Source organism: Rhinolophus ferrumequinum, chromosome 23, assembly GCF_004115265.2.
Source record: "Rhinolophus ferrumequinum isolate MPI-CBG mRhiFer1 chromosome 23, mRhiFer1_v1.p, whole genome shotgun sequence".
Lineage (NCBI taxonomy): Eukaryota > Metazoa > Chordata > Mammalia > Chiroptera > Rhinolophidae > Rhinolophus > Rhinolophus ferrumequinum.
Genome location: NC_046306.1, coordinates 23,075,156 through 23,147,244, shown reverse-complemented (window position 1 = coordinate 23,147,244; position 72,089 = coordinate 23,075,156). Strand labels below are relative to the sequence as shown.

The following is a 72,089-nucleotide window of genomic DNA, read 5'->3' as shown; positions in this document are numbered from 1 at the left end:
GCCAGTTACATGTGGTTGACTGATAGATCATTTTTACTGTCCCAGAATATGCTGTTGGCCAATGCTGGTCCCTAGAGCACATGTCAGCAGACTATAGACCACAGGCCAAATTCAATCCAGTGCCTGTTTTTGTATAGCCTGCTAGTTAAAAATGCTTTTTAAGTGGTTGAAAAAAATCAAAAGAAGACTATTTCATGATGTGAAAATTATATAAAATTAATGTAGTATCCACAGGTAAAGTTTTCTTGGAACTCAAAAAAACAAAACAAAACATGGGCAGCTGGTTGGCAGTTGGTTAGAGAGCAGTGCTCATAACACCAAGGTCGCTGGTTCGATTCCCACATTGGCCAGTGAGCTGCACGCTCCACAACAAGATTGAGAACAACGACTTGACTTAGAGCTGAGCTGCGCCCTTCACAACTAGATTGAAAACGACTTGACTTGGAGAAGATGGGTCCTGGCAAAACACACTGTTTCCCAATTTAAAAAAAAGCAAATAGACAAATTCATGTTCATAGTTAGAAATTTCACCATTCACTGTAGGTTACTGATAGAATAACTAGACAAAAAAATTCAGTAAGAACTTAATAAATCTGAATAATACTATCAACCATCTCAATGTAATGAACATTTGTAGAACACTACATCCAACAACTACAGAATGCACATTCTTTTCACATGCATATGAAATATTCACAGAGACAGACAAATGCTGACCCTAAATAGAAGGGTGGTTGGTTTTTTTTTTTTTTTTTGGCCTTTTATTAAAAGTAAATTTATTGGGGTGACAATGGTTAGTAAAATTACATAGGTTTGAAGTGTACAATTGTAAAGTACATCATCTATATATCATACTGTGTGCTCACCACCCAGAGATAGTTCTCCTTCCATAACCATGTGTTTGATGCCCTTTACTTTCTCTACCATCACCTCTTACCCTCTGGTAACCACTGAATGTTGTCTGTGTCTATGAGTTTTTGTTTCTTTATTTGTTTGTCTTATTCCTTTGTTGCTTTCAGTTTTATATCCCACATATGAGTGAAATCATATGGTTCTCACTTTTTCTGTCTAACTTATTTTGCTTAGAATAACAATCTCAAGGTCCATCCACGTTTCCAAAAATGGCACTATTTCATAGTTTCTTTTGGCAGAGTATTCATTGTGTGTGTGTGTATGTATATATATATATATATATATATATATATATATATATATATCACATCTTTATCCAATCATCTATCAAAGACACTTTGGTTGTTTCCATGTCTTGGCCACTGTAAATATGCTGCAGTGAACATTGGAGTACATATATCTTTATGGATAAAAGTTTTCAGATATTTGTGATATATACCCAGGAAAGGGATTGCTGGGTCACATGGTAATTCTATTCTTAATTTTTTGAAGAACCTCCACACTGCCTTCCATAGCGGCTGCACCAATCTACATTCCCACCAACAGTGTATGAGGGTTCCTTTTTCTCCACAGCCTCTCCAACACTTGTTATTATTTGTCTTGTTGATGACAGGCATTTTAACATGTGTGAGGTGATGGTTTTGATTTGCATTTCCCTAATAGCTAGTGAAGTTCAGCACGTCTTTGTATATCTGTTGGCCGTTTGTATGTCTTCTTGAGTGGTTTCTTTTCATGTCCTCTGCCCATTTTTAAATTGGATTGTTTGTCTTTTTGTTGTTGAGTTGATTGAGTTCCTTATATATTTTGGATATTAGTCCCTTATCAGAGGTGTTGTTTGCAAATATTTTCTCCCATTCAGTTGGTTGCCTCTTAGTTTTGTTGATGGTTTCTTTTGCTGTGCAGAAGCTTTTAAGTTTGATATAGTCCCATTCATGTATTTTAGCTTTTACTTCTCTTGCCTTTGAGGTCAAATTCATAAAATCCTCTTTGAACCCAAGGTCCATAAGCTTAGTATCTATGCTTTCTTCTATGCCATTTATTGTTTCAGGTCTTATGTTTTTTACATTTATGAAAAGGAAGTTTTTATAAATGTTAAAATATTGCAATGTATTACATTAGAAATAAATTTAAATGATATCTAGAAAAATATCAGAATCGAGTTGGAAATCAACAAACACATGATGCTAAGAAATATACAAAATATTTTTAAATTAAATAACATATTTCTAAGTAAGCCATGTGTTAAAAGTAAAATCCTAAGGATAATTAATATATATTTTGAACTAAAAGATAGTGAAATATTAAACATATAAACAACATGTTAAAATACATGGAATATGGCTATTACCATGTTTAGAGGGAAATTTGTAGCTGTAGATGCATATATCATCAAAGAAGAGCTTTAAAATAAGGATGTAATTTTTCCATCTAAAGAATGAAGAAAGAGGCAAGTAAATTACATCCAAGGTATGCTGAATGAAAGGAAATAATAAACATATGACTAAGTGTCAGTGAAATAGAAAACAAGAATAATAAAGAAAATTAACAGAAGAAGAATTTGGTATTTTCAGCAAATTAATAGGATTAACATTACCCTAACAAGACTTATCAAGAAAAAGTTTATAGTTTCAGGAATTAAAGAAGGCTTATTATTACAGATCTTACAAACATTAAAAAGGATACAGAGAGCATTATTAATCACTTTATATCAATTATTTTTTCTCATTTCTTCAGGTGAGAGATCAGATTAACTATTAGACACTTTTTTCTAATATAAGCACTTAGTGTTCTAAATTACATCCTCAGCACTAATTTAGCACAAATTTTGAGCAAGTTGAATTTTCATTTTCATTCAATGTAGTGTGTATTTTATTTCCCTTCAGATTTTCTCTTTAACCTACAAGTGTGTTGTATAGTTTCCAAGTGATTGGAGATTTTTCTGTTTTAGTTTTGTTAATGATGTCTAGTCTGAGTCTGTTGTGGTCAGTCACACAGAGAACAAACTCAGTATGATTTCCAATTCTTTTAAATTAGCCAAGGCTTGTTTTATGGCTTAGGATATATTCTATCTTGGCATATGGCCCATGGGAGCTTGAAAGAAATATTTACTCTGCTGTAGTTGTGTGGAGTGCCCTATAAATGCCACTTGCGTCCTGTGGTTGACGGTGTTGTTAAAATTCCTCTATTGATGTTGATGATTTTCTTGCTTATTCTGTCAATTGCTGAGAATTGTGGTGATGTCCCCAAATATAATTGTGTGTATGTCTATTTTACCTTTTCAACTCTTGTAATTATTTTTTCACATATTTTGTAGCTTTGTTGTTGGGAGCATACACTTTAAGATTGTGCTGTCTTCTTGGTTTATTTGCCCTTTTATCATTATTTAATAACTTCTATAATCCTGATAATGTTCTTTGCTCTGAAGTCTAGTTTATCCAATATTAATATAGTATTTATATCTTTTGACTTCCAGGATTATTTATATCTTTTGATTAATGTTTGCATGGTATATCTTTTCCCATTCTGTTATTTACCACCTACATTTATCATTGTATTTGATGTGAGTTTCTTATAGATAGTGTATATTTGGGTGATTGTTTAATACACTCTGACAATCTCCATGTTTTTATTTGTGTATTTAGATCATATAAATTTAAATGTAGCTATTTAAATGTAATTAGTGATATGATAAGGTTTAAATATTTTATATTATTTTTGTTCCCTTTGTTTTTTGTTTCTCTTTGTTCGTTTTTCTGTCATTTTGAGAGTTACTTGGACATTATTTAGAATTCCATTTTGATTCATCACAAGGGAAATAAAAGCAAAAATAAATTAATGGGACTATTAATTTATTAAACTAAAAATCTTCTGCACAACAAAAAAAAACTATCAACAAAATAAAAAGGCAATCGACCAAATGGGGGATGATATTTGCAAACAATGCCTCTGATAAGGGGCTAATATTAAAAATATATAAAGAACTCATATAATTCTATAGTATTTTTGATTATATCTCTTAGGTAGCTTTTGTAGTGGTTGCTTTCAGTATTACATTTATATCCATAACTAATCAGTCTACTGATGCATAATTTTACCCATTCAGGTGAGGTTTAGAAATCTTATTATCCCATGTCTCTTTGACCTTCCCTATTTAAAATATAATTGACTAAAGTATTTTCTCTACTTATGTTGAGAACTACAATAGAATGTTATAATTTTTGCCTCAACTGTCAAACATAATTTAGAAAACTGAAAAGTAGAAAGTCTATTGTACAGGTAACCTCCATATAACACGGTTGTTAGGTTCCTAAAAAATGCCATGTTCTGTAGCAATTTTCTTAAATAAAAATAAGTTGTGCTAAGAGCTTACAAACAGTCCTAAAGGGTCAATGGAGACAGCACTCACCTTCAGCCAGGATGATGGCTACAGAAGACTTCAGGAAGGGGCAAAATTTGAACTAGTCAGGCGAGGATGGATAGAAAAAATTTTTTAAATAATTATAACTACTCTTTTATTATTATAAAAGTAACATGTGGTCATTGTACAAAAAAAGTATGGATAAATAAAAATAAGAAAATAAAAATCACCTATAATCCTACTACCCAGAAAACAACCACCAACAGTTGAGCATGTTATTTTCCTTTTTTCAAAAATATACATGTAATATGATTTTTAAATTAAATCATCCTATGCAGAAAAAAAACCCCATGTTATGTAAATCCATGTTATACGAAACAAAGAACTAGTACAAAAACGGGGGTTAGGTTCCAAAAATTAAAAAAAACATACCATTATATTTTTATAATTAAGAGAAATGTCTTTATTAAAGCAATTTTCACCAAAAGTATAGCATACTAATGTGTATTAAATAATGTTTTCTTCGTCATCACTACTAAGCTTTTATTACGTTCCGTGTTGTTCAGGGATTTTCCTAATTTCGAATGAGATATTTTTTGCTCTTAAAAGCTTTTATTACGTTCTGCATTGTTCGGGAATTTCTCTAATTCTCAAATCATGTTAGAGTGAAACCGTGTTCTAGGATGCCGTATTGTACAAGGATTTTCCCCAATTCTCGAACTGTGTTAGAGCGAAATCATGTTATAGAAGTGCCATGTTATATGGGGTTACCTGTATTTACCTATATTTTTGTTCTTTCTGTTGTTCTGTTTTCCTTACTAATATTCCAAGATTCTTTTTTTCACTTCCTTTCTGTATGGAGAACTTCCTTTAGCCAATCTTTTAGGAAGATCTACTTGTGGCCATTTTTTTTCTGTTTTCAGACTTCAACTGAAAATGTGTTTATTTGTTCTTCATTCTCGAAAGATATTTTCTTGGATATAGATATCTGGATTGAGACTTTATGTTCTTTCAGCCCTTTAAACATGTTGGGCTACTTCCCCCTTGCCTTGTCTCCATAGTTTCTTATGAAAAATCTGTTGTCCTTTGTGTTGTTTTTCTTATATAAGTGTGTTCTCCCTCTCGGTTTTAGAGATTTCCTTCTTTGTATTTAGTTTCAAAAAGTGAATTTGATTTGTATGGGGTGCATATTTTGGGGAGGGGTTTATTCCTACTTAAGTCATTTTCTTGAATCTGTTGATTTGTCTTTTTTCAAACCAAGAGACTTTTAACCATTTTTAACTTGAGTCCTTTTACAGTCACACAGTTTTTTCATTTTTTGTTTCCCCCTGGGAGTCCAGTGACATAAATGTTATATTTTTGGTTATAATCTAACAAGTTACTGAAGCTTGGTTCATTGTTTTCAGTCGATTTTTTTCTATATTGTTCAGGCTGAGCAATTTCTTCTGCTACATCTTCAAATTTGCTGATTCTTTCCTCTGTCTCCTCCATTCTTTTGTTGAACCTATCTATTGAGTTATTTATTTTGGCTATTTAATTTTTATTTCTAAAATTTCCATTTGATTCTTTATATCTCTTATTTCTTCGCTGAGCCTCCATTTATTTGCGTTTTTTTTCTTTTCAAAATTGTTCAAGTGTGTTAATTATTGTTTGTTGAATTATTTCTATAATGGCTACTTTAAAAACTTTGACACATAATTCAAACATCTGTATTGTCTCTGTGTTGATATTCATTGATTCTCTTTTCTCATTCAATTTGAGATCTTCCTGTTTATTAGTGTTATGAGTGATTTTTTTTAGATAGAAACCTAGGTATTTTTGGTATTATATCATGAGATCCTGGATCTTCATTAATTTTTTTTTTAAATCAGGTCATTGACACAACCTTATTTCTATTTGGTAGGCTTGGAAGTCCAGATTCTCCACTTGGTCTCTGTGGGCGTGGGTGATGGGAGGAGCTCCCATTACTATTGGGTAGGGGTGGGATTTCAGGCTTCCCATGAAGTTCCTACTGATATAGCTTTGGCTGGAAGGGACAATACACCTCATTACTGCTCCAAACATGGCCTTAAGTGACTTTGGCAGCATGCGTGTTTGTGTGTATGTGTGTGTCTGTTTGTACCTGTTGGCCTATACCTCCATGTCAAATAGCACACTGAGTTCTCCAAGAAAGGTGGCATGCCTACAGGGCCAAACTAATGATCTTTTTCTCGGAACATCAAGATCTAATTGTCCTGGCATCCTGCAGGCATATCCTGAACATTGTAAAACATGTCAGGGTCAGGTGAGGGACTGCATGTTCATACCACCACCCGTGAAAGGAGAAGGCTAAAGATGTAGAACATATGCGAGCTTTATTGACAGGTGACCAGTGCCACTACTGACAATTTGAGTCAGCTGAGGAATTTTGACCAGTAATATAAACCTGCTTGCCCTGGAACACACAGGGGCTCCTCAAAGAGCCTACCATCCTAGAATACAGTATATGGCCGTGGCACACTGTCAGTGTTGGTGAGAAAGTATTCAGAGTTAAAATATTTTTCATATAAGCTACCTGTCTCCTGGTTCATACCTCTGGTCGCTATCCCACCCAGGCTTTTTGTTGTTGTTACTATTTTGTTTTGTTCTAGCAAATAATTGGCAAAGACAATGTGAATCCCTTTTAAAGTTTGTATATGAAAGTAATTTAGCTTATTTTCCATGGCAGGATACTGTAAGATAAATACAAGAAATACATATAATTAACAGAAGATAGCCAAATATATGGCCCAGAAAAAAAATGCCACCAAACAAAATAAAATATTGAATGGTTACTATTATTTAATAGTATGATGCTATATTTATCCATTTAGCTGACTCTATTGGTCGACTTTTGACCTCATCTATTATGTTACAGATATGTTAGATGAAGATAATCTTAACTATACTTTTCTCTAAAACCTTCATTCTTTCTTCTAAACTGTGAACTGGTTGTTGCTATATAAGCTACAGTGCTATCATCTATACTTTTGCTTTACTAATCTCCTGAGTTGGCACAAATAATCCTGAAAGTCATATTTTCATTTTTTTAATTACTCCCTCTTTTTGCTCATGACTTATTTTGAAGAGAGAATGTCAGAAGCAAACTTTAGTACCATGTATTGCAGCATATATATTTTTTCTGTCTTCATAGTTCAAACATTGTAAATCAAAATCTAACCAAGGTCAAGCTTGCACACTTAAAAATGGTTTAAAATTAGCCTTATTGTGTATATTAATTATGAATTAGAAATTTAGGATGAGCAGCTACTTGAGAAAAATCTGCAATATGACTGAAAGTAAATGAAAAAACATCATATCAGAACTATTATTTGGGAATAAGTCAATAAATAGTGACAAATAAATAAATTATAATTCATAGTTTAAATAGATTCAAGAGTATATTCTGTCCATAAAAAAAATATGATGCTATGTAAAAGGAACAGGAGAAAGAACAAACTTCTAGAAATTAGAAATATGATTTTTAAAATAACATGCATGTTTAAAGATATTGTGAGGTGATATTTCAAATGTAAATCCAAATGGAAAGTATGAGCAAAATATATGAGACATAGAGTGTCAATCAAGGAAAGCCAATATCTGATATTCAGACATCTGATTAATATCTGGTTTTCAATGGGAATACAGAGAAAATTGAGGAAAGGAATTATAAAAAAGTTATATGAATTTGTAAAGATAATAGATTTTCTACTTTTCCACAAATGTTCTAAATAACACTACTGCATATACTAAATAAGAATAGTGATCTCCTAGATAAAATCCAAAGAAAGAGAAAAACTGAAAACAGCCAGAGGGAAAAACAAGATGCTTACCTTTGACAGACTATGTGTTACACTGACAGGTGATTTTTTTTCACCAAGAACAACAGAAACCATAACCCAGTGAAATGACTTCTTAAATATATTTTAAAGAGTAAATGCAATCTGAAAATCCATACCTATCAAAATATATATTAAGAATAAAACATAAATACAGCTTTTTCAGATATTTTTCAATAAGAAAAATTCTGAGATATAGACATCAACAGATCTCATGAAAAGACGAAAGGAAATTCTAAAGGGCATACTTTAGTTGAAAAAAATGCCCACATTTTTCCGTGGTGAAAAAGCAATAAAGAATGTGATAAAATTGGATAAATCAAATTAAGAACTATCAGGATTAAATAGAAATGTTTTTGTGATTTTTAAAAACACACTTAGAGCATACTCAAAATTCTGAAAACAGGAAATAGATTATGAGGGTTGAGTAGAATTGAGGAATTCTATGTTCCATGTATTATTCAGAAATAAGGAAAACTCATGGATTAACTTTATAGTTAATAGTCAGGCTGGATGAAAATTTAGATGATGTTTACAACAGATATATGTAAAGATAAAATATAGAGAAAGATCAAAAGTGAAAAGATGGTAAAAGATATAACATGTCAATACCAACTAAAGGAAACTGATCTACTTCTAACATTAAACAACATAGCACTTAAGGCAAAAATTATTACTAGAGAAATATGGGTCATATTATAAAGCCAACTGGTCAGAGAACTAAAGAATAATATTACTAATACAATGTGGGAAGAAGAATAGGGGATGTGGGGATATAGTAAGAAAGTTAAAACCTAACAAGTGAAATCAAGGGGTTCTAGATAAAATTTCCACTTCATAAATAAAGAAATGGGGTTACTATTTGGATATGAAGAGAACTATTGAAATAGCAAACTTCAGAAAATTTTTCCTTTGGGGGATATTTCAACAGAGTTTTACTTCTTGTTTTATTTCATTCCGTGATATTTGAAAATGTTTCATCACATACATTTATGGCTTAGAATTAATAACTCCTTATGAAGTAGTTACATCATAAAATGTAATGGGATAGAGCATTTGGCCAGGAACAGTTAATAACAGATTGGATTTTGTGTACTTTTGATTGCAGATCTGTTTTTCTTTGGTGACATTGTAGCAAGACAGAGTGACCTAAGGAATATCATACAACTTATAGGTTAGTCTAATAAAGACCATATATTCATGTAGTTTTGTATATTTGTCCTGCATGTCTATTGGCCATTCTGAATTAACTTCTTTGTGCATTGTTTTGTGTTTTATGGATTTCTTTTCTTCTTTACTATTTATCTTATTTGCGGTATTTGAACTGTTTCAATATGAATCTCTAATAATTTATTTTCAATTTATCTCCTTTTTAAATGTATAGATTGAATGGCATAAATTTCCCATTGAGAACCGTATGATTGCACTGATGTGTGGTGTATAAAATTGAAAACAACAAAAGAACAAGACAAACAAATGAAGGAACAAAAACTCATAGACATAGAAAATAGCGTAGGGGTCACCAGAGGGGGAGAGAGGAGGGGCCCTCTAGAAGAGGGTAAACGGGGTCTAATATATGATGATGGAAAGAGAACTGACTCTGGGTGGTGAACACACAGTGTGAAATATAGGTAATGTATTACAGAATTGTACACCTGAAATCTATGTAACTTTACTAACAATTGTCACCCCAATAAACTGATTAAAAAAGAAAAGAAAAAAAAAAAGAAAAATTACATGAAAGGTAAAATTAATTTCCAAAAAATAAAAAACAAACAAACAAAAAACAACAAAGAAAAGAGCTGTTCAGTTGATATGTTATATCTCTGATATAATTTAGTTCAGAATATTTTATTTTTTCACTTTTATTGAGGTATGATTGATAAATAAACATCGCATATATTTAAGGTATACAACATGATGTTTTGATATATGTATACATTGTGAAATGATTACCAAAATCAATCTAATCAACATACCCATCTCTTCACACAGTTACAATTTTATGTGTGTGGTGACATCACTCAAGATCTACTTTACTAAGAAATTTCAAGTATAAAATATATTATTAATTATAGCCGCTATGCTGTTCATTAGGTCTCCAGTTATTATATTACTCTTACAACTGAATGTTTGTACCCTTTGATCAGTATCTTCTGTTTTCCTCCACTTTCACCTTCTGGTAACCACCATTCTAATCTCTGTGACTGTGATTTCAACTTTTTTTTTTTTTTTTTTAGGATTCCACATATAAGTGAGATCATGTGATACTTCCTTTTCTGTGTCTGCTTAGTTAACTTAGCATAGTGTCCTCCAGATTCATCTATATTGTTGCAAATGACAGGATTTCCTTCTTTCTTAAGGCTGAATAATTATTGATAAGTAAGGACTTATCATTTCCTTTTTGTTAATTGCTTTCTGGGTATTTTGCAGATCCTTGATTTTTTTCTTCCTCTCTTGCTGTCTTCTTTTGAGATTTGATGGTTTCTGTAGTGGTATGCTTTGATTTCTTACTCTTTATATTTTGTATATTTTTGTACTGTAGATTTTTAACTTTATGGTTACCACAAGGTTTGGAATCAAACTTTTGAGTATCATATTAGAGTCAAATACCAACGAGCACTGAAATTATATTCTCATTTAATTTAAAGTAAAGATTTATTTCAAGACATTGGAGCCTGACTGCACACAGATGAATGTGCATAGAGAACTCATTCTTGAGGTCTGTATGACTATGCAAGAGGAAAACTTAAGAACTTAAAAGTCAGCTTTGAAGATGTCTTCAAGATTAGCATGAAATGGGTTAGTGACATCTGGCCTTGGGAGCTGACAAAATTGCCTGTTGTCTGTTCTTGTTCAAGATTCTTCTCCCTCTACCCATTAAATTCAGACTTTTCATATTTTAAATGGTAATAACCTATACCTCATATACCTTTTTAAAGCCCACATTCTTAGAGTTTCATAGGTGTCAGAGACTGTGCTCAGTGTTTGACGTGCCTTATTTTAATTTTGAATATTATTCTAGGAGGTAGGTGTGTGGTTATACTTGTCTTACCAATGAAGCACTTTTGGTAGAAACCACATGTTAAGTAAAGGAAGTAAAGGAAGAACCTAGATGTGCTTTGCTCCAGTTTCCTTGGCTTTCACCATGTTATCATATGCTTTTGTTTAATGAGATAGTGCATCAAATGTGTTTGCCCCATTGTGGCTTTCTCATACACTCAAGGTCACTTTTCTCCCCCAAACAGGGAAAGGTTATTTGCCACCTCAGTTCAAGAATGGGATGAAGGAGACAAGAAGACAGGAGGGTAAAGTTTCAGGCTGCAGCACTAAGATTATATTCCTTATTTGTAATTACAGTGCTCATAGCCCTGAGATGTTTTCAAGGTAGTGATCAAGGTGATTAGTGAGAAGAAAGCACAGTGAGTTCTACCAGGAGCCTGTATAACTCCATCTGGCTGTTCAAAGAGATCCTATAACTCTAACCTCTGTCACACTCTTCTTTGCATAATAATGAGGTTCCCTCAAGTGAAACATGGGTTATAATCACCATTACCCTTGTAGAGCAGCCATGGTCCAGTGGGCAGGGCCCTCAGAAGATGTGTCTTTCTGCTCTTCATCCAGGAATCAGCAACCTGCTAGCTAATTCCCTACGATATGAGTAAATTTGAACATACTACTCTAGCAACCTTCAAAGTAGCCTGAGGGGCAGTAAATATTTTCTCTATTCTTCCAGTTTAGAAACTTAGGTTCAAAGATGGAAAATCAATTTTTCACAGTCCGAGACTGAATAATACATGGTGGGGCCTCATATATGTTTGACTCTAGAGCTCATGATTTTTTTCTACTATCGTCGTCTGCTGAAGTGACCCACCTCTGTCCTTCCACCTTCCTGTGAGAGTTCACCAGTTATACCTACAGTGATAGCCATGAGTATAAAAGTCAATAAAGTCCTATTCTTCTGGTCTACCCACTCCTCAAATCTCTTCTGCTAGATAATGACATAGATCATAGATGTGTTTCTTCAAGGAGATAGAGGCCTGTGTCCTGGAGAAGATCTAGAATATAAGAAAGAGAGAATTCAGCAACATCCAGAAATCTTTGAGGCCCTCAACAACCCCTTTGATTTATTCACAAGTATTAATATAGAATCTAGTTAGGGGATGATAGGAGAAGGAGAATTAGAAAAAGGTTTTTTCCTTGAATAAAATTTCCACGTTCAGTAGAGAAGTCATATAAGTAGACACAGAATATGATGTGACAAGATGACAAATTCTGGATATGCCACCATAATAGAAAATAAGAGGTGGCGGTAGTCCTGTTTTGGGTGAAACAGTGTGGTTATCAATGTCCTCTGGAAGACAACAAAGTATTTTCCGGGCAGGGGTAAGTTGAGAGAGAAAGGTATGTATCGAATCTCAAATCCCAAAGGCATCCAGTGAGTTCAAATCAATCACAGAAAAGTGTATGAGGCAGAAGTGTAGGATGTCTTGTGGGAGAGTGATAGGAGACAAAAGTACAAATATAATCTGAACATGAACAACAAAGGCTGAACTGAAATGTTGGCTAGGATGATGTGGCAATGAAACCAGAAAGGAGTGTAAGTATTAGATTTGTGTCAGTAAAATTCCTCTGGCTATCAATGTAGAGGATGAATGAGTATGTGTGTGAAAGGAATGCCGAGCGATCACTGGGAAGGCTACTGCAATAACCCCAGGGCAAGTCTTGAGGGCTGAATCTTTACACTAGCAATGGAAACAGAAGTCAGGCCACATATTAGAGTTGGTAGATGTACATAGACCTATTGTACATAGACCTATAGTAGCTCGATGTGGGATCAAGAGAAGAAGGAAAAGGATTCTGTGATGGCATTCATGGACTTGTGTTTTATAGCAGAGACAAACCTTCCACCAATGTTTCCTCCCACTGGTAGGTCTCTACACTAAATCTTTGGCCTCTAATGAGGTCAAAGGTGAAGTTGACCCCACAAGGCATAAGCTAAGCTCACAGTTTTAGAATAAGAAGGATATCAGCATGACAAGGTTGAGGAGGTAGACATTCAATCCAAACCTATCATTTCATAAGTGGGCAAACGGAGATAAAGACAAACACGGCCACTATTGGTGTCCAGAAAGTGAAAGCAACCATATTTCCTAATCTCCCCAATCTTCCAAGTACCAAGGAAGTGGGCCTGAGGCATAGGCGGATGACTGTAATGCACCATATTCTCCTCCTGGAAGGGCTCCTCAGGGGAATATCTTACAACTTAAGGTGAGTGTCTATCTCAGTCTTCAGGTCACACACTATAGAGATAGTGATCTCTCATCCTATCTATGTTGTAATCTGTGATGGAGGATTTCCAGGGAGAGGAGAAAATTGGACATCAAGGTGTAGTGACAGAATGCTCGCAGTAGTCAGTGAAATTTGTTCCAGTTCTAATGCTTACCCAGGAAGCTTCTTCTCTGAAGTGAGGTCATAATGCCTACATTCTGAGGTTGTTACAGGAAATCTAATAAGAAAAATGACTCTCTAAACACTTTGTCAGAATGCTTTTGTATCACTAACCACTTAAAAATACATAGGGAATGCCTGCAATCTGCAGAAGCAGGCCTTCAGTCTTTCGTATGATAGGCTAGTGGTTCTCAAAGTGTGTTCCCTGGACAAGATACATCAGCATCAGCTGGTACTTGTGAGCAATGCAAATTCTCAGGCTCTCCCACAGAATCAGAAACTGGAGATGAGGCCCGGAAATCTGTTTTAGCAGTCCCTCCAGGGGTCTCTCATGCACTGTCAATTTTGATAATGACTGCCCAGGCAGACTGTGGACCTGTGGTCTGGAAAATGTCTTCAAGGATGACACCACTTCTGTCCAGTTGTCCTTAATGGGTGTTTTGGACTACCCCTCACCTGTGCCTGGCTATCTTATTTGCATCCCTATCCTGGAACCGCAGGTGCTATGGAGATATGGTGCCCTTCCAAACACTGTTGAGAGGAGAGAGAGTGGGAAGGAGTGAGAAGACCGACACTAAAATAAGGCCCTTTGCTTTAATGAACCTGGGATCTTATGTCAGGAGACAGAGGCTGGAATGCTCAAGAGCTAATCATAGTAGCAATACTGAACACCACGCATTTCCTTGTCAGCTGGTCGTCCCCGCCTTGCTCGCCATAGTTCCTGCTGCAGATGTTGTCTTTAAGTCGTCAGCACAGAGAAGAGGGTGAAGCTCTCTTCCGGACAGAATACAGCACTGTTTTTCCTGGTTGCACATGGAACTAGCAGCCTGTAACTGCACCTCTCCAGTTCTGCACTTGCTCCTGCATTTTCCACTTCTGTTTGCACATTTTTTCACATACAAACCACCTGTATAAAGGAAATATGTACGTCATTTAGACCAGAGATATGTCACGAAAGATAAAAATAACAATAGGTTTTGGAACACAGATTGTTCAAGTCCCTTACGAGTTGCTTTCTTATACTTTTTCTAATCATGAAGACTTGCTCTAAGGATTAAATGAGATTTTATAAACATATACACACAGAATTTTTTATATATGTATGAGGGTTTCTGAAACCAAAATTCTGCATATAAACACATGCCAGGTGTCTATTTCCCATTATTTTACATGGGAAAATATATAACACATTATTACTTATGAGTGTGAAACTCCCAACCAAGTTCAGAAAACGTAATTGAAACACACATTAACACCTAAATTGAAGTAAAAAAGGTATCGTTTTAAAATTTGAAATGCTCAAATTATCTCACTATTACCTAAACACACATGGCTTTTGTTGAAGCTTGGTGAGATTTTCAAAGTATCTTTGCATGTTTCTGAGGTCCTACAAATTGTATTTAAAATGTAATTCTAGATTTGTCTTATATTTTGTCTTGTTACATATAAATATATTTTTTACATTTTTATCTGTATGTAGATATACGTATATAGGTATGACTATATTATATTGAGCTATGAATACATTCTACAAAATTTGGGAAATAAAAACCAAAAGCCTTGGTGAATAATGAGTAATCCTGCGTGGGTTAAACTTGGATAATTCTAGGAATATATTCATTAGGGAAACATTCTGCAGGATGTGGCTGTGTATGTTTATGTATTATATAAACATATTTAAAAAATGCTCTTGTCACATGGTGTAACACATAGAAGGCCCTAAAGAGATGTTGGAACTCTTTCTTACCTTGTTCTACATTGCTTAACTCATCCCTCTATTCAACCAACAAATATATGAGTGCCTACTACGTCAAGAACTCTGCAAGAAGATGGGCATAGACAGTGAACAGAAAGACAAGGTTTGAAAATCTTATACTGGGGAGGGGAGAAAGAAAATAAACAAGTAAATGCATAAACAAAATAACTACAGATTGTGATAAGTGCAACAAATTAAAAGAATAATGTGATGTAGAAGAGAGAAAGTGAATAGAGCAATGAATCATTTTTGAGTTCTGTTACCACTCCTATTATCTGTTATCAGCTATTTAATCCTCCTCTGAGGATGAAATGAAATTTTGCATACATAATATTTATGTACATATAGGCCTCTCACTCCTAAACTCAGAATTCTGCATGGGCTCGATAAAATTTTTTAGAAGTAACCAATAAGTTAGAAAATATTTGCAAGAAATATGAAATAGAAAGTTTAAAAATAGTAACACACTAACATTTGGCATTATATGCTAGTTTTCTTTACCACCTTTGACCATGCATTGGAACTTCTAAAATTTACCTATAGAAACAGAGAATATTACAATGACATATTAACAAGATTGTACAATATTATTCATAATATTGATACAGTGCAAAAATAATTCAAATGACACATAATAAGGGACTCTACAGTTAATATCGATACAAAAATAAGGCACAATAATAAGCACCTACTGCAAATTATATTTTCAAGGAGTATTTAGAGACCTTGAACAATTTCATGATACAATCTTAAGTTAAAAATGGGTAGATTATAAACTTGTACATCAGTTGGTCACAATTTAAAAAATGTAAGCAGTGATGAAATGGTGGCCACTTTCTTTATTTCTAAAATACTTTCAGTGTTCCTGTTTTAAATTTGTAAAATAAACTAAAGAATTAATTAAAAAGAAGGAATGCTTACACAGATCGAGCTAAAATCTGACATAGGACTTCTAACAGTCTTGAATCTTTTCTCCCCATTCACTCAGAATATTTTTCTTCCCTTTTCCACCTTACAGTTCTATAGATATTTAGAAATAGCCTTTCCTGTTTGGTTCACCACATCCAAGGAAAAAACAGTGTGTGTGTAGGGGGATCCCTTGTCTGTAAGACCAAGAAATTGGGAGAAGTAGTAGTATAGAATTGCTGCTTCAGTAGGTAATACCTGGTGCCATACAAAGTGAAATGAGGCAGGGCTGGACTGAACTGGCCCCAAGTGACAGGACAGAGGGAAGTTTGGGATGTCAGGATCATCTCTGTCCTTGGTTTCTCATTATCCTCCCTCATCTCTTATAGACACTGCTCTACTGTGAGAGCCTTGAGGTCTCTAAGAACAGAGGTGTTTTGAAGAAGTAAGGCAAACCTCGGCCCCTTCCCAGTGAGAGCCCTGCCCCCACTCCCATGGCCAGTCTGATAATAGGGACTCCATGTGCAGGACCCTGTTCTAGGTCGGTGTTTCTTCTTCCCCAAGATTCTATTTACCTGAGACCAACTGGGCCAGGAGCAAAAAAATTGCAAGAGTGAGTAATAGGGACTTCATGGCTCTTGAAATACAGCAGACTGGCAGTGGGTTCTATGGAGTCCAGAACTCTCTATTCAGCTTGACTCTGAACTCAGGTCCTTGTTGTCCTCTCTGGGTGGGGTTGGGCTCAGCCAGTGGACCAGAAGGATATAGGATATTGTGCCAAACGTAACTTCTGTCCATTGGCCAGCAGCTCTAAAGGCATCACTACTCAACAGCCCTGTTCTAGGCATGCCTTAGGGGAAAGAGCAAGACTTTGAAGAGGTGCAAGCCCTGCTGTAGTGTATGATAATTTTGGAGAGAAAGATACAAGAAGAATTTAGCTGATTTCTCAAAGACTGGGGTTGTGCTATCTGTTTCTCACAATCTCTTGTGTTGGTTCTAAAAGTATTTATCTTACGGCCTGTAACAGTCTGTTTGCCTGTATGTCTCTCCCCCTAAAATACAATGTATTTTTGAGCACTGACTGCATATTATTCTTTTTTTTGTATATTAATTCTGGATATAGAGGAGTACCTAAGTGATTGTTTGTTAAATGAAAAAGTTAATATTTTGTTGATAATGTGGCACGTTAGAAAGTATTGTAGAAGTAATTCAGAGGTATAAAGATGTCTTTAAGTCCCTACTTGAGTCCAGCAATAAAGCATCATAAAGAAGAGTACCTCCATATGATTCAATGTTGTGCATTTGTTAAAAAGAGTGCAAAAGCAGCGTTGTAGTGCAACATCTTTAGTAATGATTCTAATTTATGGGAGGAAGTCATATGTCTTGTATGTAAGTAAATGCATTAACTAAAAGAGTGCAAGGCAGATGTCATGCTAATAGTAGCTGTTTTCTGAGTGAGTTTGAGGCAGGCATTCAAAGAGATTTTGTGTTGTTAAAGTATCTTTTTGAGTGGCCCAGTGGATTGTGACTGGAAGCCATAAGGGCCTAGAGATTTTATTCTTTGTGAGGAGTTTTCATTTTCCTTTTTTAAAATTAGTGAGACAATTGATGTACATGAAAATCCATTAGAGTGGATGAGTTTGGATGAGTTTGACAAATTATGTGCTTGTGAAACCTTCATTAGAATCAAAATAATGCATATATCCTTCACCCTCAAAAAGTTCATCGTGCCCCTTTGGTAGCCACTCCTTTCTCTCTCCTCACCTTCGTGATACCCTGGCAACCTGATCGACTGTGTCCCTAGAGCTTTGCTTGCATCTTCTTGAATGTTCTAGAAATGAAGTCATATAGTATGCATCCTTTTCTGCCTGGCTTTTTTCATTCAGGGTAATTATTTTGAGATTCATCCATGTTGTGGTGTGTATTTATTCCTTTTATTGCGACTGTTCTTTTTTCATAGATATAATAACAGTCCATTTATTCAAACACCTCTTAATGAACATTTTGATTGCTTCCAGATACTAGCTGTTACAAATAATGCTGCCATTGATCATTTGTGTGTAAGTCTTTGAGTGGACAAATGCTTTCATTACTCTTTGGTAAACACCTAGGTGTGGAATGACTGAGTCACAGGGGTGGTATATATTTTACTTATTAATAAACTACCAATTGTTTTCCAAATAGCTGTACCATTTTTCATTCCCACCAGCAATATATGAGAGTTCATTTTTCTCCATACAATCACCAACACTTTGCATGTACAGTTTTTAAGTTATTATTATAATAATAATAATAATAATTATTATTATTATTATTTTAGCCTTGGCCATTTTGGTGAGTGTGTAGGGGTATTTCATTGTGATTTTAATATACATTATTTCTGGTGATGAAATATATCGATCCTCTTTTCAAGTAATATTTGCCACCCATATATCATCCCTGGTGAGGCGCCTCTTTAAATATATTCTATTCCCCATATTTTGATTAAGTTTTCATTCTCCTTATTGAATTCTCAGTTGCTTTTATATAGTCTAAATACAAGAATTTTGTTGGGTATATGACTTGCAAATATTTTTTCTCAGTCTGTGAGTTGTCTTTTTATTTCCATAACAGTATATTTTAATGATTATTTTTTTATTTTGCTGAAATCCAATTTATTGATTTGTAAATTTTATAGTTTGAGCCTTTTTGTGTTATAGTTAAGAAACTGTTGTTAAACCCAAAGTCACATACATTTATGTTTTTCAGAAGAAAACTTGTAGAGAGAAGTTTTATCTCTTTAACTTAAATCTATGTTTAGATTTTTAAGTTAATTTTTAAGTGGTGCGAGGTAAGAGTCAAGTAATGTTTTTCACTTAGGTCTATGCATTTGTCCCATCACCATTGCTGATAATATTATCTTTTTCCTATTGAATATGTGGGTTTATTTCTGTACTCTCTATTCCGATGTATATGTGTAGCCTAAACAAACATCATAATTTCCTTATTTATGTAGCTATACATAGTATAGTACATAGCTCTATATAGTATAATTTTTGGATGTATCTCTTCTATAAATTTATTTTTCACATTTCAATGTTTAATCTAATTGGATTAATTTGTGTATATGATGTGAGATATGGATCAGACTTCATTGATTTACCATTAAGTGGTCAGTTTGCCAAACAATCTATTCTTTCCTCACCGATTAAAAATGCCACCTTAATCGTTATTAATTTGTATGTTCCCTAGGGATTGTTTCTGGAGTCTCATCTATTTTCATAGTTCTACTTTTCTATTCCTACTCCAATATCAGACTATTTTACAATTTATGATTTTTTGACATGTAGAATTTTTTAATACTTTAAGTGGAACTTTTACTATTTGATTTCTTTCATTTAAATATTTAACTCCATTGACTCTATTCCCTATGCTGTAGTCCACATCCTGTGACTATACAGCTATATACGATGTCAGTGGGGTAGATCGGGGGAGGGGTGTGATCACTTTGTGAAGGGTGTAAATGTCTAGCTGTTACATTGTTTTGTACACCTGAAACTACTAAAAAGCAAAAAATATCAATAAACATTTAACTCCGCTTTCTTCTTATAAAAGTATTCTATTGTGGTAAAATGACTTAACATGAGATCTACTCTCTTAAGAAATGTTTAAGTGTACCATACAATATTGTTGTGTTGTTACAAAAGTACACAATATAACATTATGTAGGTGTGATGTTGTACAGCAGGTCTCTACAACTTATTCCTCTTGCTTAACCGAAACTTTATGCCTGTTGATTAATACCTCTCCATTTCCCCGTTGCTCAGCTCTTGGTAGCCACCATTCCACTCTTTGATTCTATGATGTTTACTCTTTTAGATTCCTCATATAAGTGGAAACATGCAGTTTTGCCTTTTTGTGATTCGCTTATTTCACTTAGCTTAATATTCTCAGGGTTCACCTGAGAATTGTTGTTGCATATGGTAGAATTTCCTTCTTTTTAAGTCTGAATAGGGTTCCATTATATGTGTGTATCACATTTTCTTTAATCCATTGATCTGTTGATGGGCATTGGTCCTGGCAATGTTTCTATATCTTAGCTATTGTGAATACTGCTGTAATGAACAAGGGAACATTATTATCTCTTTGATATCTTGATTTCAGTTCTTTTGGACAAATACACAGAAGTGAGATTGCTGGATCATATACTTGCTCTATTTCTTTTTTTTTTGAGGAATATTCATACTGTTTTCCATAGTGGCTGAACCATTTTGCAAGCCATTAACAGTGTGCAAGTGTTCTAATTTCTTATCCTCACCTATGTACTGTCGGATTTATTTGATAGTATTTTGTTGAGAATTTTTATGTCTATATTCATCAGGGATGTTTGCCTGTAGTTTTTTGGTTTGTTTTGTATTTTTTGTTTGGCTTTCTTTTCTGATGCCTTTGTCTGGCTTTTGTGATAGACATCAGACAATGCTGGCTACATACAATGAAGAATCGCCTCTTTAATTTTTGGGAAGGATTTGAGAAGGATTGACATTAATTCTTCTTTAAATGTTTGGTTGAAATCACCAGTAAAACCATCTGTTCCTGGGTTTTTCTCTATTGGGAGGGTTTTGATTACTGATTCAATATCATTAGACATTATTGATTGTTTGGGTTTTCTATTTCTTCATGATTTGGTCTTGATGGTTGTATGTTTTTTTGTTTTGTTTGTTTGTTTTTTAATTGGGAATATTGTGGAACAGAGTGTTTCTCCAGGGCCTATCAGCTCCAATTCGTTGTCCTCCAGTCTAGTTGTGGAGGGTGCAGCTCAGCTCCAAGTCCAGTCACCGTTTTCCATCTTAGTTGCAGGCAGCGCAGCCCACCATCCCATGAGGGAATTGAACGGGCAACCTTGTTGTTAAGAGCTTGCGCTCTAACCAACTGAGCCATCTGACTGTCCCTGTTTTTTGTTTTGTTTTGTTTTTTGATTTATCTATTTGTCGATGTTATCCAATTTGTTGGCATGTGATTATTCACAGTAGTTTCTTCAGATCCTTTGCATTTCTGTGGTATCAGTTGTAATGTCTTTTCTTTCATTTTTAATTTTGTGTGTTTGAATTCTCACTCTTGTTTTTTCGGTTAGTTTATTTGCTTTAAATATTTAGTTGCTCCTATTGGGTGTATATATATTAACAATTGTTATATCCTCTTGATTAGTTGATCCTTTTTTCACTATGTAGTAATCTTTTTGTCTCTTATGACTGATTTTGAGTCATTGCCATTTGCATGGAATCTTATCCCATCCATTCATTTCCAGCCTATGTGTGTTCCTAAAGCTAAAATGAGTCCAGTTAGCCACTGTGTCTTATACTTGGGGAATTTCATCTATTTATATTAAGTAATTATTGATAGATAAAGATTTACTATTCCCATTTTGTTAATTGTTTTCTGAGAGTTTATTGGTCCTTAGTTCCTTTCTTATTCTCTTTCTGTCTAACTTTGTGATTTCCTTTTTTGTGGTGGGTATTCTTTAGTTCCTTTATCTTTTGTGTATCTACCATAGATTTTTTTCTTTGTGGTTAACATGAGGCTTACTTGATTTCTCTTATAGATGTAACAGTCTATTTTAATTAATAGTATCTTACTTTTAATCATATGCAAAAACTACACTTTCACTTCTTTTTCCCCTGCATTATGCTATTGATGTCATACTTTACATCTTTTTATGTTGCTCAAACATGGACAAATTATTGTAGCTATAGTGATTTTTAGTATTTTTAAAACTTTGATACTAAGTAAAAAGTGATTTACATATTACCATTACAGTATTATTCTGAATTTGACTATGTATTTACCTTTACCAGTGAGTTTTATACTTTAATTTTTTCATGTTGTTACTTTGCATCCTTTCATTTCAACTTGAAGAACTCCCTCTGGCATTTCTTTTTATTTTAATTTTTACTAAATTTATTGGGGTGGCGTTGATTAGGAAAATTATATAGATTTCAAGTGTATAGTTCTAGAATATATCATTGATATATTACATTGTGTCTGGTGGTTTTGAACTCCCTCAGCTTTTTTTTGTCTGAGAATGTCTTTATCTCTCCTTCATTTCTGAAGGACAGTTTTGCTAGTTATAATATTCTTTCCTAGCAGTTTTTTTCCCCCATCACTTTGAATATATCATCTCATTTTCTCCTGGCCTTCTCAGTTACTACAGAGAAATCCACTGATAGTTTTTTGGGTATTCCCTTAGTTGCGATTAATAATTTTTCTTATACTGCCTTGAAAAGTCTCTTTTTGTCTTTGACTTTTAGCAGTTTGATATAAAGTGTCTTGCAGTAATCTTCTTTGGTCTGATGTTGTTTGGGTTCCTTTGAGTTTCCTGTACCTAAACATCAATCTCTCTCCCCAGATTTTGGAAGTTTTCAGCTATTATTTCTTTAAATAAAATTTCCACCTCTTTCTGGAACTCCCATGATGTGAATATTTGTTCAGTTGACGGTGTCCTATAATTCATGTAGGGTTGGTTCACTCTTTTAATTTTTTTCTCTTTGTTCCTCAAAATGGCTAATTTCAAATGTTCTGTCTTTGAGTTTGCTGACTCTTTTTTCTGCATTATCAAGTCTCTTATTGAGGCTTTCTATTGAATTTTCAGTTCTGTCATTGTATTCTTCTATTCTAGGATTTCTGGGGTTTTTTATGGTTTCAATTTCTTTATTAAACTTTTCATTTTGTTCATGCATTGTTTTCCTGATATTGTTCAGTTATCTGTGTTCTTGTGCATTTCATTGAATTTCTTTAAAATAATTATTTTGAACTCTTTGTCAGGCAAATCATAGATCCCCATTTCTTTGAGGTCAGTTACTGGAACTTTATTAGTTTCCTTTTGTGTCGTCATGTTTGCCTGATTCTTCATGATCCATGTAACGTTATAATGGTGTCTGTGCATTTGAAGGAACAAACACCTCTTTTAGTCTTTATAGACTGGTTTCAGCAGGTAAAAACCTATTCTCGGTTCCCCGGCTGATGGGATTACCTCTGAATTGCAGTTGTGCTGAGTTGGAGTCGATTTTGAGCCTGTCACTGGCTCTGCAGTGGGACAGGCCCACAGTTAGCATGCTTCTTACCAGAGGCTCAGGCAGGCATGGCTCCTATCGCAGGCATGGCTCCTATCTTGGTCTTGGGTAGATGGGACTTCCTCCAGTACCTTGTTCTGTATGGTGGCACTGGACAAATATCCACTTCAGTGACCACAGTTGAATCCTCAGTGGGGCTGTTATTAGGTACCCTGATGAATGTGGCTCCTGCCAGATCCCTGGGAAGGCCCTGCTTGGTCCCCAAATGTTTCTCTATTTAAACAGTATTAACTCTGGACTGTGGTAAGAGGGGCTGGAACTGAGTCTCAGGGTTATTTCAAGTTCCACAGACAATACTGAAGTCTGCAGACCTGGCTCTAGAGACGTGGATGAGCATTGTTTCCACCACATCCTGGTGGGCTGGACTGCTCCCTGACCATTGCTGGAATGGCTGAAGCCAAATATAGAGCCCTTTCTGGATCTCCTAAGGCATATCTCCTTCTGGTCTCTGCCAGCAGGACTTTAATTGGACTGTAAGTGAGAGGGTTTGGAACTAAGTATGGGGTTTTTCAAGATCTCTGGGGATGCAAATAGGAGTGTTTCCCATTGGGACTCTGGACCCTCAGACTGTGGATGTGAGCTGGAGAACTAGAAACAAGTATTAAGCCCTTTCAGGATTTCCAGGGAGCACAGACAGGAGTGTCTCCTGATTGGTCTCTGTGTCAGCAGGACTGTCATGGATCATGTCATGGACATCGAGAATAGGCTGGAACCCAGGAACAGGGATTTTTCAGAGTCTACTGTCTGATTGAGTGTAGCAGGCTTCATCCTGGGGTTCCTAGACTGTGGCAATAGAGGCAGGTGCTGATTCTCAAGCCACTTCTGAGTCCACAGCCAGAACTGAGTGCTGTATGCCTATTACCCTTTGCACAGTGGGTATGAATTCTCCTGGCTCCTTGGTATATGGCACTGGTGATAGGACCAAACCATATGGGGCTATAGTTGAGTCGCTGGGAGTACACGGCTTTTTCTTGGCTTGTAGTTGGGACCACAGTCATTGAGCCAACCGCCTGAGTATGGGCCTGCATACTCAAAGCAGCTGTCCTCAGTCTTGCATTGTACCATAGTTTCACAATGTCTTACCTGGATTCTAAGCCCCCACAACAGCACTTTTGTCCATGCATAGATGCCAAATTACTGTTGTTTAAAAGGGATATGAGAGGGGGGCATCTTAATTGGCTATCTGGCTGATGTCACTCCTCTGTTTTCTTATTGTTGAGTTTTAAGAGTTTTTTTTTATATATATATTGGATACAAGTCTTTTTATCAGATATATGTTTTGCAAGTATATTCTTTTAGTCTATAGCTTATTTTTTTTTCATTCTCTTCACAGTGTTTTTCACAGAGCAGCAGTTTTAATTTTACTGAAGGCCAACTTATCAAGTTTTTCTTTCATTGGTCATGTTTGGTGTTATAGCTAAAAAGATATCACCAAACCTAAGGTCACCTAGATTTTGTCTTACATTATTTTCTAGGATTTTTGTACCTTTGCATTTTGCTTGTAGGTATATCATCTGTTTTGAGTTAATTTTTGTGAAAGGTATCAGATCTGTGTCTAGGTTCATTTTTTTGCATGTGGATGTCCAGTTGCTCTAGCACCATTTTTTGAAAAGACTATCATTTCTCCATTGTATTGCTTTGCTCCTTTGTCTAAGATCAGTTACATGTATTTTTGTTGGTCTATGGGCCCTTATTCTGTTCCTCTGATCTATTGGTCTATTCTTTCACCAATAGTACACTTTTTGATTACTGTAGTTTGATAGTAAGTCTTGAAGTTGGGTAGTTTAAGTTCTCCAAATTTGCCCTTCAGTGTCGTGTTGGCTATTTTGAGTCTTTTTCCTTTCCACGTAAAGTTTAAAATCAGTCTGTAAATACTCATAAAATAACTTGCTGGGATTTGGATTGCACTGAATCTATAGATTGATTTGAGAAAAACTGACATATAAACTCTGTTTCTGCATCTCATGGAAACCTCTAGGCTTTTCTGGCCTTTGTCTTTCTGTACTGCATGTTGGAAAATCATTTCAGGCAGTTAGCTGGGGTAACTGTAGGCTTCACCTTGTTAGTTTTCCTTTCCTCAGAAGTCACTGTATTGAAGTTCCTATTTCTCAATGATTTAAAATTGTTGTGTCATATATTTTGTCCAATTTTTTTAGTTGTTTGAGGCGAGAGGGTAAACCTAGTCTTTGGTTTCATCTTAAGCACAAGCAAAAATCCTAATATTTTACTAAAAATAAATTTTGATAGGATTCCGTTTTCATATTATTAGTGGGCTAGGTTACTCAGTCCTATTCTTTTTTTATATTATAGAATTATACACTTGAAACCTATATAACTTTACTAACCAATGTTACCCCAATAAATAGTAAAAATTAAAAAAAATTAACCTCTAAAATTTACAATAATATATGTGGGGAAAAACAACTCAAAATTGTGGAAATACTTTTTACATTTTCTAGAAAACATTATAGAACTGAGAAGAGAGTAAAGAAGTTTCTGGTTAAAAGTGAAGGGAAATTAATACAGAGAGTAAGTTGGGCGTACAACTTACTTTTGATCTGATATCCTGCTAATTGTGGTTAATTAAAAAAATTGTATGAAAATCAAAGCTCAACACATACACAAGCGTTTTCTAATAGGAAACATTTTTTTTCCACAGTAATTGATACCATAGGAAATGCAAGTAATATGCAAATAAAACATTAAATTTAATAAATGAAGTTATAAAATACAAAAAATCAATTGTATTTTTTACATATTGGGAAATACAAGTAGAATCAGAAATTTTTAAAAAATATTAGTGTTTTAAACCTCAATACTTAGGTACAAATCTAAAGAAAATTAAGGGAAATTAAAGAAGGAACATACCATGCTACAGGATTGTTAGATTTAGTATTCCAATGTTGTCAAACTACAAATTCTATAGATTAAATAAATCTATAAATTCAATCCCAAGTTGTTTAAATTACATTAAGTTTGTTCCCTTTGACATTTTGATCATAAAAATGATAAAAATTCCAAGAGTAAATAATAGCTAAGGTAATCTTGAAGGAGAAGTACAAATTTGGAGACTGTATATCCAATAACAAGATATAAGTTTGTAGTAAGAAAAGATATAGTTACACCAGTAACAGAATTATGTATATTTTTATGCCATCATCTAATTATTGCAAAGGTGACACTGCAGTGCACTGAATAAAGAATGTCTTGTTCAATAAATGGTGCTTGGTGATTTGGATATTCATATAACAGAAAATTAACCTTGACTCTTCTTTCACAACCTATAAATAAATCAGTACCAGATGGTTGCAGATATAAATATGAAAAGTAAAAGAACATAGAAAAGAGCAGAGGAGAAAGTCTTCAATATCTTAAGTATGCTCTGGAAAGCAAAAATCAAAAAAGAGAAATATAACTTGAAATTTATTAAAATCTAGAATTTAAATTTACAACAGTAAAAGAGTGAAAAGACATAGAATGGGAGAAATATTCAGGATACATGTATCTGATGAAGGACTAATATATGATATATTTAAAAAATGTTTCCAAATCTATAAGAAAAAGATCAGCTTAATAAAAACGTGACCAAAGGCTTGAACAGACACTTAACAAAAGAGGATGTGTTAATGGCCAATAAGTATATAAAAGGTGCTCAACTTCATTAGTTGTCAGAGAAGCACATATTGAAACTGCTGTGATATTCTATTATGCATCCAAGAGAATCATTCAAAAGGGAAATACAGTGAATAGTAAGTTTTGATAAGGCTGTTCAGCAATTTTAAATCATATATATTGCTTGTGCAGAGTAAGTAGGTACAATTATATTGGGAAACTGGTAGTTTCATCAAAAGTTGAGCATCCAAAACTCCACCCTGCAGAAATGTATGCATATATATATCAAAAGACCTATATAAAAATAGTCAATGCTAAACTATTTTGAATAGCAATAACAGCTTCAATATGAAAACTACGCAAACCCCCTTCAATAGTATAAGGGGCAACTATTAATATATTGTGGTGTGTTTTATTTAAAATATACAATATTATAGAGCAATTGAAAGGAAAAATCTGCAGCCAATAGTAACAATTTTTCAAAGAAAAATGTTCTTAAGAGTATTTTTAAAAATATAATTTTGAGCAAAAGAAGCAGAAACTGTTGAGTCCACTTATGTAAAGTACAAAAATGGGTAAACCGAGCTATGTTGTTAGGTATCAGGATATCGATTCTCTTTGAGGAGTTAGTGATGAGAGGGCAGCCAGCAAGACCTGTGAGGTGCCAGTAGGGTTTTGTTTCTTGATCTGGGCTCTGGTTACATGGGTACATTTAATTTATTGAAATTTAGTGAAATATCAAGTAATGGGTATTGCACATCTCTGTACATGTATTATTCTTCAATAAGAATTAAAAATGAATGCGAATTCATGCACTTTATGTTAACAAATAGTGAGAATATTCATCACCTATGAGCCTACATATTCAAGGGAGTTCTTCAGGTAGAAGGAAATGGAGAGCAAAGAGATACAGAAATGCAGGAAGGAATTGAGCATACTGTTTTAATGAATATAGAATGTACAAAAATACTAGTAATGTGGGATTTAAGTATTTTTTATTACATTTATTAGGGTGAATTTGGTTAGTAAAATTATATAGGTTTCAAGTATACAATTCTATAATTCATCATCTATATACTGCATTGTGCGTTTGCTACCCAAAGTCATTTCTTCTTCCATCACCATTTATTTGACCACCTTTACCCTCTTAGGTATATTTAAACTTACAATGTAAGTCATGGGGATGTAATGTACAACGTAGAGAATATAGTCAATAATATTGTGGTAGCATTGTACGGTGTCAGATGGTTACTGGACTGATCATAGTGATCACTTCTTTCAGTATATAAGCATTGAATAACTATGGTGTACACCAGAAACTAATATAATATTGTATATTAGTTATATTTTAATAAAAATCTTAAAAGAAAACTCCATACTTAAGTCTACTTAAGAGACATATCTTAAAGAAAAGTTTAAATATAAATAAAAACAAAAAGTACTCTGGTGTATCTATGCTAACATCATAATAAAGTATAATTTAAGGCACAAAATATCTGTAATGAAAAGGGGAAAGAACATTAGTATAAAGGGGTAAATACACTAGAATATATCATAATTTTAACTCTATCTGTACCCAACAATATGGCTGTAAAATATTTATAGAAAACCCAAAGAACCAAAAGGAGAAGCAGACAAATCCAAATTATTATTAATTTTTAACAGATCTCTCCACAGCTAATAGAATAATTGGTTAGAAAAATACAGTAGCTTTGAGCAATGTGATTAAGAAACTTTATCTAATTTGCATATAAAACACAGAGCAATGATATAATTGACCTTTTATTGAAGTACACATATTGGACATTACCAAAAGTGACCACATGTTGGACCATACATCAAGCTGATCTCAACAATTTACAGTGATTAAATCAAATCAAAATTCAAGTGATTTATTATTTATTATTATTTTTTAAAGATTTTTAAAATTAAAATACAGCTAACATACAATATTATATTTGTTTCAGGTGTGCATCATAGTTATTCAACAGTACCCACCTAGCCCTATAAAGTGTTATTACCACATTATTTATTTTATTCCCTATGCTAAAGAAGTGATCACCATGATAAGTCCAGCAACCATGAGACACTGTACCATATCACAATATTATTTATCTTTCCCCCTTTAAAATTTTTTCAATTAGAGTTGACATTCAATATTTTTTTTTATTAGTTTCAGGTGTACAACATAGTGCTTAGACATTTATATAATTTAGGAAGTGATCCCCCTGACTGGTACCCACCAGGCACTATACATAGTTTTTACCATATTATTGATTATATTGCCTATACTTTACATCCCCATGACTACCAATTTGTATTTTTTTAATACCTTCACCTTTTTCACACTGCCCCCACCCCATTCCCGTGTATCTCCCTAATGGATCTAATACCTAGCTGGCACCATACATAGTTATTATAATATTATTGATTATATTGCTTATGCTAACTCTGCATTCCCATGACTACTGTGTAAAAACCAATTTGTACTTCTTAATCGCTTTCCATTTTCACCATCTCTAACCCCTATCCCATCTAAAGAAGTCCCTCTAAGATTCCTTGTGATACCTGTTTGGTGGCGATGAACTCCTTTAGCTTTTTCTTGTCTGGGAAGCTCTTTAGCTGTACTTCAATTCTAAATGATAGCTTTGCTGGGTAGAATAATCTTGGCTGTAGGTCCTTGCTTTTCATCACTTTGAATATTTCCTGCCACTCCCTTCTTGCCTGCAAATTTTCTGTTGAAAAATCAGCTGACAGTCTTATGGGGCTTCCTTGTAGGTAACTAACTACTTTTCTCTTGCTGCTTTTAACATTCTCTCTTTGTCTTTAACTTTGGCATTTTAATTATGATGTGTTTTGGCGTTGGCCTCTTTGAGTTCTTATTTGGACAGAACTAAATTGAAAATAAACAGCTCAGAGAGTAGTTTGTTTAGGAATGGGTTTTACATTTCAATTAATTAAAGTTAAATAGAATTAAAAATTCAATTCCTCTGGACACATTTCAACTCACACTGCACACATTTCAAGTACTCACTGGTCACATGTGGCTGATTTACAGAACATTTTCACTATCCCAGAAAATGCTGTTGGACAATGCTTGTTGCTAGAGCAGGTATCAGCAGACCACAACCAAATTCAACCTAGTATCTGTTTTTGTATAGCCTGCTAGCTATAAATGGCCTATACATTTTTAAGTGATTGAAAAATTGAAAGGAGAATGATATTTCATGATGTAAAAATTATATAAAATTAAAATTATAGTTTCCAAAATAAAGTTTTCTTGGAACTCAAAAAAGAGAAAAAAAAAGAAAGAAAATAGACAATTCATGATCATAGTTAGAAATTTTACCATTCACTGTCAATTATTGCTAGACTAATTAGACAAAAAAATTCAGTAAGAATTTAATAAATGTGAATAATACTGTCAACCAGCTCAACATAACAAACACTTATAGAACAGTATATCCAACAACTGCAGAATACACATTCTTTTCACATGCATATGGAATGTTCAATGAAACAGACAAATGCTGACCCTTAAAAGACATTTTTATAAATGTGAAAATATTGCAATGTATTACATTAGGAATAAATTAAAATGATACCTGGAAAATATTAGATTGAGTTGGAAATCAATAAATTATGATGTTAAGAAATATACAAAATATTTTGAAATTAAATAACATATTTCTAAGTAAGCCATGTGTTAAAAATAAATCCTAAGGATAATTAATATGTATTTTGAACTAAAAGATAATAAAATATTAAACATATAAACAACATATTAAAGTACATGGAATACAACTGTTACTGTGTTTAGAGGGAAATTTATAGCTGTAGATGCATATATTATCATAGAAGAGTTTTCAAATAAGGATATAATTTTTACATATAAAGAATGAAGAAAAAGACAAGTAAATTGCATCTAAGGTAAGTTGAATGAAAGGAACTGATAACAAATGACCATAAGTCAACGAAATAGAGAACAGAAAAATAATAAAATTAACAAAGAGAAATTTATTTTTTCCAGCAAATTAATAAAATTAACATTGCCGTAGCAAAATTGATCAAGAAAAATTTATAATTTCAGGAATTAAAGAAGGCTTATTATTACAGATCTTACAAACATTAACAGGATACTGAGAGTATTATTAATCACTTTATATCAATTATTTTTTTCTAATTTCTTCAGGTGAGATCAGATTAATTATTTGACACTTTACATCCTTTCTAATATAAGCATTTAGTTTTCCAAATTCCTCCCTCAGCACTAATTTAGCACAAATTTTGAACACGTTGAATTTTCATTTTCATTCAATTTAGTGTGTATTTTATTTCCCTTCATATTTTCTCTTTAACCTACAAGTGTGTTGTATAGTTTCCAAGTGTTTGGAGATTTTTCTCTTTTATTTTTGTTTGTGATTTCTAGTCAGAGTCCATTGTGGTCAATCATACAGAGAACAAACTCAGTATGATTTCCAATTCTTTTAAATTAGCCAAGGCTTGTTTTATGGCCTCAGATATATTCTATCTTGGTATATGGCCCATGGGAGCTTGAAAGAAATATTTGTTCTGCTGTAGTTGTGTGGAGTGCCCTATAAATGCCACTTAGGTCCTGTGGTTGACGGTGTTATTAAAATTCCTCTATTGATGTTGATGATTTTCTTGCTTATTCTGTCAATTGCTGAGAAGTGTGGTGATGTCCCCAAATATAATTGTATATGTCTAGTTTTTCTTTTCAACTCTTGCAATTATTTCTTCACATATTTTGCAGCTTTAGTGTTTGGAGCATGCACATTAAGATTGTGCAGTCTTCTTGGTTTATTTGCCCTTTTATCATTAAGTAATAACTTCTATAATCCTGATAATGTTCTTTGCTCTGAAGTCTACTTTATCCAATATTAATATAGTCCTCTTTATATCTTTTGATTAATGGTTGTATGGTATATCTTTTCCCATTCACCTACTTATATCATTACCACCTACTTACAATCATTATATTTGGTGTGAGTTTCTTGTAGAGAGCATATATTAGGGTGATTGTTTAATACACTCTGACAATCTCCATGTTTTAATTTGTGTATTTAGATTATATAACTTTTTTAAAATTAAAACTTTATTGGGTTGACAATGGTTAGTAAAGTTACATAGGTTTCAAGCATGCAATTCTCTAATACATCATCTATATATCACATTGTGTGGTCACCACCCAGAGTCAGTTCTCCTTCCATCAACATATATTTAAATGTAATAATTGAAATGTAATTCATGATATGATAAGGCTTAAATATTTCATATTATTTTTTTCCCTTTGTTTTTTGTTTCTCTGCATTCCTTTTACTGTCAGTCTGAGAGTTACTTGGATGTAATTTAGAATTCCATTTTGATTCATCACAAGGGAAGTAAAAGCAAAAATAAATGAATGGGACTATATCAAACTATAAAGTTTCTGCACAGCAAAAGAAACCATCAACAAATTAAAAAGGCAACCAAACAAATGGGAGAAGATGTTTGTAAACAATACATTTGATAAGGGACTAATATCCAAAATACATAACCAACTCATATAACTTTATAGGAATTTGAGTATACCTCTCAGCATAGATTTTGTAGTGGTTACATTCAGTATTACATTTATATCCATAACTTATCAGTCTACTGATGCATCATTTTACCAGTTGAGGTGAAGTTTAGAAACCTTATCTTCCTACATCTCTTTGACCTTCCCCATTTGAAATATAATTGACTAAAATATTTCTTCTACCTATGTTGAGAACTACAATAGAGTGTTATAATTTTTGCCTCAATTCTCAAGCATAATTTAGAAAACTGAAAAGCAGAAGGAAAGTCTATTGTATTTACCCATATTTTTGTTCTTTCTGTTGTTCTATTTTCTTTACTGATATTCCAAGGTTCTTTTTTTTTATTAATTTCAGGTGTACAAAACAATGTAATAGTTAAACATTTGCACCCCTCACAAAGTGATAACCTCCCTCCCCCAATCTACTGCCCCTCTGACATCGTATATAGCTGCTACAATTCCATTGACCATATTCCCTAAGCTGTACTCCATGTACTGTGACTATATGTGTATTAAATTATAGTTGACATTCATTATTATTCAGCTTCAGCTTCAGGTGTACACTGCAGTGGTCAGGCATCTACACCATCCATGAAGTGGTCTCCCTAATAAGACAAGTGTCCAGGGGGAGCGGACAGGTGGCTCAGTTGGTTAGAGCGCAAGCTCTGGGCAACAGGGCTGCTGGTGCGATTCCCACATGGACCAGCAAGCTGCACCTTCTGCAACTAGAATGAAGGCAATGAGTGGCAGCTGAGCTCCTGGGTGGCCAGATGGCTTAGCTCGTTGGAGTGTGGGCTCTCAACCACAAGATTGGTGGTTCAACTCCTGCAAAGGGTGGTGGGCTGCGCCTCCTGCAACTAACAATGATGACTGGACCTGGAGCTGAGCTGCGCCCTCCACAACTAAGATTGAAAGGACAATTTGACTTGGATGGAGCTGATGACTCCTGGGAGAAAAAAACACACCACTGTTCTCCAAAAAAAAAAGTCCTGGAAATACACTATTCCCCAATAAAGTCCTGTTTCCTTCCCCAATAAAATCTTAAAAAAAAAAAAAAAAAAAAGACAACTGTCCATTGGATACCCTACAAAATCTTTACAACATTATTGATTATATTCCCCAAACTGTCTTTCATATCCCTGTGGCAATCTTGTGGTTACAAATTTGTGCTTTCTAATCCCCTCAACTTCTCCCTCATCTCCAAGATTTTTTTTTTTTCCACTTCCTTTCTGTGTGGAGAACTTCTTTTAGCCAATCTTTTAGGCAGATCTGCTTGTGGCCATTTTTTTCTATTTTCAGACTTCAACAGAGAATGTGTTTATATGCTCTTCATTCTTGAAAGACATTTTCCTGGATATAAATATCTGGATTGAGACTTAATATTCTTTCAGCACTTTAAAAATGTTGTGCTACTTCCTTCTGACCACCAGGGTTTCATATGAAAAATCAGTCATCCTTTAAATTGTTTTTCTTATATAGATACAAGTGTGTTCTCTGTCAGTTTTAAGGATTTTTTCTTTTTATTTAGTTTCAGAAAAGTGAATTTGATTTGTCTTGGGGTGATATTTTGGAGAGGGGTTATTCCTACTTTAGTCATCTTTTTGAATCTGTGGGTTTGTCATTTTTCAAACCAGGAGACTTTTAGCCATTTTTCCTTTGAATCATTTTACAGCTCCACAATTTTTCCTTCTTTTTTTCTGGGAGTCCAATGACATAAATGTTATATTTTTTGTTAGAGTTCAACAGGTTACTGAAACTTAGTTCATTTGTTTTCCGTCTATTTTTCTCTAGTGTTCGGATTGAGTAATTTCTTCTGCTGTATCTTCAAGTTTGCTGATTCTTTCCTCTGTCCCCTCCTTTCTTCTGTTGAACCTATCTATTGAGCTATTTATTTGACTATTTAATTTTTCAGTTCTAAAATTTTCATTTGATTCTTTGTATCTCTTATTTCTTTGTTGAGTCTTTCTATTTATTTGCAGTCTTTCTTTCCCTTTTAGAAATTGTATAAGTATGTTCATTATTGTTTGTTGAATTATTTTTATGATAGCTACTTTAAAATCCTTGACATATAATTCAAACATCTGTATTGTCTCTGTGTTGACATTCACTGATTCTGTTTTCTCATTCAGTTGGAGATCTTCCTGTTTATTGGTATTATGAGTGATTTTTTTTAGATGGAAACCTGTAAATTTTGGGTATTATGTCATGAGATCCTAGATCTTAATTTTTTTTATCAGGCCTATCTGATACCACTCCATTGGCACAACCTTATTTCTCCTTGGTAGGGATCGAAATCCAGATTCTCCACTTGGTCTCTGTGGGCATAGGTGATGGGAGGAGCTCCCATTACTATTGGGTAGAGGTGGGATTTCAGGCTTCCCATGAAGTTCCTACTGATACCGCTTTGGCTGGAAGGGACAATACACCTCATTACTGCTCCAAACATGGCCTTAAGTGACTTCGGCAGCATGTGTGTTTGTGTGTATGTGTGTGTCTGTTTGTACCTGTTGGCCTAAACCTCCACGTCAAATAGCACACTGAGTTCTCCAAGGAAGGTGGCATGCCTACAGGGCCAAACTAATGATCTTTTTCTCGGAACATCAAGATCTAATTGTCCTGGCATCCTGCAGGCATATCCTGAACATTGTGAAACATGCCAGGGTCAGGTGAGGGACTGAATGTTCATACCACCACCCGTGAAAGGAGAAGGCTAAAGATGTAGAACATAGAAGAGCTTTATTGACAGGTGACCAGTGCCACTACTGATAATTTGAGTCAGCTGAGGAATTTTGACCAGTAATATAAACCTGCTTGCCCTGGAACACACAGGGGCTCCTCAAAGAGCCTACCATCCTAGAATACAGTATATGGCCGTGGCACACTGTCAGTGTTGGTGAGAAAGTATTCAGAGTTAAAATATTTTCATGCAGGCTACCTATCTCCTGGTTCATTCCCCTGGTCTCTATCCCACCTAAGTTTTTTGTTGTTGTTACTATTTTGTTTTGTTCTAGCAAATAATTGACAAAGACAATTGAATCCCCTTTAAAGTTTGTATATGAAAGTGATTTACCTTAGTTTCCATGGCAGGATACTGTAAGATAAATACAAGAAACACATATAATAAACAGAAGATAGCCAAATGTATGTCCCAGAAAAAAAAATGCCACCCAGTAAAATATTGAATGGTTATTATTATTTAATAGTGTGATGCTCTATTTATATATGTAGTTCACTATATTTGTTAAGTTTTGACCTCATCTATTATATTACAGATGTGTTAGATTAGGATATAACGTAACTCTACTTTAGTCTCTAGAACCTTCATTCTTTCTTCCATACAGTGAACTGGTTATTGCTATACAGGCTACAGTGCTGTCATCTATACTTTTGCTTTACTAATCTCCTAAGTTGGCACAAATATTCCTGGAAATCATATTTTCATTTTTTTAATTACTCCCTCTTTTTGCTCATGACTTCTCTTGAAGAGAGAATGTCAGAAGCAAACTTTAGTACCATGCATTGCAGCATGTATATTTTTTCTGTCTTCATAGTTCAAACATTGTAAATCAAAATCTAACCAAGGTCAAGCTTGCACACTTAAAAATGGTTTAAAATTAGCCTTATTGTGTATATTAATTATGAATTAGAAATCTAGGATGAGCAGCTACTTGAGAGAAATCTGCAATATGACAGAAAATAAATAAAAAAACATCATATCAGAACTATTATTTGGGAGTAAGTCAATAAACAGTAACAAATAAATAAACTATAATTCATATTTTTAAATAGATTCAAGAGTATATTCTATCCATCAAAAAATATGATGCTTTGTAAAAGGAACAAGGAGAAAAAGCAAACTTCTGGAAATTAGAAATATGATTTTTAAAATAACATGCATGTTTAAAGATATTGTGAGGTGATATTTCAAATGTAAATCCAAGTGGAAAGTATGAGCAAAATATATGAGATATAGAGTGTCAATCGAAGAAAGCTAATATCTCATAATCAGATATCTGAATAATATCTGGTTTTCAAAGGGGAGGACAGAGAAAATTAAAGAAAAGAATTATAAAAAAGTTACATGAATTTGTAAAGATAATAGATTTTCTACTTTTCCACAAATGCTCTGGGTAACGCTATTGCATATACTAAATAAGAATAGTGATCTCCTAGATAAAATCCAAAGAAAGAAAAAACTAAAACAGCCAGTAAAATAACTTCTTCAACATATTTTAAAAAGTAAATGCAACCTGAAAATTCATACCTATCAATATATATATTAAGAATAAAACATAAATACAGCCTTTTTAGACACTTTTCAATAAGAAAAATTTCCAGAGATATAGACATCAGCAGATCTCTTGAAAAGACGAAAGGAAATTCTAAACGGCATACATCAGTTGAAAAAAATGACCATATTTTTCTGTGGTGAAAAAGGAATAAATGATGTGATAAAATTGGATAAATCAAATTAAGAACTATCAGGATTAAATAAAAATATTTTTGTGATTTTTTAAAAACATACTTAAAGAATACTCAAAATTCTGAAAACAGGAAATAGATTGAGAGGGATGAGTAGAATTGAAGTATTCTATGTTCCATGTATTATTCAGAAATAAGGAAAACTCAAGATTCTTCTCCCTCTACCCATTAAATTCAGACTTTTCATATTTTAAATGGTAATAACCTATACCTCATGTACCTTTTTAAAGCCCACATTCTTAGAGTTTCATAGGTGTCAGAGACTGTGCTTCGTGTTTAATGTGACTTATTTTAATTTTGAGACTTATTTAGGAGGTAGATGTGTGATAATACTTGTCTTACCAATGAAGCACTTTTGGTAGAAACCACATGTTAAGTAAAGGTAGTAAAGGAAGAACCTAGATGTGCTTTGCTCCAGTTTCCTTGGCTTTCACCATGTTATCATATGCTTTTGTTTAATGTGATTGTGCATCAATGTGCTTGGCCCATTGTGGGTTCGCATACAACGAAGGTCCCTTTTCACCCTCAAACCCCCAAACAAGGAAAGGTTATTTGCCACCTCAGTTCAAGCATGGGATGAAGGAGACAAGAAGACAGGAGGGTAAAGTTTCAGGCTGCAGCACTAAGATTATATTCCTTATTTGTAATTACAGTGCTCATAGCCCTGAGATGTTTTCAAGGTAGTGATCAAGGTGATTAGTGAGAAGAAAGCACAGTGAGTTCTACGAAGAGCCTGTATAACTCCATCTGGCTTTCAAAGAGATCCCATAATCCTAACCTCTGTTACATTCTTCTCTGCTTAGTAATGAGGTTTCTCCAAGTGAAACATGGGTTATAAAACCACTACCCTTGTAGAGCAGCCACGGCCCAGTGGGCAGGGCTCTTGTGAAATGTGTCTTTCTGTTCTTCATCCAGGAATCAGTAACCTGTTAGCTAAGTGTGGGGACAGGGCCCCAAAAAGCAGTTTCCAGGCTCTCGGCCTCACATAAAAAGGTGCTGGCTCAGGTAGTAAATGGTCATCGACTGCGATCAAATGGCCAGCAGCTGTGGCTAGTTGGCCGTCAGCTGTAACCAGTGAGCCATTGGCCATGAATATAACTGCCGTGGCTAGGCTAGCAAAAAAAAGGGGGAGCTAGCAAGAAGATGGTGGCTGAGCCTGCAAGCGGCGCAGTGAGGGTTGGGAATTGTGTGGCTCCTGGTTCCTGTGTCTCCAACCCAGCCGCCAGCGAGAGTATAGTGGTATGACTCCCCTACCTATGGCCCCGTGGGTGTTCCTTTTTGGCCTAGCCATGTCCTGCGTTCTTATGTGGGGAGCGGGAGCGGAGACCCCGCCTGAAACCCCGCATGACACTTGGCGTAGTCGGCAGGATACCCCGCCTGACACCCCGCAGGCACCCCGCACGATACTTGGCGTAGTCCGCAGGATACCCCGCAGACCCCGCAGGCCTCCCTGCACGACACTAAGTCCCTACGATGTGAGTAAATTTGAACATACTACTCTAGCAACTTTCAAAGTAGCCTGAGAGGCAGTAAATATTTTCTCTATTCTTCCAGTTCAGAAACTTAGGCTCAAAGATGGGAAATCAATTGTTCAAAGTTCAAAAGTCCAAGACTGAATAATACACGGTGGGACCTCATATATGTTTGACTCTAGAGCTCATGATTTTTTTCTACTATCCTCGTCTGCTGATGTGACCCACCTCTGTCCTCCCACCTTCCTGTGAGGGTTCACCAGTTATACCTACAGTGATAGCCATGAGTATAAAAGTCAATGAAGTCCTACTCATCTGGTCTACCCACTCCTCAAATCTCTTCTGCTAAATAATTACAGGTCAAAGATGTGTTTCTTGAAGGAGGCAGAGGCCTGTCTCCTGGGGAAGATAGAATAAATGAAGGTGATATTTTATTCTGATTGCCTTCTCTAATTTGTGTGGACAGAGCTCTTAAGGGAAAACTCCCGTGGCTAACCATGAGTGCCTATCCCAGTATTTAGTTAACACTCCAGAGCTCTTGGTCTCCCTTCTAAGCTGTCTAAGTTGGCAATTTATATGAATGTAGATTTCCAGGTAGAGAAGAGAACTGGATAATATTACAGTGCACTGACGGAGTGCTCTTAAAAGACAATTAAGTCTGTCTCAGTTCTAATGGCTACAAATCAATATTTCTCTTCTCTAAAGTGAGGTCACCATACCTATATCCTAAGGTTGACACAGGAAAGCCAACAAGAAAATGAATACCAAGGCATTCTGTGGGAGTGCTCTTATCTCACTAACCACTTCAAAAATATGTAGGCAATGCTTATCTGTAGGAGGAGGCCGTCAATCATTCTCTTTTGTAGGCCAATGGTTCTCAATGTGTCTTTCTTTCACTAACAATATCAGGATCACCTGGGAGCTTGTGAGTAGTGCTGATTCTCTGTCTCTATCACAGAGTCAGAAACAAAAGTGAGGACCAGTAATCTCTGTTTTAGCAGTCCCTAAAAATGTTTTGATGCAAAATAAAGTTTGATAATCATGGCTACAGTTAGATTATGGGCCTGGGGGCTGGGAATTGTCTTCAGTGATGACACTAATTCTGTCCAGCAGTCACTAATGGGTGTTAAGGACTAACCCTCACCTGTGCCGGGCTATCTTATTTGCATCCTTACTCTGGAACTGGTGCTACAGAGATGTGATGCCCTTCCAAACACTGTGGCGTGTAGAGACAGTAGGAAGGAGGTTGTTGAGAGAAGATTGACCCCAGAATAAGCCCCTTTGCTTTAATGAACCAGGAATCCTATGTCAGGTGACAGAAGCTGGAATGTTTAAACAATAGAAGCAGTGGTCACCATAACTATAGTTTTTAGTTTCTTAGTAGTTAATAGTTGTTGCTTCTTAATAGTTGTCATAGAGATTTTATTACTGGAACTTAAGGGTTTAATGTCGGCTTCCGGAACACAGCACATCTTATTTTTGTCACATTGCCATGTAGGAAAATATTTCTGAAACTCTCCATTTCTGCAGTTCTTCTTGCAATATCCATTTTTGTTTTCACACCTTCTCAAACCCAACTTCCTGCATAAAGGAATTATGTAGATCATTAAGCAAAGATATTTATCAAAATAAATTAAAAACAGCAAGTTTTGAGCATTGATTATTCAAGTCTTTACCAGTTGCTTTGATATATTTGTCTGAATAGTAAAAACCACCTGTGTGGAATAAATGAGATTTTATGTATATATAAATATAAAGATATATGGATATGTGTGTGGACTTACCATTCCTGTGAAATCAGAATTCTTTATGCAAACTTTCATCAGAATCCTATTCCTCACTTTTTAAAATGGGAAAAAAACTATATCAACACAAAATCCCCAACTAATTTCCTAAAATAAAACCAACAACACACTTAAAACATCGAAATAGTACTCACAAGTTATCCTTTTAAAATGTGAAATGCTTAAATCATTGTTGTAATGCTGCTCACACCCCCAAAACACACATGGCTTTTGTTGACACTTGGTAGGATTTTCAAAATGTCTTTCCATGTTTCCGAGATCTTGCAAATTATATTTGTAATGTAACTCTATGCTTGCCTTACATATTTCATTATTCAAAATGTTGTGTTGAGCCATAGATAAATACCTACATAAACATTGATTATATATGTGACATTGAGACATATGCACTTTTTTGTAATTTTAGGAATAAAATATACAAGAGGCATTTTAGACAAGCTATATCAATCAGAGAGGCATTCTGCAGGGTGTATATATATATATACATGTTATATACATATATAACATCTCCCATCACGTGGTTTAACACATAGAAGGCCTTGAAGAGATATTTCAGCTCATCCTCACTTTGCTCTATGTTGAGCCATTTATTTTTTTATCCAACCAAAACATACATAGTAAGAAAGCACTAATATACTAAGAGTAACCATTTCCAAATGTATGCCAGTTCCCTTAAAAAGTATCACCTTGTGGCATAGATATGAATTTATATATCAATAAAGGTATTAACCAGCACATAATATTTACAGTAATATCAAATATCAAAGTTAATATACTTATCAGGTAAAACAAACAAATTAGTAAGAAAACACTAATAAACTAAGAATAACCATTTGAACATACATGGCAATTCCCTTAAAAGAAATAATATGCTGTAACCTGGAAATGGAGCTTCTAAAATTTGCTTATATGTCACAAATCGCACAATGATTTATGAACTAGATTATAACACTATTTATAATACTGACATATTGGAAAAAAATAATTTAAATGGCACAATAGAGGTCCTTCCAAATAAATATTGGTACAAAAATATAGTAATAAGCATCTATTGAAAATTGTATTTTCAAGGAGTATTTAAAGATCTGCAATTTTTTCTGATAAAATTTTAAATTAAAAAATCAATTTAGAAACATGCATATAACTTGGTCAAAACTTAGAAAATATAAGCGGTAAGAAAATTGTAGCCAATTTTTCTATTTCCCAAGTACTTGCAGTGTTCCTGTCTTAATTTCATAAGCTAACGAATTAATTTTAAAAAAGGAATGTTTACAGAAGTAGGGCTGAGATATGACATAGGACTTCTAGCTGCTCTGAATCTTTTCCCAGTGTTCACCCAGAATTGTTTCCTTCCCTTTTCCACCTTAGGCCTACAGATACTTAGAAACAGACTTCCCTGTTTGGTTCACCACATCCAAGGAAAAAACTGTGTGTGTGTAGGGGGATCCCTTGTCTCTAAGACCAAGAAATTGGGAGAAGTAGTAGTATAGAATTGCTGCTTCAGTAGGTAATACCTGGTGTCATACAAAGTGAAATGAGGCAGGGCTGGACTGAACTGGCCCTAAGTGACAGGACAGAGGGAAGTTTGGGATGTCAGGATCATCTCTGTCCTTGGCTTCTCATGATCCTCCCTCAGCTCCTATTATAGACACTGCTCTACTGTGAGAGCCTTGAGGTCTCTAAGAACAGAGGTGTTTTGAAGAAGTAAGGCAAACCTCGGCCCCCTCCCAGTGAGAGCCCTGCCCCCACTCCCATGGCCAGTCTGATAATAGGGACTCCATGTGCAGGACCCTGTTCTAGGTCGGTGTTTCTTCTTCCCCAAGATTCTATTTACCTGAGACCAACTGGGCCAGGAGCAAAAACGTTGCAAGAGTGAATAATAGGGACTTCATGGCTCTTGAAATACAGCAGACTGGCAGAGGGTTCTATGGAGTCCAGAACTCTCTATTCAGCGTGACTCTGAACTCAGGTCCTTGTTGTCCTCTCTGGGTGGGGTTGGGCTCAGCCAGTGGACCAGAAGGATATAGGATATTGTGCCAAACGTAACTTCTGTCCCTTGGCCAGCAGCTTTAATTGAGGCTCCACTGCTCAGAGTTTTAGACTAGGTATGCCTTAGGGAAATGTGAAAGACAGAAAGGAAGGCACAAGAATGGTATAGTAATTTGGAGAGAAAGGACAGGTACAAGAGTAATTTATTCTGATCCCCCAAGGCTGAGTACCTCTACCTGTTTTGTCACAGCCCCTGGGGTTGGTTTTATCAGTGTTTATTTTATTGCATTGTGACAGTGTGTTCATGTGTCGGTCTCCTCCTCTGAAATGAGATGTCCTTCAGGACACTGTCTACATATGATTCTTCTCTGTTTATCAGTACTGGGCAGAGAAGTACCTACGTAATTGTTTGTTGAATGAACATTAAAACTTTTTTTTTTATTTTATTTTTAAATTTATTGGGGTGACAATTGTTAGTAAAATTACATAGATTTCAGGTGTGCAATTCTGTATCACATCATCCATAAATCACACTGTGTGTTCACCACCCAGAGTCAGCTCCCCTTCCATCACCATACATTTGATCCCCCTCACCCTCATCCCCCACCCCCCAACCCCCTTACCCTCTGGTAACCACCAAATTACGTTCCCCAGATTAATTTTCAAACCCGTAGCCATCCTGTGGTCACCGACTGCCCTCCAATCCCCTCACTCTACCCCCCACCCCCCACCCCTCCCACCCATCTAGCAACCCTCAGTTTTTCCTCTTTGTCTCCAAAACTGTTTCTGATTAGTTCATTCACTTATTCTTTTCTTTAGATTCCGCAAATAAGTGAGATCATATGGTAGTTATCTTTCTCTGTCTGACTTATTTCACTTAACATAATGTACATTTATACAATGGAGTATTACGCAGCCATAAAGAAGAAAGAAATCTTACCATTTGCAACAACATGGATGGACCTAGAGAACATTATGTTAAGTGAAATAGGACCTGGACCTAAAACTTTTTTGATAATAGGTATTAAAAGAACCTTTTAAAATAAATAAATAAATGATCAAAGGCGTATGTGCAAAGATGTTTTCAAATTCTTTTCTGAGTATGTCAACAGGATATTAAGTGAAATGTATCTACATGATTTAATATTATGCATCTGCTAAAATGAGTGCAGCAATTTTGTCTTTCTATACATAATTTTGAGTGAAAAAGCAATCTTGTAGAACAATAGGTACAGGAATGGTTCTAATTTGTGTAAAAAAGTTTTGTGTGTATGTATGTCTGTAAAGGGATTGACTAAAAGGGGTAGAAGACTGCACATCATTTTAACAATACTGGCTTCCTTGGAATGGGACTAGGTTTGAGGCAGGCTGTCAAAGTAAACTTTAGTTGTGTTAAAAAAATTTTTTTGAATGGCTCTCTGGATTATGACTGGAATCCACAGGATCTTAGAGATTTTCTTTGTGAGATTTAATTTTTTCCTTTACTTCTACTGATTTGTTGAGATATGACTGACGTGCATTAAACTGTAGTATTTAAAGTGTTTGATTCATGAGTCTGACAGATGTAAGCATCTATAAAACCATCACCACAATCAAAATAATGCATACATTTTTCATCTTCAAACATTCCTTGTGCTCCTTTGAAATTCATTTTTCCTCCTTCCTCCAAACTTCTCAGACAACCAATGGTCTGACATCTATCTCTAAAGTTTGGTTTGCAATTTCTAAAATATATAAATGAAATCATACTCTATGTATTCTTTTTTTTAAAGCCTGTCTTCTTTCACCGAGTATAATTATTTTGATATTCATCCATGTTGTTGCATATAGTAACAGTTCATTTTCTTTCATTGCTGAGGTTTAAATTCATGGATATACAAAAATTTGTTTATAATTTTTATTGTTTTTCAGATATTAGCTACTACAAGTAAATCTGCTACTGATCATTTGTGTAAAAGTCTTTGTGTGGGCAGACATATGCTTTCATTACTCCTGGATAGACAGCTATGAGTGGAATGGCAGAGTCATAGGGTAAGTATATATTTTACTTATTAAGAAGCGGCCAAATTGTTTTCAAAATGGTTATACCATTTTACAGTTTTATCAGCAGTTTATAAGAGTCCCTTTTTCTCCATGTCCTTAACAAAACTTGGAATCATCAGTTTTAAAAATTTTAGCTATTTTGGTTAGTGTGTAGTGATAGCTCATTGTGATTTTAATAGGCATTCCCCAAATAACTAAAAATGTTGAACACTTTTGTTCATGTACTATTTGCCAGCATAAATCTTGGGAGAAGTGTCAGTTCAAATCTTTTGCCCATATTTTGATTTGGATTCTTGCTGTTAGAGTCCTTTATATGTTCTAGGCATAAGAAGTTTGTTGTATATATAATTTGCAAATATTTTTCCTTCTCACTGACCTAGCAATGTCTTTTAAAGAGCAAAGTTTTTCTATTCTGATAAAGTCCAATTTATTGATCTTTATTTTATAATTTCTGCTTTTGGTATCATATTTAAGAAATCTTTGTTAAGTCTAAGGTCACATAGATTTTTTTCTATGTTGCAGAAGAAAAGTTGTAGAAAGAAGTTTAATTGTTTTACGTCTTACATTTAAGTTTATGTTCAATTTTTAAGTTAAAATTGTATGTGATGTGAAGTAACGGTCAAGAATCACATTTCCTTTTCCACTACGGCTAGCCAACTGTCCCAGCACTATTTGTTGAAAATGCTACCTTTTCACTATTGAATGTCTGGGTCTATTTCTGGACTTTCTATTCTGATACATATGTCTATCATTATGCCAACATTAAGTATCTTAATTATTATGGCTTTACAAGAATTCTTATATTCAGGTTATGTAAGTCTTCTATGTTCTTTTATAAAGTATTTTTGGCAATTTTAGTTCATTTGTATTTCCGTATAAATTTTAGAATCAGCTAGTGAAATTTTACAAAGAGGCTTGCTGGGACTTTGATTGGGATTGCATTAAATCTATAGATCAGTTTGGGGAAAACTGACATGTTAATATTTCAAACCATGAGCATGGTTTATGTATCCATTCACTTAGGTCTTAATTAATTTCTTTTCTGTTTTTTATTAAAGTTTATTGGGGTGACAATTGTTAATAAAGTTACATAGGTTTCAGGTGTACAGTTCTGTAATACATCATCTATATATTACATTGTGTGTTCACCACCCAGAGTCAGTTCTCCTTCCATCACCATATACTTGATCCCTTATACCCTCTTACTTTCAATTGTTTGTTGATTGCATACAGAAATAGAGTTGATTTTTGTATATTGGCCTTTATATTGAAACTTTGTTGAATTCACTTTTTTCGTTCTGGAAGCTTTTATGTATATCTCAGGCTTTTCTGCATGGATGCACATGTTACCTGTGAATATAAAAAGTTTTCTTCTTTTTTCAAAGTGTATGCCTTGTATTTATTTTCTTTGCCCTTAATGTACTGGTAAGAACATACAGTACAACTCTGAATAGAAATTATAAGAACAGACATCTTTGCCTTTTTGCCAAAATTAGGGAGAAAACATTCAGTCTTACCATCAGTAGAATATTAGCTGTAGGTTCTTCATAGTTGTCCTTTTTCTTACTGGGGAAGTTTCCATCTTTTTTCAGTTTGCTGAGCATTTTTATGATTGGATAAAGAATTTTGTTGAAAAAATTTTTTCTGCTTTGATATGAGCATATTGCTTTTCTTTTTTGGACTATTAAAATGTTCAATTACTTTGCTGGTTTTTTATTTCTTCGTTTCCAATCTAGAGTAGTAGTAGTGTTTTTCAAGACATTAGCTACTTCATCTAAGTTATTAAATTTATTGGCATAAACTTGTTAATTATAATTCCATTATATTTTTAATGCCTATAGGATTTCTCATGATGTTTCCTCTTTCATTCTGGATATTGGTAATCTGTATCATTCTCTTTTTTTTCTTGGATCATTTTGGCTAGCTTATATTAATTTTATTGATCTTTAAAAAAACAGTGTTTGAAGGGACAGACAACCAAGATGGCACAGTATGTAAATGCTGCGCTTACCTTCTCTCACAACCACATCAAAATTACAACTAGTCTACAAAACAACCATTATTGAGAATCGCCTAAAATCAAGTTGAACTGAAGCCTTTCAACTAAGGACACACAGAAGAAGCTATGTCCAGACTGGTACTAGAAAGCACAGAGACACAGAACAAGGTGGTCCCACACCACTGTGTGACCATTAAAGATCGGGAGGGATATTTCAGCTGTGGAGGACCCCTCCCCACTCCCAGAGAAGCAAAAGGCCCCAGCCCCATCCCAGCCCAGGGTTCCAGTGCTGGGGAGAGAAGTCCCCATAATTTCTGGTTGTGAAAACCAGCGGAGATTGTGACTAAGACTGAGTGTGGCTGCCCTTTCAGGCACTCCTCTTAAAGGGATTGCATGCATACTAATCCACCAACAGAATCACTTGCTCTGAGCTCCTGTGCTGGGGAAGAAGCTGGAAAGGTGGCAGGGACAAATGGTGGGGGATGGAGTTGTTTGCCTTAGGACGGGGCTGGAGAGACAGCTTTCTCCTGGACAGAGGAGCTGGCTGAGGCCATTGTTTCTTTGCTGAGCCCTCCCCCTTCTCAGCATGCAGACACAGGTGGCCACTCACGTTTGCCACACCCTGGTGATTCAAAACCCAGCCCCGCCCAACTTCCAGGCATACCCAGGCCACTTCCAGGCTTTTTGTGCAGACCGCCTGCCTTGGCTCAAGCTGCAGACTTTCCTAGGGTGGCTCAAAGGTTCACAGAACCCAGACGAGCAGCATCTGGCTTGAGCGTGTCCTGTACCTTTGGCTGAGCAGCCCTAAGCCAGCACTAGCGGCAGCGGGCTTTGGTTTGTGGCTTGGCCTCTCAAGGCGCTTTCAAGCACAAAACGGGCAGCAGCCATCTGCGGATTTCTTTGTGGCTCCTGCCAGGTGGCCCCAGGTGGGGCACGGGCTGTGGCTCACTTGACCTACAACATATCCCTTCCAAGGTGGTCCTGTGGCTGGCGCCCCCAGTGGCCAGATTCAAAATGAGCTGGAGCATCACCCAGCTGCCTCCAAGTAGGACACACCCAAGGGGCAGATTGGGCAGGCACCAGAGTCCTGCTGAGGTAGATCCTGCTCTGTAGGATCAGCCTCTGCCCAACAACTCTTCCATTATGGTCAAGGCCAGTACTCACAATGAGTGAGCTCAAGGGTCAGTCCCTCCTATTGATGTGCAGTTATCAACCAAGGCTTAACTACAAGAGGAGGGCACACACAACCCACACAAGGGACACACCTGGAGTGCATAGCTCAGGTGACAAGAAACACTGTGCCACTGAACCCCACAGCACACCTACTACATTAGGTCACTCTACTAAGACCAGAAGACATAGCAGCCCTACCTAATACTTAAAAACAAACACAGGGAGGCAGCCAAAATGGGGAGACAAAGAAACATGTCCCAAATAAAAGAACAAAACAAAGCTCCAGAAAAATATCTAAGCGAAGCAGAGATAAGCAATCTATCAGATGCAGAGTTCCAAACACTGGTTATAGGAATGCTCACTGATCTCAGGGAGAACTTCAACAATAGAGAGATAAGAAGCATAAAAATAGAGGTAGAAACCATGAAAAAGAACCCGTCAGAAATAAAGTATACAATAACAGAAATGAAGACTATATTACAGGGAATCAACAGTAGATTAGATGAAGCAGAGGATCCAACCAATGATGTAAAAGATAAGGTAGGAGAAAACAGCCAACCAGAATAGCAAAAAGAAGAAAGAATCCAAAAAATTGAGGAGAGTTTAAGTGGCCTCTGGGACAATATCAAGCATACCAACATTCATTTTATAGGAGTACCAGGAGGAGAAGCGAGAGAGCAAGGAATTGGAAACCTATTTGAAAAAATAATGATAGGAAACTTCCCTAACCTGGAAAAGGAAATAGATATACAAGCCCAGGTAGCACAGAGAGTCCCAAACAAGAAGAATCCAAAGGGGCCAACACCAAGACACATCATAATTAAAATGCCAAATGTTAAAGACAAAGAGAGAATCTTAAGAGAAATGCAGTTTGTTACCTACAAGGGAGCCCCCATAAGACTGGTAGCTGATTTCTCAACAGAAATTTTGCAGGCAAGAAGGGAGTGGCAAGAAATATTCAAAGTGATGAAAAATGAGGACCTACAACCAAAATTACTCTACCCAGCAAAGCTATCATTTAGAATTGAAGGACAGATAAAGAACTTCCCAAACACGAAAAAGCTAACGGAGTTCATCACCACCAAACAGGTATTACAAGGAATCTTAGAGGGACTTCTTTAAGATGGGATGGGGTTAAAGTTGGGTGAAAGGGGAAGGGATTAAGGAGTACAAATTTGTTGTTACACAGTAGTCATGGGGATGTAGGGGTATAGCATAAGGAATATAGTCAATAATATTGTAATAACTATGAATGGTGCCAGATAGGTACTAGATCTATCACAGTGATAGAAGGGAATGGGGTTGAGGGCAGGGTGAAAAAGGTGAAGGTATTAAGAAATGCAAATTGGTAGTTAATACAGAGTGGGGAATATAATTAACAATGTTGTAAAGATCATGTAAGGTGCCAGATGGGCACTGGACTTAACAAGGGATTACTTCATAGACTGTGTCCAATGCGCTAGACACCTGAAGCTGAATTAGAATAATACTGAATGTCAACTAAATATATAGGGGTATATATATACCCCTATATATTTAGTCACAGGATGTGGAGTACAACATAGGGAAGGTAGTCAATGGTATTGTAATAGCAATATAAGTTGTCAGAGAGGTAGCAGCTTGGGGGGTGGGTTATCACTTTACAAGGGATTTAAATGTCAAACTATTACTTTGTTTTCTAAACCTGAAACTAATAAAAAATAAAAAATGAAACAGTGTTTGATTTCATTGATTGGTAAATGTCCTATATGCAATTAAAAAGAATGTATGTTATTGAGTGGAATGTTCAATACCTGTCAATTGGATCAAATTAGTCAATAGTTTGTTCAATTATCCACCTTTCTTTTTTTCTTTCTATTTGTTCTATCAATGATTGAGAAAGGGTTGTTGAAATATCTGACTATAATTGTGGATTTGTCTTTTCCTTTTATAAATTTTATTAGTCTTTACCACGTGTATTTTTTTCTTTTTTCATTAGTTTCAGGTATACAAAACAATGCAATAATTAGACATTTCACCCTTCACAAAGTGATAAACCCCCTCCCTCAATCTATTGCCCCTCTGCCATCGTACGTATCTATTACAATTCCATTGACTCTATTCCCTGTGCTATACTTGATATCCCATGACTATATGTATTAAATTATAGTTGACATACACTATTATTCAATTTCAGCTTCAGGTGTACAGTGCAGTGGTCAAGCATCTACCAAGCATGAAGTGGTCCCTAATAAGACATGTTCCCATCGGACACCCTACAAAATCTTTACAACATTATTGATTATATTTCCCAAACTGTCTTTCATTTCCCTGTGGCAATATTGTAGTTACCATTTATGCTGTCTAATCCCATCCCCTTCTTCCTCATCCCCATCTCCCTTCCTTCTAGCAACCATCAGTTTTTCCTCTATATCTCTCAGACTATTTCTGCTTACTTTGCTCATTTATTCAGATTTTTAGATTCCACACATGCCACATACATTTTGAAGCTTTGGTATTAGGTCTTTAAGAATTTAAATTGCTATGTTTTCTTCATGAATTGACACCTTAATTATTATAGGAATGTTCCCTTTATGCCTGCTATTAGTTTTTGCTCTGTAATTTATTTTGTCTGATATTAATATAGCTATTCAAACTCTCAGCAAAGTGGAAAAAGAGGGAACATACCTCACCATAATAAAGGCCATATATAACAAACCTACAGCTAACATCATACTCAACAGTGAAAAGCTAAAACTGTTTTCCTTAAAATCAAGAAAAAGACAAGGATATCCACTTTCACCACTTTTATTCAACATCATGTTGGAAGTCCTAGCCACAGCAATTAGATAAGAAAAAGAAATAAAAGACATCCAAATTGAAAAGGAAGAAGTAAAATTGTAATTATTTACAGATAACATGATACTATATGTACTATTAGAACTGATAAATGAATTTAGTAAAGTAGGATACAAAATTAATATTCAGAAATTGGTTGCATTTTTATACACCAATAACAAACTATCAGAAGAGAAACTAAGAAAACAATCCCCCCTTTTTGTCATCAAAATGGCGGCGTGAGGTGAGCCTCTGGAAATCTCCCTTGGAATTTACAACAAATTGAAAAACTATAACTCCACAAACGACTCCCTGCACAGCAGACAGACAAGACGAAGAGTCTCACTACTGAATTCACCTAAAGGTGGGCAAATTGCGCGAGCAGGGGAGGAGGGAAGGGAGAAGTGCGGAGACGGAGTCCCGCGGGTGCAGGATGCAGACCTAGCTCAGTGCTCCGAGCTCGCTGCATTCCGTAACTTCTGCAGCTGCAGGAGAGGGAAGAACTCAAACTGCTAGGGCTCCATTTATGGTCCACAGAGCTGAGGGGACAGCATATCACATGGCTGAACCCAACGCTCATGGCAGAGACCTCGGAGCAAAGACTGAGGGAAGAAGGCTGAAAACAGTGGTGTAAGCACTCACTGCCTCAGAGAATGGAAGTCTTAGGCACTGAGACTAGCTGCCTGCTCCCTACCCTCCCAGAGCTCGCCCCGACCCCACCTGCCCAGTGCTAAAAGTGGAACAGTAGCAGTGTCAGATAAAAGGAACAGAATATTTGCTATTCTGAGAACTGTGGTCTGCAGACACAGATTCACAGCCCAACTAATTCCAGCAAAGGGGAGGGAGCTGTGGAAGCAGGACTGGCTGTGATGGTGGTCACCACGATTGCTCTGGGCCAATTCTCACAATCACCCCGCCCCTGACCACCCTATTTGGGCGGATCCCTGCAGGAGTAAACAGAACTGCTGAAACACATGGGCTCTGACTCTGGTGCAGGAAGAGCTTTGGAACTTCAAAAGCTCTCCTTATCCCCACAGGGACACGGGACCCTATGACCCAGGCACACTGTTAATAGAGGAGAAGCCCGCCTTCCAGGGAATCCCCCCATTGTGTGAGAAGCTGGAATAGTGTGAGAAAACATAACACTGCAGTGTGAGAGAGAAAAAAGATTACAGTCAGAGAGAAAATAAAACATTCTACCAACACGTACTGGAAAACAAAAGAAAGACTTCTTCCTACCAACCTATTGCAGAACCCACTCCTGTAGATGTCTAGGAAGAGAATAATAGACCATTAATTGCCATGAATAACCAAGGCAATAAGACAGCACAGAAAGAAAGTGAAAGTCTCCAGAAAACCAACTTAAACATATGGAAATATGTGACTTAAATGACAGAGAATTCAAGATTGCAGTTCTGAAAAAATTCAACGGGATGCAAGAAAACACAGAAAGGCAGTTTAATGAACTCAGAAACACAATCAAAGAACAATACGAACATTTTTCCAAAGAGATTGAAATGTTAAAAGAGAACCAAACAGAATTACTGGAGATTAAGAATTCAATAGAAGAAATGAAGAATGAAATAGCCAGCTTAGGTAGTAGAGTTGACCAGATGGAGGAAAGAATCAGTGACATTGAAGATACAAACCTGGAAATGACACAGATAGAAGAAGAAAGAGACTTGAGACTTAAAGAAATGAAAGAACTCTACAAGAAACTTTCTGACTCTATCAGAAAGAGCAATATGAAAATAATGTGCATACCAAAAGGAGAAGAGAGAAGGGAACAGAGAGTATATTCAAACAAATAGTTGATGAGAACTTCCCAAACTTGTGGAAAGAACTGGATCCTCGAATCCAAGAGCAAATAGAATATCTAAGTACCTCACCCCAACAGGCCTTCTCCAAGGCACATTGTATTGAAGCTGTCAAAAATCAACGACAAAGAAAGAATCCTCAAGGCAGTCAGGGAAAAAAGATGGTAGCCTACAAAGGAAAGCCCATTATATTATCATCAGATTTTTCAGCAGAAACTCTACAAGCCAGGAGGGAGTGGAACCAAATATTCAAGTTATTGAAAGAGAGAAATTACAAGCCAAGACCAATATACCAAGCAAAGATATCCATTAGATATGAAGGAGGAATAAAGACCTTTCCAGACATACAGAAGCTGAGGGAATTTTCGAATACACGACCTGCGCTACAAGAAATACTAAAGGAGGCTATTCGACCACATCAACAGGGAAAATCTGTGGCAACCAAAAACATAAAAAGAGGGAGAGTAAAAGCCTGAACCGGAATATGGGAATGGAGAAAGTAGGCATCATGAAGAAAATGGAATACTCTAAATATCAAACTTTCTTTTACATAAACTTAAGGGTAACCACTCAAAAAAAATCCAGAACTGAAATATATACTGTAATCAAAGAAGAAACAAAGGGAAACATCATAGAATACCACCACACAGAAATAATAGACAACAACAAAAAGGCAAAGAAACAATGGAGACACAGTCTTACGAGAAAACTAAAGATAGAATGATAGGAAATCCTCACATATCAATAATCACCCTAAATGTAATGGACTGAACTCACCAATAAAAAGGCACAGAGTAGCAGATTGGATAAAAAAACTAAACAAAACCATATGCTGTCTCCAAGAGACACATCTCAGCTACAAGGACAAGCATAGACTCAAAGTGAAAGGGTGGAAATTGACACTCCAAGAAAATGGTATCCAGAGAAAATCAGGTGTAGCTATACTGATATCAGATGAAACAGACTTCAGGGTGAAAAAGGTAACAAGAGACAAAGATGGACATTTCATAATGGTAAAGTAGACTATACAACAAGAAGACATAACAGTCATCAATATTTATGCCCCCAATCAGGGAGAACCAAAATATACCAAGCGACTACTAACAGAACTAAAGGGAGAAATTGAACAAAACACAATTATACTAGGGGACCTAAATACATCATTGACAGCTATGGATAGATCATCCAAACAGAAAATAATAACGAATAGCAGCCCTAAATGACACATTAGATGAAATGGGCATAATTGACATTTATAGAGCACTTCATCCTACAACATCAGACTATACATCTATTTCTAGTGTACATGGCACATTAACAAGGATAGACCATATATTGGGACATAAAACTAACCTCAGCAAATTTAAGAAGATTGAAATCATACCAAACATGTTCTCTGATCATAAGGCTTGAAATTGGATATCAACTGCAAAAAGAAAGCAGGAAAAACCACAAATACGTGGAGATTAAACAACATGCTTTTAAAGAACGACCGGATCAAAGAAGAAATTAGAGGAGAGATCAAAAGATACATAGAAACAAATGACAATGAAAATACATCATACCAAAATTTTTGGGATGCAACAAAAGCAGTTTTAAGAGGAAATTTATATCGTTACAGGCCTATCTCAAGAAACAAGAAAAATCTCAAATAAATAACCTCACGTTACACCTTAAAGAACTAGAAAAAGAAGAACAAATGAAACCCAAGGTCAGCAGAAGAAGGAAATAATAAAAATCAAAACAGAACTAAATGAAATAGAGAACAAAAAGGCAATAGAAAAAAATTAATGTGACTAAGAGCTGGTTCTTTGAAAAGATTAACAAAATTGACAAACCCTTGGCTAGGCTCACTAAGATAAAAAGAGGGAAGACACTAATAAACAAAATCAGAAATGAAAAGGGGAGATATCACGGACACCACAGAAATACAAAGGATCACCCAAGAATACTATGAAGGACTATATGCCATGAAATTAAATAACCTAGAAGAAATGGACAAGTTCTTAGAAACACATAGCCTTCCTAGGCTGAACCATGAAGAACTGGAAAATCTAAACAGACCGATCACCAGTAACAAAATTGAATCAGTCATCCAAACCTTCCCAAAAGCAAAAGTCCTGGACCAGATGGCTTCACTAGTGAATTCTACCAAACCTTCAAAGAGGATCTAATACAAGCCTGCTCAAACTCTTCCAAAAAATTGAAGAAGAGCAATCAGGCAAGAGAAAGAAATAAAAGGCATCCGAAATGAGAATGAAGAAGTAAATTGTCACTTTTTGAAGATGACATGATTCTTTATATAGAAAATCCTAAAGACTCCACCAAAAAGCTATTAGAAACAATAAACGAATACAGTAAAAGTAGCAGTTTCATGAATTAGAGTACTCTCAGAAAAAGGGACCAGGTTCTATTGGGCAAGGGAGAAACCACAACTGGAGCTGTAGTGCCACCTTCTGGAAACCAAAAGGAGGTCTCTAGCAGCCAGACTGGTGAGTTTTAAGAACAAGAAACCAAAAACTTAAGAATTAAGAATTCTTCCTCTGGGTGGTGAACACACAATGTGATATATAGATGATATATTATAGAATTGTATACCTGAAACCGATGTAACTTACTAACAATCATCACCCCAATAAACTTTAATAAAAAAAAAGAATTCCACCACAACAGAGACTTGTGACCTCCATCACTAGCATCTAAATCATAAAACTAAAAAATATGAATAACAACCGTATTGTTTCAGGCACATCAGCCATCTAGCCAAATATTATCTCATGTGTGAATTCCCTGTAAAACATATCAGATATAGAATCAGATAGCATCAACTTCAACATATCTATTGACATCAGTCCATTGATGGACATCTTAGCTTGGTAAAATGTTTCTTTACAAAACCATCAGATACTGTCTCACTTGAAAACATACAAAAATATGCTCAAATACATTAAATACTTAAGATTTAAAACAGAACCTATAAGGGAAAATCTATAAATCAACAGAATTAAAACTACTCTCCCCAATAAATAAAAGGGAAAGATAGGCAGAGTTATGTAATTTGTAGAAAAATTAAAATACACAATAAATATATATTATTTCCTTTATTCTACTTGATTTGGGTGTATTTTGCTCTCTTTCTAGTTTTGAAGTAGGATCAATCATAAGCAGATCATCTATGTTCCAAAAAATAATGCACCAAAGTAAAATGAAACATAGATGGTGATTATCATTTAATAATCAGTGGACTGTGATTTGTCTACTTTAGACATCCTTTATCTATTATCTTTCTTCTGTGGTAGATGACGGCATATCTCACTTATACCTTAAATCTGGAACCTTATTCTTCCTTCTACAATGTGAACTAGTTTCTTGATATACAGGCTAAAGATATGTCATCCTAGACTTCAGAATTACTAAGTACTTGAGGTGGCAAAAATATTTTTTGATGCCATGTTTCAATCTTTTAAAAAAAATCACTCCATCTTTCTGCTTAAGTACCTTTGTAAAGAAACTGAACGTGCCGTTCCTCTCCTGCACTCACGGAACTAGGGGTACGTCCACAGGCTGCCGGCACAATTAGAACCTGATGTTCCAAGAAAGGGATCATTAGCTACCTCTGCAGGCTGTGCTGCTCTCGTGGGGAATTCAGTGTGCTATTTGATATCGGCTCACGGGTGAGTGCTCTGGGCATGCCCGTTAATTTCTTCTTATTACATCATGTTGTCTCTGAAAGGCAGTTCAAGGGCAGCAATATGCCCATGTAAACAACTGTTCCAAATTTCTCAAACACCCAGTGGTGAAATGTGACGCAAGTATGGCCAGTGACATTAAGCAGAATATTTTGGTGGGGTATGTGGTAAGTTACTTAAAAGGGAAGGGGCAGGGATCCAAGTGGCGTGTACCCATTAGCTTTTGCCCTGCCACTTCCTTTTGCATGAAACAGGTCATAAGGCTGGAGGCAATGCAACCACTTTATAACTCTGGGAGAAAGGCACGTGCCAGGAATGTGGGAAAGAAGGGAAGATGTCGCCTGGCGCCTGATGTTATTGTGAAGCTCTCATAGCGTCCCTTGACTTTATGCCATATGAGAAGAATAAAACCCGATGTGTATAAGACTCCTTTTTGCATGTCTTTGTGTTTCACATTCTAGCCTATCATACTTCCTAACTAATCGGTCATGTATGCTAGGTTGAATGTGATTGAGAGACACAGCACTTTCTTAGTGTTACAGAGATGTAGTTTTCTTCCTTATGTTTCATTCTCTTTACTGTCTCCAGTTGGATATGAAGGGCAATCAATTATATTAGGGCACCTTGATCTGGAAGGTTAAAACACACAAGTGACTGGAAAATGTAGCTTAATAGCTCTAAGAAGCGTACCACCCCAATTTTGACAAGAAACAAATAAACCAAAACCCGATAAAACATCATTCAGATATCTAGAGTCTATCCTGAACATATTTCCTGGGTCGTAGATTGGAAGTTTAATCCACTTATGTTTAAAGTTCATGAGACCGTGGACTATTTCTGTTTTTCTCACTGCTTCATCCCTAGCTGCTTCACCAGTACAACCGAGAGCAGGGCAGTCAATGAATATTTGTTGGAAGAGTAAATACATGGATGTATTCCATAACATCTACACAAACACCCACACGCACTCATACACACATCCAAAAAGCTCTATATTAAAGTGAAAACAACGCTTTAGGGAAGTTCCTAAATTTCTCGAGCTTGTCTTTTCTCTGATTTTCCTTTATGGAAAAGGAAAAGAACTTCATTGGAGCAGAGAATGTGTTTCAAGAGCAAAACACTGAAGAGATCAGACTGAAAAGAAGTACCGTGTTTCCCGGAACATAAGACCTAGCTGCACCATCAGCTCTAATGCGTCTTTTGGAGCAAAAATGACCCAGTCTTATTTTCCTATAATATAAGACTGGGTCTTTAATATGATGCAATTAATATGATATGATACGATACAATAGAATATAATATAATGCCGGGTCTTATATTAATTTTTGCTCCAAAAGATGCATAGAGCTGATTGTTCGGCTAGGTCTTATTTTCGGGGAAACACGGTACCTCCCAGGCATATGATAGAGTGCCACTGTGGAAAGTGGGAAAGGGCTCTATCCACAGAGATTATACGGACCTGGAGGGAGAGATGCCCTGGGACAGCCCCCAAGGACACTGACTGGAGCTCTGCAGGAGGAGCTTTGGTGGTGGTGGATTGAGCACATAATGCCTTCTTTGTTAGACCCTACAAGGCATAGAGAGAGAGCAGGTAGCATCTGTCTCCAGGAAGCAGTGTGTGTTGGACCTTTGATGGTTGATGGTTGATTATGCCCAGAAACACAGGTCCCAGGAAACATCACCAAGCAGGTTTTCTCTCTAAGTCCCTCTTACTAAAACACCGCAGAACGCAAGACTCAATAGTCGCTCCCCCTCTCTCCCTGAAGCATGTGATGCATATAATCAGAAGGGTAAGAGGACAGCACTTCCATGAAACGAAACAGGTATTTATGGAAAAGAACAATTTGAGATATCAATTATCAACAGCATAACTGTTTGATATATAAACGTCATACTTTATATTCATATTGTAATGAACCCAGCTAGAGAGTAGCCGAGAAGTTTGAAAGAGCTGGATGGAAAATTCTAGATTACAGATAAAAGAAGAAATTGGGATAGGAAGTGTGTGGAAAAAACACTAAGAAATGTGAGGAACAGACCAAGAAATCCCAAAATCCTCTTTTTTTTTTTCAATTGAAAGCAGTCGCTGTTTATTAACTAACCAGATTACAAATACAACCATGGTAGATACCATGGTTCATTCTTCTAATAAGCCTGTTGATTTGGTCTCCCTGTTGCCAGCAATTCCACCTTCTACAAAATGGGTGGTCTTTTTCTTCATTCCACTCACGAAGAAGACAATTTGAAGGACCACAGGATGTTGTTTGCTTCTTTGAAGCATTTTCCAACAGTATAGATCTCATGAATAAGATCCTCCGTGCAGATGATGCCATATTTACCAAAAGAGATTGAACAATCAACGTGTTATTGCTTTTGTTGATTTTGCCATAACCATGCTTGTAAATCAGTTCATTTACTGACTTCAGGTTTGGGTACCCCATACAATATATGGTTCCCCAATCCTCAGCATGTTAATTGAAGCCTTGTTGAGCTTAAGAAGGTGCCATTGAAGTTCTGCAGAAGGTGAAGAAGCTGTAGCAACCTTCGAACCTTTGGGCTCCCACCATTGATGCCTGTGTCCTGATGACAAATGCCAATTTGGCTTCCACACGTACATGGAAGTTGCCAGCTTTTGTTACCATCCTAGCCACTCGAATCTCAGTCCTATGCTCGAATCTCTGCCTGTATTCTTTGTGATGGTGCTTAGTTTTTTCATGGATAAGCTTCCTTCTTGCCTTGCGAAACATCTTTTGGGCAAACTTCTTTCTCGGGCGCTTGATCTCAGCGCTGTGAAATTCTTCACTTTTTCTTAAGGGTATCTGGCACACCAGGAACCTCCTTTTTCTCTTCTGTGCCCTCCATGGTTCCAGCCAGAAATAGAGCCCCAGATCCATTTAAAATGAGTGAGTGGATGGGAAAAAGTTAGAACGGAGTGTAAAGATACCAAAGAAAAGAGGAAAATTCAAAGATTAAAAAAAATGAGTTCGCTTATTGAAGGTGCCCATTAAAAGTTGTGAATGGAAAAAGCAAAACAAAAATAAATAAATAAAATTAGCTTCCAATTCCACCAAGATGGAGTAGCCCATTCCTGCCAGGTCCTCTCTGTTCCATCTGAAAGACTCTATACTTAACACAACAAAAGGATTGCAGGATTCTGAAAGATGGAGAGAAGGTAGACTGTCTATATGCCTGAGGTCTTGGGGAACTACCTGGAGCTGAGTTCTCTGGTTCCCTTAATTCCTCATATATACTCAAGACAGGTGCAACAAAATATTCCAAGTGAGAACAGAAAAAGGTGTGCCTTTCTTTGCATGTTGTTCTGTGGGACATTGAAAAAGAGCTAATATTTAAAGCATCAGAGCCCAGAATGTATGGAGAGAGACAGAGAGTTGGGCTGAAAAAAGTATTTGAAGAAATACTCCCAAATGTGGCAAAAGATAATAACCAAAGGAGTTAAGAAGCTGAGTAACCACAAATGGGATTAACCCAAAGAAATCTGTGTGAAGACAAGTTTATTATAAAATCGGTATTAAAACACATGGGCCCTAGAGTAATAAAACCATCTTGACAGAGAAGACAAAAGTGGGAGGTGTCTTTCTATCCAATATCAAAGCTTAAGTTCAATAGTCAAAGCATGTATGAGGGATAAATGAATATCAGTAGAACAAATTAGCCAAGAAATGGACCATACAAATATGCTCAACTAATTTTGATAAGATCTAAAGAACAATAAAAGAGGGACCCTTGTGGTGATGGAACCGTTTTTTAAATTAGTTTCAGTTGTACAAAACAATATAGTGATTAGACATATACCTCACAAAGTGATAACCCCATAAGTTTATTACCTGTGATAGAACCATTTTGTATCTTGAGTGTAGTGGTGGATACACGAACCTACATGTGTGATAAAATTGTATGGAATGACATACACACACAATATCACAATACATGCATGCACACACAAATGATAACCAATAAAACTGGGGAATTAGAAAAAGATTGGTGAGGTGTATCATAGTTTATATCTTGGTTGTTGATAGTGTGATATAGATTTGCAAGATGTTTTACCACTGGGAGACACAGGATAAAGATTACACAAGATTGCTTTTAAGTTATTTCTTATAATTAGATGTGAAGCTACAATTATTTCAACTGAAGTTTTTACTAAAACTATTAGCTGATGGAAACAGGCAATATATGAAAAGAATTAAAGCCATGACTACATGGGATCTTTTGCATGTGGAAAGGCAGTTAAATATTTGAAAAACCATCAATGTCACCCACCAAATTAACAGGTTAGGAGAGAAATCATATGATCATATCATACATATGCATATATAACATGAATGCATAAATAATATTTGAATAAATTCCATATGCATTCATGATAAAAAATCTCAGAAACTGAGAATGGAGGGAAACTTTCTCAACTTTTTTTTCAACTTGATAAAAAACAATCTATAACATACCTACACCTAACTTCATACTTAATGGGAAAGAATCAATAAATCCATCTAAGATCAAACATGCAAAGGTGATCACTTTCACCACTTTTATTTAACATATTTGGAAAATGATACCCAACACAATTAAGACAATAAAAGGAAATAAAAGGCATACAGTTGGAATAAAAGGAAAGAAATTGTCCCCATTTGCAGCTGACGTGATAGTGCACATAGAAAAGACCAAGGAATCTACAAAAAAAAAACAAACCTCCTAGAACTAAAAAGTAAGTTAAGCAAGGTCCAGGCTACAAGATTAACACATAAAAATGAATTGTATTGCTGTATACTAGTAAGGGTATGGGTATATTAATTTAAAAGTATAAAATCAAAATCACTCATAAGTTTAAATATTTAGGTGTAAATGGAAAAACATTTTTAGGTCTTATATTCTAAAAATTACAAAACGCTGATGAAAGAAAATTTAAAAAGACTTAAATGAAGTGTCATAAACACACATGTTCATGGACTGAAAGATTTAACATAGTAGTCATTTCTCCCCAAACTAATAAGGCAGGTTTAACTCAATTGCTATCATAATCCCAGCAAAATCTTTTGTAGAAATACACAAGACGTTCCTAAAATTTTATTGAAAGATAAAGGAACTGGTACAGCTACAACAATTTTTAAAAAGAACAATAAAGCAGGGGGAATCAGTACACTACACAAGGACATATTAATTATATAGCTACAGCAATCAAGAGTGTATTGGTTTGGCAGCAGAATAGGCACAGAATCAATGGAACAGAACAAAGAACCAAGTGCAGCCAAGTAATTTTTAACAAACGTACCAAAGCAATTCAATGGAGGAAGAATAGTTCTTTCAACAAATGGTTACTGCAAAAATTAGATTCACAGGTTAAAAAAAATCCATCTCAAATTAAACTTTATACCTTATACAAAAATTAATACAAATTGGATTGAGGCAATCACTCAAATAGAAAGGAGGATACTCTACTGAATGTCGTGAGCTATTGGTCTGAAAAAAATGGGATCTTACTTAGCATTCAACTATCATTGTATGTATGTGTGTGTGTGTGTGTGTATACACACATATACATATAAATATATATACATATATATATATATATATATATATATATTCACATACATACATATATGTTGCTGCAATCAGAAGGCCCCACATAGTGTTAAGGAGGAATTCCTTTGGGAGTTGTTTCATTCCATCAGGACCTACATTTCTTCAGAATTATAACTCATTTCATGAGGCCTCAGTTTCCTCTTACAGTTCCTAGAACAGAGCATTATTTTGTCATGCACACTCAATGGTGCAAGTTAATAGTCTGGTGTCCTGAGTGGCATAGCATTCTCCCTCTCTCTGATTCATCACACATGATAGGCCAGTAAAGGTGACCACTTAGAGTCCTAGCTGTGCAAAGTGTCTTAGATTCCTCAGGATACAGAGCTTCCTCTCTCCAGAAGCCATGAATCTCCTGATGCTGACCTTCATTATATGTGGGTTACTAACTCTAGTGACCAAAGGTAAGGGAACCCTAGAATATCGGGATGATGGAACTGGGATGAGTTGTTGACTTTGAACTCCCAGGTGTCACGAGGGGGAAAGAGGGTCCACGGGAAAAGACTGGGCCAATAAAGAGCAGCAGAAATGCTCTTTTTATGGCAGCTCCTTGTCCCTACTCTAAGTATCTGTTAGGTGCAGCTATCAAGCTGGAGTGTCTTCTGAGAAATTTATCCAAAGGCAAGAATTTCCTCAGTCTTCTGAATAGCTCTGTCTGTCTATATAACGAACCAGTGTTAACTTAGCCTCACTTCCTTCTATTTTAACAATTTCATTATTGTGCCTATTTCATTGTGTGTCCTATTAGTTCAACTTTTACTATCATCTTGAATTCTCTTTTGTCATGAAATTACCTTCAAGGGAGGCCCTTATTTTTATGTTCTGACATACAGTGAACAAATTCATCACATTCTTTGTAGATGCTGTAGAGCTGTCATGAGAAAGAGACAACATAAGTTTGAGTTAGAAGTGGGAGAAGTTAAAATAGAGTAAAAAGACAAGTGACCAATTGGGGGCTTCTGATATTAGATCAAAATGAACGAACTTATTCCCTCTTTTTAATCATTCTACTTTTGAAAATTATATACTTTCTGTTGAAAAAATGTACTTGGAATTGTTAAAAAGTATCAAGTAATGGATAGGTTTATATGAGTTTAAGGAAAAGTACTCTCCTACTCTAGAATAATATTTCTTGAATCTTCCCTTTCAGAATCTCTGAATCAATTACTCTTACCAGTTCCCTTTCAGAATCTCTGAATCAATTATTCTTACCAATTACTTGTATATCCTAGCAGATATATATGTGTGTGTGTGTGTGTGTGTGTGTGTGTTTTCAAGTAAGACAGCTTCTGATGGCTTTTTAAAGAAACTTTTTACAACAAGATATATTAATACATTTCTTAGTTTACATATCTTTTACAAACTAAGATATACATATATGTAAGTATATCTCCTAGATTTTTTTTAAAAATCCAATGTAAATGAACCATGTGGATTCTTCTGCAATGTACTAGCAATATGTCTTAGAGACTTCTTACCAATATGTAAACCAACTGTATTATAATTAATTCATACATAGAACTTAAGGGGGCTGTGTGGGTTGAATTTCCTTAATGTAATTCATCCATTACTACTGGAAAACCAGTCTTTAATTATCAGAAACAATTTAGTAAGGAAAAATTGTCAACAAATGTCTTTTCCATGTATAACTATGCACACAAATACACACACACACACACACACACACGATTGTCAAACAACCCACCAAATGTGCTATACTATATTTCACTCTTATCACTAATGTGTGAGAGTATTAGCTTCCCATGTATTCATCATTACATTTTTTATCACATTCTTTCAACTATTTTATTTGATGTGTGAAAATATCTCATTTTTGTTTGAATTTATGTACTTTAATTATAAATGAGTTTTGAACATCTATTCCATTGTATTTCTGAACACTTTCTTATTAATTGTTAAGAGTTCTTTATGTACTAAGAAAATGGACTCTTAAAATTTGGACATATTATATTTTGCTTAGAAAGATATTCACTTCCACAAAATGGACATAAATGTGCCTATATGATCCTATATCTTGATTCTCATGGAGACATGTTGATTTAGTAAGTGAGACAAGAATTAATATCTACTCTCAGTTCTGATTATGAACTATTTGCTGAAATTTTGGAAAGTTTGGAAGTAGTAAAGAAGTAAAAATAAGCTTTTGCTCTGTTGCTCTCCCTCAGATTCCCTGGATACCATGTGAATAAAATGTGTAATTTACTTTTAAATTTTCTACCACATCTTTAGTATTTTCCCACATATTAAATATGTTCCCCAAACTGAGCTTTTAATAATTGCATAAAATTTTATGGAATGGATGATCTGTAAATTATTCATCTAATTTTATAACTGGACATATATGTCCTTGGTTTGTTCATTTTTTGTGTGTTTTTTTTTTGCTAATAAGTGTATTTATGTTCCATTTACAAGTATAGTCTATATAACTGTTGTTAGACATAAACATTCAACATAAAATTCCTAGAAAAGCACCTTATCAATTTCTGAATATTGCAAATTTTTTAAATGAAGGAAAATATCTAAATGTATAATTTTTTTCTATTTCTTTGGCTATGAAGTCAAACTTGAAGTATATATTTAGTGTGTATTTTAATTTTTAGACAAATTGTGTGGTCCTGCCTATTTTTCCCTTTTATTTGGAGGGTGTACTTTTTATATCTGTTGATTTATAGATTTTCTTTTACAAGTTCAGTTTTGAAATTTAACTATTTAATGTATTTAAGTTTATTTTTGTGTGTTTTTGAGTGAGACAGCATCTGTTGGTTTTATAGAGATATTTCTTAGCAAGCCAAGATGTCCATCAATGGACTGATATCAATAGCTATATTGAAGTTGATGCTATCTAATTCTATATCTGGTATGTTTTAGAGAAAAGTCACACATGGGATGATGTCTTGGCTAGAGGGCTTATGTGCCTGAAATAATAGTTATTTATATTTTTTAGTTTTATGATTCTGAGATATCAGTGATGGCGGCCACAAATCCTAACTACATAATAATTCCAGGCTATTCTGAAAAAATACATTAAGTTACAGATTACTCCTAATTGCCATCATTGTATTGCTTAAGCTATATTCTTGAAATTGTCTTTGATATTTTCAGCTGTGACATCCACATCTGTTAGGAAGCCTGTTACATCTCCCTGCAAATTATATCCAGAACCAACCAAGCTCACCATCTCCACTGCTACCATCCTGATTCAGATCACTATCATCTCTCACCTGTTACTGCTGTAGCTTCCTTACAGGTCTCTGTCCTACCCTCGCCTCCTGCAATCTACTGTCAAGACAGCATAGAGCACGATCCACCCACACTGGAAGTCAGATTGTGTGCCTCTTCTGCTCAAAACTCTGCAATGGCCCCCTCTTCACTCAGAACAATAACCAGGGCCCGTACAGTGGCCCACCTGCCGCCCATGATCTGGCCCTAATGACCTCTCTCACTTCATCTCCTACTAGTCTAGTGATTGCCCACTTTGCTAGAGTCACACTGACCTGAATTCTCTTCCTCAAACGTGCCAGCCTTGCTCAACCCACGGAGTTCTGTTTGTTTGTTCTGCTTAGCACGCACTTAACCCACATACCGGTGTGGCTGTTTCGTTTACCTCCTCAAGTCCTTGTTTAATTGTCACCTTCTTTCAAGATCAGTGCTAACTGCTGTTTAAGAAACTGCATCAATGACACTCCAAATAGATTCTGCTTAAATCTATTTTCTCTCATTTCTGCAAACCATTTATCACCTTCTCACATACAAGATAATTTACTTTTTTTTAATTAGTTACAGGTGTTTTAAAACAATGTAATAATTAGACATTTGTACCCCTCACAAAGTGATAACTCCCCGTTTCCCAATCTACTACCCCTTAGGGAGACCACTTCATGGACAGTGTATTTTTATTATTATTATTATTATTATTGCCTATCTTCTCCTAATAGAAAGTAAGCTCCATGTGATTTTTTAACAAATGTGCTTAGTTAACAAATGTACCTCAAGGGCCTAGAATAGAGCCCATATCATAGTTAGGGGCTCAAAACTGTGTTGAGTGAGGGCTGTACCCGAAATTTTAACTCTGGAGGGAATAGTTAAAAAGGAATAGTGACCAATGCAAGTAAGAAACAATTCAGAAGAAAAATTGACAGAAGAAGATGATTAAAGGGCTTAGGAAAGGACAAGAGAGACCTCAGGTTTCAAGTATGGGTACTCTGGAGGGGAAAAAAAACACTTTAAGAGAGAATCTGTAGACGTGAGGAGGGAAGCAGCAATGTTAGATTTTGTCTTGGATAAAAGAAATGGAATGTCTACATTTGAAACTTATGGAAAATTCTATCATGAGCCAAGTAAATCTGGGCCCATAAAATAAGAGAATGGATCATTGGAGAAGAGAAAAAAAGTGAACATGTCCCAGAGGAGACAATTATTGCGACCTTTCTATATGTCAACCTGTGACAGGTACTTTTCATACATTATCAAATTAAAGCCAAAAAAGGTTGTTTTGAGAATTACTTGCCCTTCCTCATATATACTGGGCTTCCTCCAACATAGAACCTTTGCTCTATCTGTTTTCTTTGCTTAGTACTTTGCAAGTTGTAACCTTGGTACTTCTCGGGCAATTTGCTGAGAAAGATGGTTATGTAGTTTGCCTGATAAATGATCATACAATGGAGCAGACGAGTTTCACTTTAGATTCATAGATTCACCCCTCAAATGAATTATCACACTGCTGAGAAATCCTACTGTTCTCTTGTGCGTTCATCTTCCCTCTTTCCTAGGCAACTATTTTGTACTGACCTTTCTTTCCTTTTAATTCTCCTGCTCCACTCCTCTACATGACTCTCCCTCCCAGCTTATGACTTTACCTCACACTTCATGATTTAAAAAATTCAAATAGAACTTCTTCTTTTTACCACTGCCAATATTCATACCAGTAGGGCTTTGCACCCATCTTCTCTTTCCTTCCTGATATAGCTGAGGAAATGTACCTTCTCCATTTCAGTCAATCTGTCATATAGTGATTTGGATCCTTGTCACTTTATCAAGGATTATGCCCTTTTGCTTTCTCTTTTCCCTATTGTACATTAACTTCTGCCTTTCTAGTTGTTTCTCCTATTGTTTGCAAGTATGTTCTGTTATTTCCCATTCTTCAGAAAAAATGTGAAAAACGCTCCCTTGACCCCATATCGTCCTCCAAGAACTTCTCTATTTCTCTGCTCTTTCTCAAAGCTAACCTTAAGAGTTTTGTCTGAAGTGTTACTTCCATTTCTCCCATTGACATTTCAATCAACTTCACTTTTGTTTCTTTTCTTCCTACCACTCTGAAACTACTCTTGTCAAGGTTACCAGTGATACTTATGGAGTTAAATGCAATGGATACTTTTGCCCTTATCTTACTCAACCTCTCAGTGGTATCTGCCTACAAATGTCTACTCATTCCTTTATGAAATATTTTTCTCTTTTGCATAATCTAGTCATATCTGATACAACTTTCCTTGTATCCTTTAGGCATTTGCCATTTTCATGCATATCAGCTTGAGCTGCAACTGGCAGCATCCCCAGAGCATGGTTGGTTGCTTATGAAATACCTCTGTACAGGGCAATCCAGAAATGACGGAATTATCAGCTACTGGCTTTCAGGGTGGTGAATAAATACTCCAGCTCCTCAAGACGGATCACTCCGAGGCTTATTTCATACACTGGTGCTAGAGTTCCCCATGGGATTGTGCTTTAGGCAACCACAGTGGTAATGAACTGTATAACTCACCTCTTTTTGGTTTTCTTACTTTCCTAACTTCCCCATTGCAAACTGATTGGGGGGACACCTCTCAACTCAAGTATTATACTCCACTTTTGCCTCAAGATCTGCTTTTGGGGAAATGAATCTAATTCGCTAGTGTCTCATTTTCCTGTTTTGCTCTGATTTATCTGGTTGCTCCTTTTGAGTCTTTCCCTCCTATCTGAGCTCTTAATGTTGACACTCAACTGTCGCGTCCCGTGCAACACGGGCAGTGAAGGAACAAAAAGGGGCAGCTTTAGGTTAAGTTTTAAAAAAGAAAGAAACAGAGACTTAATTCAGTTAAATCTCAGAAGGCGAGGGGCCTTGCAGCCTGAACAAAGACTGGAGCCCAGAATCAAGCCGACTGGTGGCTTTTATTGATATTGACATAAGGCATTAACATTATTTATTCCACGGTCTGTGAATCCTATACATCATAATAGGAAACCGATTGGAGTCAATCACCCTTTCCTGCAGACAGCTGGAGGGTAGGTCTCAACTTCCCCAAGGGACAAAACCTATATGCATATGAATAGATGGAGAGCACATCACTGAATCACTTCCCTTGCAGGTTCTGGGAAGGAATGCAGCCACAGAGGCTGAGGCTTTCCTTAGCCTGAGGAAGGTGGAGGCTGTGCCCATCTGTGTGAACCCCGTGGGTTCTCCTGTTGGTCCCCACGACTGCGCCTGGCTTGAGTTGTTCCTTCCGTGAGGAATCTTACTCGTCATTGACTGTCCAGTCATCTTTCTGGGACCAAACAGGGAGGCATAAGGTGCAAACACAAAGGTTTAGCAAAGTCCTTGAAAGGATAGTCTTACAGACTCTCCTTTCTATGGGGGCAGGTAGAAGGAAACAAAAGGTTAAGCTGGTGCGTGGCTACACTCACCAGACCTTAATTATGGCCCCTTTTTCCTCATATTATTCCAACTTATTATATTTTATCAATTACTGTAGTTTTAAATACTATCCATAAGCAATGATTCCAAAATTTACACCTAGAGTCTAAACTTGTCTACAGAGATCCTACAGGTATATCCAACTGTCTTCTTGACATTTTATATATATATTACATGTTATATGCCCCAGAGCAAATACTTGAGACAACTTTCTTCTCTTCCCTCCAAATCTTGTTCTTTCCTCAGTTTACTATTCTGTTAGTGGCAAATATCACTAATCTACTCCAGCTCACTACAGAAATGTAGTGATGCACTTTGATTTCTCCGTCTTCCTCTAAGCTTATATCCAAACAATCAAGGTCTTAAATCTGTCCTCTTCTTTCCACAACTCGCACAGCCCCAGTTCCAACCACCATCATATCTTACCAGCCAAAACCTCTAACATGTGTCCCTAATTCTGTTCTTTCTTTTCCCTAATCAAATTTCCACACGCAATGCTAACTATCTAAAACATAAAGTAAATTAGCTCACATTATGTTTTGAAATAAATAAAAATGCTTAATGATGGCCTAAAGTGACTGGGAGATGGCATTGTTACTTCAAGTTCATTTTATCCTGTGCTCCTTTGCTCTTTGTGCATTGCGTTTCAGACTCATCAGCATTCTCTAAATACCCTGACGACACTATGCAGTTTCTCATCACTGGGACTGAACATTTGCTTGTCCTTTCCTGAAATAATCTTTGTGTACCTTGCTGGCTCCTTTTATCCTTCTTGCCTTCACTTAAATATCAGCTCTTAGTATGTCCACCCTCTCTGTCTCATCTTCTTCCTTCTCTCTCCTCCCACCCCCCAATTTCCTTGGTGGCATATATCACAATTTTTAATATATACTTTACCATGTTGTCGCTAGATTTAAAACTTGACCTGCTTATTTATTCATTGCAGCTGGCTGGGAAGCTCAAAGATGCTGGAAGAATAATGTAGGACACTGCAGAATACGGTGTTTACATGTTGAAAGGTACAAAATTCTTTGTATGAACAAGCTCAATTGCTGCACTCCCATAAAATTTGATGAATATAGTCAAAGGCCACTACCTCCACTATTTCCTACTATCAATTTTAATACTTGGGATGTTTTTCATAATTCCCCCATAACTGGGATCAGTGATGAGGTAACAATTAATAAAGCTGAAGAAAGCACAGAAACTGGGACCACAACTCCCACGATGAAAATTTCTACACAGGCTTTGACTACGACTCCCAAGATGAAAATTTCTACACAGGCTTTGACTACGACTCCCAAGATGAAAATTTCTACACAGGCTTTGACTACGACTCCCAAGATGAAAATTTCTACACAGGCTTTGACTACGACTCCCAAGATGAAAATTTCTACACAGGCTTTGACTACGACTCCCAAGATGAAAATTTCTACACAGGCTTTGACTACGACTTCCAAGATGAAAATGTCTAAATAGGCTTTGACCTTAACTTCAACTTTGACACATCCTCTTAAGAGCAGCAGTGGAACAACTAATTAACATTTCCTGCTGGGTATGGAAGACTACAGGTAACCATTAGGAATAATATTCAGGGAGCCAATTCTACTGATGTTATTTCACTGAAGACAATTCTATTGGGGATTGGGTGAAATGAAGATGGACATAATGCTACTGCCAAGACAAGAGCCAAGAGAATTACCTTACAATCAGAAACATAGAAAGAGAAGTGTAGAGAAGATAGAGGGATTCTCTTCATCAGGCTTCAATTCTTTATCTGTCTTCCTCACATGTATTAAAATACATGGTCTAATATTTGGTCTCAAGTGAACATTTATGTGTCTATTATTTTTCCATGCTTCTCCCCCCCCCAACACACACACACACAAAAGTTGAAGGCCACAGTGTGGAGCTGACTTTTTGGTTGAGACTTGGATTTTGATTTTATTAATGCCTGAACCACCACTATCATATATGGAAGAATTTATGAAGGTACATAAAAAGTCTTCCCTTCCCCACACCCCACCTTTTATTGTAAGCTCTGACTTTAAATCCCTGTCTGTATCATGAGGTCAAATTTTGTTTAAGGCTTCAACTAGGAACTATTCCAATTAAAGTTAGAGACTACCTCATTTGGCACAAACACTGATTTAACTAGATAGAGTCAAAAGTGGGACTTGCCTTGAAAGCATATCATATAAAATTAAAAGTTACATCACAAATTCTACTTATCTTCCCAATGTTATTTCCACTCCAAAGTCCAACTTTTAACTATGGTGACCTCATTGCATGCCTCTCCAGATCTTCATGTCCATGAATGCTAGTTGTGTGTAGGGCACCTGTAGTTTGTGTGCCTATATGCATGTGAGTGCTGTTTGTACGACAACTGATGGGTCAGCAAGTTTGCTCTCTGATATCATAGAGAAGCAGTTATTAACTACAAGACTGATTAATTACTAACACGTTGGGCTAAGGCTGGAGTGCTACTGAGAGCCACAGTATCATATCCCTAAATGTCTCAGAATCAAGAAGGTTTATTCCTCTAATTCATTTTATTTTTGTCTAGATCAAGCTGCCATGGCTGTAGTTTGGATATTGGCCATCAGACTACTGATCTTTCAGTAAACCTCATATTCCAATAGATCTTTGACCATTGGACAAACCATCCAAGTTTGCCTGGTACTGAGGGTCTTCCCAGATCATGGGAATTAGAGTCCCCAAGTCTTTAGCAAACCCGGACAAATTGATCACCTTCTCCCAAATGTACCTTGGCCTAAATTGCTCTTCCCCTGACACCTCATCACACAGGTCACATGTCAACTCTTCACAGAGGCATTCTTTCAACATAAAGACCTCCCTAGACCACCTGTCTACCTCAGCCCAGAGTACTCTTTTTCCATATCTTTGCCTCAAATGTCATCTTCTTAGAAACAATCCTTGGTTATGAGACCACTCCTTACTTTAATTTGTATTATTTTTTTCCTATCACTTAAACACTTTGAAATTAGTTTGCATATTTCTTTGCTCTCCTTCTGAATTATTGAGTTATTTACTTATGTATGGCCACCATAACCACCATAATGTACATATAATCCTGACACCTTGATCTTGCTCATGGCTCTGTCCCAAGCTGCTAGACCAGTTTTTTGCACGTGGTAAATGCTCAGTAAAAACTTGAGAACATGTTGTTCGTGCAATCATCTCAATAAATATGAGAAAGTCACACAATGTAAATTAGTGGTATTCAATGTCAGTTTCCTTGTTTTGATATATGTTTTGATAGGAGCAATGGATTTGGAGTCAGATGGACTAAAGTCCCTTTCCTGACTCCATGACTTACCAGTGGTGTGACCTGAAGAGAGTCACTTGATTTCTCTGAGCTTCAGTTTTCTATTCCATAGAATGGTCTTTATCAATTTTCTAACACAAACTTTAGCTATTTGTATACCATCCTACAAACTGTTTTTTTGCCATATCATCTGTAAGCTATAGCATTATTTACTTAATATTTTTTTATAGAAACCAACACAGTCCATTTACTTAAATCCATATTTGACAACATCCTATGTGATGTTATCTCTATACTCACCACATCAAAATCTAGTGATACTTTTCTCAAATGACTATAAAATAAAAATTATAAAAAACATATACTTATTTTACCACCTTAAGTTATCACTCATGCGACCAGTGTCATGGGTCACATATTTCAGGAAACACTACTTTAGCCCAAAAACTTTACCTTACAGATGAAGAAAGTGATGTCTTATAGACAAAAAGACAGCAACAAACTTTCAGATCTGAAGGTCTCTTAGGATGTAAATCACAATTCCCTATCACATAGCAAAAAAATTTAAAAGTCCTTGAAAGGGCCCTTTAAGATCTGAGGTAGCTCTGCCTACCTCTGTGATTTTGGTTTCTTTTATTTATTCTGCTCACTATTTCAGACATACTTGACTTTTTGCTCTTGCTAGG

The 72,089-nt window shown here is 35.8% G+C and overlaps 1 protein-coding gene and 1 pseudogene across 1 annotated transcript; one reads left to right on the top strand and one right to left on the bottom strand.

Annotated features, from left to right (window-relative positions):
- Window positions 1–14,264: 14,264 nt before the first annotated feature.
- LOC117016294 (60S ribosomal protein L7-like) lies at window positions 14,265–58,699 on the bottom strand (annotated as a pseudogene).
- Window positions 58,700–61,772: 3,073 nt separating this feature from the next.
- DEFB125 (defensin beta 125) lies at window positions 61,773–69,589 on the top strand. The gene is made up of 3 exons (XM_033095490.1): window positions 61,773–61,830; window positions 69,061–69,279; window positions 69,360–69,589. The coding sequence occupies exons 1-3, from the start codon at window positions 61,773–61,775 to the stop codon at window positions 69,587–69,589; spliced, it is 507 nt and encodes a 168-aa protein (XP_032951381.1).
- The last annotated feature ends 2,500 nt before the right edge of the window (window positions 69,590–72,089 follow it).

Coding starts and splice junctions, on each gene's coding strand:
- DEFB125 (XM_033095490.1), top strand. CDS start 61,773: ATGAATCTCCTGATGCTGACCTTCATTATATGTGGGTTACTAACTCTA. Junction 61,831..69,060: donor ACTAACTCTAGTGACCAAAG/GTAAGGGAACCC, acceptor TATTCATTGCAG/CTGGCTGGGAAGCTCAAAGA. Junction 69,280..69,359: donor TTCCCCCATAACTGGGATCA/GTGATGAGGTAA, acceptor ATTTCTACACAG/GCTTTGACTACGACTCCCAA.